The following is a 72,089-nucleotide window of genomic DNA, read 5'->3' as shown; positions in this document are numbered from 1 at the left end:
GTAACTAATTATCAAACTATAATTTTTATTTTGTCACTATCAGGCTTGATTCAGATGCCTAAGCATAAGTTTCCAGCACCATTTACAATGCTCACAAGTGTCCAAGAATATTTTAGAGTTACCTACCTGCTACCAGGCAGCTGACAAACAATGCAAAAAACCTCTGAGACCCCCCCCCGTCTCTTCAGATTGGTATCTGGCAGGAGGGATGCAAGGCGACATCTGGTATGGCACGAGACATCTGTCCACAGGTGATCAACTGTTTTCCTCTCATGTGGTTAAGAAACAGTAGATGATATGATGAAAAAACTTTCAATGAACATTTAGTTTATATTACCTAAGATTTTTTACAATGCCATTTTTCTTAATTATATCTAGGATGAAATTAGACAAAATAAGTGTGCTAACAATGATATGAGTGATCAGACTCATTTAATAAAAAAATTTATCCCAAATCAACAGCTATTGAAAACTCTTTACAACTACTGACAATTCAGGGACATGAATTGAACCACTTTTCTCTTTCAGGAACTCCTTGTCTTCTACGGCATACTGTGTATGCCTTCAGATGCTGATAAAAGCCTATCTAAAATCTTTCACAAGCACTAAATATATATCTGTAGATATTTGAAGAAGAGTATGTACAAGAGAAGAGTACAATAGTGTGACTATGCCTTTTTACAAATTTACACTGCTTGTATGAACGCTATAAATGTATGCTGTGTGTTACCTACATGTATATTTTAAAAATACTTTTTCACATGATCAGCATAAAGAGACTAAAAAACTGTAGCAGCTTACGTTTCATATGGCAATGTCTTTTTGCAGAAATATTACCTAAAAGCAACTTTAACAACAGGTGTAAGAGGAAATCTTTCTTAAAATATAGCAAAATCACAGTAATTACGAGTTATTAAATACATGCCTTTTTGTAATATTCATTCTGAAACAGATTAAAAATTACATTTTAAAATATTTTTCTTATCCATCTGCAAGCTACAATTTTACTGTATTTTAGTGTCAGAAAACCTAGCTTCATTCTTAGGAGAAACTAAACACTATGACAGCCTAATGCTTCTGTTATTGAAGTCTAAAACTATGCTGTAGTTCTGACCGTTCAATCAACTATTTGTTACAAAGACAGCTGAATCGCTAGTTGGACTTAAACACAACCAAACTAAACCACAAACAACAACAAAAAAGCTTCTGAGGGAAACAAAGAAAGGAATAAAAATAGTTATTTGAAAGTCTATAGATTGGATTAGAAAATGATTTTTCTTCCCTTATTTAAAAAATAAAATAAAATGAAATCACAGTATATATAATGATGGCTCCTGGCTTGAGATCTCAGCGCTTGGGTGTATCTTGGGTTTATCTAAACATGTAGACATTATTTACAAACCTATTATTCTTACCTTCGTGTATCCTTATTGTAATTTCATACAATGTTTTCGGGGTCTGATCATGATGTGCATGAAATACTACCTCTCAAAGATCTTATTCATGTTTCCCTCTTAAGATATCTGAAAAAAAACAAACAAACAAAAAAACCCAAAACAAACCAACACTGGTAGATCAGGCTTTTCCCTTTGGCTGTGAAAGAATACAGAGAATGAAACTTTTCCCCAAAATAGTTTTTGGGAAATTCAGTGAAATTTTCTTTCAAAGTTCAAAATACCCAGTAAACTCTAACACATATTTCAAAGTTGGATGCACAGCTGTGAAAAAAACATAGCCCGTATGTAACTTATATTGCTGTATGATTCATCTACATAATCACAGTGTAGGTTGCTTGAAGAACTCAAGAAGGTAAATTATGCTATTTTAGATAGAAGAGGATGGCTGGCATAGCAGGCTTTGAGATAAAGTCTTTCTTCTTCATATTCCATTCTTTCTTTCCCCCTAAAAGAGTATCCATTCTTGAGTAGAGCACAGGCCTGAACAAGTGAATCTTCATTTAGTACTTCTTTAAATAGCTTGACATATTCATCAATAATTTTTTTAGAGCATGCATGATGATGCATGGAGGCAAATGTATACTTAACCCTGTCTTTATGAAATACTATGAAGAGCTTGTGACCTGAGAAAGGGGGCACTAATATAGGAAATGCAAGGATGGCAGTACACAGTAGATCATCTGTCTTGTTTGCTTGATAGAGCATATGCTGACAGCCAAAACACTGAAGCAGTTTGTGATGCTCCTGCAATTTATTTACTGGACAGCTTGCTTGAGACATCATAAAAGTACCCATAAAATAATTATTGCTAGCAATATTTGTTAAACTTGATAGGGAAACAAAGTGGCCTTTTAGCAACTGCAGTTACAGAAAGTCTACCCACCATCTTACTCCCTGTTTATTTTCCTCAGTCATTTAGCTGTCATTTGTTTGACTTAAGTTTCTCTGTCATGTGATGATTTTGAGCAAGGGGTAGGGTGGAGACTTGGAGGGAAGAAAGAGTTTATGAAATGCCCACATTAATTTTGTGGACAATAGTTCAAATGCTCATTAAAATAAAAAAAAGTAAATCAGCTATTCTACTGGCTAGAAGGTTCAATGCTTTCCTTCAAGCCGCAAAACGAGAGTTTGGGGAAAGAGGCAAGTTCTGTAAAGTGATTTGTCAAGTGAACAATGCACAAAGCACTGATATTCTTCATGGTATTTTGTAGGGAAAAGCTGGGGAAATCTGGGAAAATATAGTGGTTGTCTGGGCCGTGGGAAAGAAAGTTCTTTCGTTTTTCCATGCCATGGCAAATGCTCTCTCCACAAGGCGTACTTATTAAAGCAATGAAAAATGTACTCTAAAATGTAATCTTGAATTTTTAAATAACACTTATACATATTTATCTAAATGTGTAAACAGACACACATGCATCTTTCTCATTGTAAGTTCCTGTGCTTTATTTTTCGTGTAATGATATACACTCGCAACGATAGTTGTGTCCCATTTATACCTCCTTCTTAGGAAGATTAACTCTGAAAGCTGAACATTATGATGATGGAGTGATACAGATGATCAAATAAAAGATAATACTTTTTTTAACCTACATTTTCAATTCCTTCATTTTGTTTATTCAACTTCTAATTAAAAATCCTTGTCTCAATCTCCACCATTTACATAGTCTTTATGTTTTTCCTATGCTTCTTTTCCTATCACTTAACTAAATAGTGTTATGTTAAAAGCCCTAGAATTTCTCCATGGAATTTTATACTCCTACATGTTCTCTCTAACATTTTTCTGTGGCAATGTAAGTACTTTCCCTTAAAGGGAATGCAAGCACGTTTGCTTGAAGGGCTCATTACAATCTGCATTTATATTTGGTCATATAACAAAATGGCTTTGATTAATTATTCAGGGCCAGTAGTATTTGTATCAGATGACAATCCATTTCATGGTTGTTTAGTGGAACCCAGGCTTTTGACTATTTTCCGTATCCCCAAGAAGACCTTCCTAGTCTTGTGCATGTTTTTGTGTTTACTCACACATCAGAAAGCCTTTGTTGATGGGTGTGCGGGATGTTTAAGATATGGCTTGTAGGGTTGCTTTTTATATTTCTCCAGTACAGAAAGGAAAGCACCGAGACGGGTTTTTCCTAAATGGCTGAGATATGATAACAGGTATTGTAAAGGTTATTGTGCTTTTGGCTCTTCAAATGTTTTTGTGCAAAGCTCTCTTTTCTTCTATAGATCTATCCTCTCTCAATATCTACTTGCGTCCTAGTGGAAATTATATTCTTTCTGAATAACTGCCTCTTGTACATCTATTACGATTTCATTTTCTCTCTTAGTCATGTGTCCACCAGCTTCATATTTTTTTCATCTGCTTGCATATTAAGATAGAGTTTTATGACACACAAATTAAAATAGTGCTGTATTTAGACATGCTGATTCCTCATATGTCAAATTAAATTTTGTGTTTCCTCAAAAGAAGGAGAAAAATGAGAGGTAGACATAGGGAATATAAGATTAAATTTTAGTGGTACTTGAAATAATGATTCTAAACAGTGAAAGAGAAGGATTTGCCACAGCATTCTGCCGTCTGCCTTTCAGGGAGGCCACTGAATCAGGGCAACCTGAAATAGCCTATCCAGCATGTTTGCTGCATAATTCACCTAAATCGGTTGCCCATATTTTGATATTTGTGGAAAAAACAAAAACATCATAATTGTTCAATTCTTTTCAAATATCATCACATGTACCTTTATATATATATATATACACATATATATAAAATAAAAGTATTCTAACAAAAATATATTAAAAAACCAAACCAAAACAAAACAAGAATAGAGGCAAAATATCCAAGCAGCTAGCACGCATGTGTAAGAAAGGATAGTAAAATAAACTCTGGTTGTTCTAGAATTCATGACACATGGATGTGCTGAATACTGTTTTTGGGAGCCTTACCTTCAGTCTTTTCTGAATGCAAAGTTGCATTACCTCATGGCTTTGTGAAGACAGTTTTACAAGTCTGCAAACTTTATGGCCACCATGAAAACACAACACAAGATTAACCAGTTTGTGAGCTTGCTGATGTTCAACAGAAGTAGCTTATATTGTTTTACTATAACGTAACATGGTTTTGGTCCTTGCTGAAGAAAATTTTGTGTTGGTGCCAATATATCTAGCCAAGTTCAGAGACATAAAATCTAGCTGCAATGAGGATGTATTTCATTGTAAGTGCAAGGTTCATGTGGTCTAGTTCCAAACCTCCCACTGACTACTATGAGTATTTCTATGTTCATCACTGTTTTATAACAGTGACTTCACATTGCTGGTGAAAAGTAGCTATCATTCACCTCATTCACAGCTTTTATAACTGGGAGCTTGCCCACAGTCACAGTCATTTCAAGCTTATAGACAGTTTTGGTCCTGAAGGGTAGAGAACCTGTACATACCAGTTTTCCAAGCAGGCTTTCAAAGCAGACACATTAAATAGTCCAAGTCAACACAGAGCCTTCTTATTACTATTACAGTGCAGAAAGTCATCAAGAAGTTGCTCTCATTAATGCTGTTTTCATATGTATAGAAGGGTTTTGTCGAGTCAAAGGGAAGGAATATGCTTTACACATTCAGTTTCTACAGATGACTGAGCCATGAACTTTGAGACATTCCTGTTGGGTGTTTCTAACCATTGAAACGAAATGTCCAAGAAATGGGATTTCTCTGCTTATGAGAGGGCAGGTCTTAAGAAGAGTGTGAAAGGAAGATGACTATGCACTTGGAATTTTTGAGGGAGTTGCAAGAGGCAGGAATCAGAGAAAACAATTTCTGGTCTGTCTGTGGGGACAAGTTCCTACAGATTAGGAATTTTTTGCTCAGTTTTGGAGTGTTATATTGATGACATCTTTCTGCGTAACACAGCTTAAACAATTAAATTTCCAGCATGAGAAAACTAAGAGGAATGGACATTGGTCACAGGATAACTTTTAGACACTAATCAGACAACACTCCCAATTCTACTGCATGGAATATTTAAAATCTTAGAATGGCATTGTTGGTCAGAGTAATGTCATTTCAACTATCTCTGCTTGCTGCTTCTCTTTTTCAAACCATCAGATGCAAACTATAAGGTTTAGTATATGTAATCCCCAAAGGAAATACCCCCACAAAAAAAGTGTAGTCTGTTCTCAAAATGTTTTTTTTTTTTTGTGTTCTCAACTGTAAATGAAATATACTGAAAATATGCCCACACAATCATATAAACTGCAAAGTGAATAGTCTGCTCATTAACTGATCACTTGTTTCTTTCTTAGGTATTGAATGCTGGTGAAATAAATGGTTCAATCTAGCCAGGTTTGCAGACTGTTTAATAGTGAATATAATCACTACTTCAGAAGAGGTCTAGATTTTGCTCTAACACAAGACATGCAGGACCCAAGGCAAAATTCTGCATAAGTATGTTACATGATTCTTCAAATGCCTAAAAGAGTAAGTTATCACTTTCTTCCCTTTAAATCCAGTGGTGGAGTGGGTGGGAAGTTTGGCAGCTTTACTTCCTTACAGGGAAGAACAAGACAAAAAGTTGATCTCTTAAATTTATGTCTAAGGCTTGATCTTTTAAAGGACTGGTTCTTCTTTAGCCACATTAGTTAGTCCCAATTTTGTTTATTTTTTTTTATCATTCTGTTTCATTTTTTTTGTTGTTATTCTTTTCTTTTCCTTTTTACCTGGTATAGATTTTAATTCACTGTGTGTTCACTCTGCACATCCAAAATGATAGGTGGGGTTTTATTGGCATAACTCAGAAAATGAAGAAAAGCATGGCAAAGGCAACCAGAAGGTACCTAAGCATACTGACAAAGAATGCTATAGCTTGCCTCTTCTTTTTCTTTATAACACATATTTTAAAGCCCAAGATCCTGACCAATATAATTTTAAGTACTACACAGGAATATGAAGTCACTCTATAACTGCAAAAATATCTTAGATTCAGTAATGCTTCTGGTAAAGCTCAGCAGTAAAGGTATTGCAAAGAGATTTGCTATAAATGTAAAAAAACCCCAACCCCAAAGAAAATAAAAGACTGGAAACTGCCTTCAAAATTTCCTATGAAATATCAGAATTTTTCAGTAAAATTTTTTTGAAGGTCCTGTGCCTCTCCCATAAGTTTCTCTCTCCACACCATACCTCCCACCACCATATGCCCCACAGAAAAAAAAAATAATCATTTTCCTGGCTAAGTGACTGCACACAATGATATACTAGAAAGATTTTATTACAATTGTTTCTGAACAGCCCTGTATATAGCTTGGGAAAAAAAAAATTTATGAGCTCTGTCTAATTTGCACCAGGAGGCTGATGTCCTCATCAGAAGACTGGGAAAGTCTTCCGTTTGACTGTCTATTAACTTATTCTGGCAGCCAGAGATCACCAAGAGTTTGAGATCAAAAAGAAGGGTGATATAGAAGGATTTCTGATAGCTGTGGAAAACCAGGCAACAAATCCAGCAGTAAAGCTGTTTGACACAGTGAGAGTGGTTTTTGAAGTAAGCTCTAAACCTACTTTTTGCTATTACAAAACACAGTAGCAGATTTCTTCAGCCACAGGAACTGCTGCCTTCATAGAAACTTGTGTCCTCTTTCTCCACAATGTCTTTCTGTAAAACACATGATAACGTCATGGGCCTTGATCGCTACTAGTTAAGTTGGTCATTGGTCTGATACATGGCCTGGGCATGGTGACTGATACAGTTGCACTGAACTCTCACGACTACAAAGACCATTGCAAATTCATATCTCTACTCTCTACAATAATGTTTTAGCTCTTAGGCTTTGCCTTTTATATTGCAGAATTTTTATTGCATAAATTTATCTAAGAAATGAAAATTAATCATGTGACATTATTAATTAATTGCAGATACATACACTGGAACCACATGTTTTGTCTATATTCACAAACAGGATGGATCTAAGCTTTCTTTTCTGGCCCTGCAGTGAAATATTTTGGAAGAACTAAGCCCTCTTGTGCTTCAAAATGGGATGGTTCCATCCAAACTGAACACCAAGAATGGTTTCTGACACAAAGCTAAAGCCCAGAAAGTATTGGGACAGGGCTGGTTTGTGTGGCCAAAACTGCACCAGGAACTGTGCTAATATTTTAACAGTGTGGATGATTGCAGAATGATGTGCAAGCTGATGTCTAAAACTTGACACTGTTTATTTTGTGTTGCTCCAGAAGTACCAGGCAGAATTTAGGCCTTCTTGATTAGGAGTATACAAATAGATATCCCTTTGGCAAAAAGACCATGCAGATATATGCATGTGGAAATTAGGACTAGGGATATGATCATGCTCAGTGCAGTCACCTTTATGAATCTTTATGGGAAGTTAAGCTTTTCAAAGAAATTTATGTACATTTGATTCGATGGAATATCATAACTATATTTGTGAGAATCTGCACTTCTGTGTGTGTATTTATACACATCTAATCCAACAGCACTATTCACTCACAGATATGAATTCTTATACATAAAAGGACAGATATATTTCAGACCATATTTTTTAAAAACTGTATCTGTTTTTTGGCAATGTTCGAGAAGTTCACTGATTCGCAACCCTGGTTCAGACAAAAATAATATTTAGACAAAGCAAATATATATTTGCACTCTTCCAGTTGTCTTATGTTGTAGGATCTTCTGTAATTTATTCTGCATAGCTTACTTGTCCTGAAGCTTCCTCAGGAATAGAGTGGAGAAATTACAATGTACAGATTACAAAGGTTGTTTTTGTCAAAGTCCAGCTCTTACCCATGAAGCTACTCACTGTATTTCAAACAGATCCCTATTTTAACACACATAAAAATGTCTTATGAGGAAGAGAGCAAATGCTAAATGAATCTGCACAAAGATATCAGCTGAGAAGAGATGAACCTGATCTGCATTCTTCAATCGTAGTCTAATTCATGGTTTTATTTTCAATTGCTAAATTTATGTCATAATACTTACTCGGTAGCTCGGGTTCACACAAAATCAACCAGCAGGAATAATCATAATTCTGAATAACTTCAGATCTTTTTCTTTAACTGATATCTTTGATAACAGCTTAACCATACAAGCTGAAATTGAACATCCCTGTTTCAGACATTTCTCAGCTGCTATAGCTATACAACATTCTCCCTTGCATTTCAGTAGATTAAATTAACTAGTATCTAACCTCTCATCTGTGGATTTTAGTCTACGTTCATAAGAGACAAATTATGATTGTCTGCTCTGGTGTTTCTTGTAAAATCTTCCTGGCTGGTTTGAGAGCCCAGTAACAAAGACAGAGGCCAACTAATAGATAATTTTGAAGATGAGATTGTTAGGAAATTCTTAGATACACAAGTTAACTGCTTTGAAATCAGGAGAATTTTGTGTCAACCAATAGGCACCTGCTAAAGCGGTAGCTCTGTCTTCAACCGGTACTGTGTGATGGCCTTGCCCTACTGCTGCACCTTGTAAGGACAGTTATGCAATTACTTCTGCACAGACAGGAGTTCTAAGGGATACTTGGTGTAACAAAGGGCTAGATAGGAGAAAGCACTCATGTGAGAGAGCTCCACATAGGTCTACTCAAGCCTGTGAGGACTACAGTTCAGGATAAAAATTCCCAAGTCCATGGTAAGAAATCACTGAAACAGTTCTAGGTTTTGTTGATATGTCAGCTTGTTTAAGTCAAATCCTTCTAGTAATGTAAAGAGGTTTTTTAGGAACATAGTCTTGTTCTGTCTCATTAAAAAAAAAAAAAAAAAAGAAAATAGGCTTTATTCTGGATTCTATGGTGCATCTTAAAACACACAAATAAACTCAGATAGGAGGTGTGCTGGTACTGAGAGCTAATCTGTAAAGAAATATATTTTTTTCAGATCACAAAAGGAGCTCTAACTGATTGTGAAGTGACTGTTTAAGTTGTGCTAATGTTTATCAGTGCTGCTGGTTTGACTAAAGTCTGCTGAAGCAGGCTGAGAGACTCCAATGCACTACAATGAGTTTTGATTCAAATAAGAGTGCTTCAAAAGACTGACCTGTGGTTAAATATTCAGGTAAGTCCTGCACGTCTTTATTGCCATTGAAAAAACTTTCAGAAAAGTTCTGTGTGTTTAGATAAACTTCTGGTTATCCTCAGAGGCTGTTGATCATTCAGACATAATGAATGAGATTTGTACTGTTCAGTCATATTAACATCATGGCTGAAACTGCCTTGAGTGCAGTCAGTGCTGGTAAGAAAATCTGGCCAAAAAGTCTGGGCAGGTAGTACCTACTTAGCTTGTTCTGCTGTAGCTGTAGCAGAACAGCCATACTGCATGACACCATCACTGTATGCCAAATTCTTGTGTCTGACAGAGGCCTGATGGATCCTCTGGTGTGGGCCTCCAGAGGGGTAAGAAGGCATGTTTTACATCAGTGATGACCTGGCACCTGCTGCTTCCTCCACCCAAGTGTTTCCAGGCAGGCATGTCCAGAAAAACCTACCCATTCAGGAAGAAGTGATTACTTCCCCCTCTCCTTGACGGATGTCAGTAGCAGATGCCTGGGAAAAGCAGAGTATATGAACAGGGCAAATACAGAATGATAGCTTCTGACATTGCAGTGTGGAAGTATCTTCTGGCATTGCAGTGTGGAAGCATTTTCTGAGTCATACAGAGTATCATGTCTTTTTTTTTTTTTCTTTGATGGACTTCCTTTCATATTTCTAATCGCTTCTTGAATCCATTTATATCTTTGGCCTCCACAACATCCTGTGGCAATGAGTTCTATAATTTAATTATGCACTGTGTGAAAAAGCACTTCCCTTTGTTTGCTGAAAATTTTCTGGATGATAATTTCATTTAGTGCCCCTTGCGCTTGTTTTACAAAAATAGCGCCTAATTGCTCCCTAGCCTCCTTATTCGTGGTTTTTATAATTTTATACATCAAGAACATATCCCTTCAGATATTTTTTCTCTAAGCTAAAGATTCCTAATCTAATATCCCCTTCTACAGAAGTACTTCTAGCTTTGATCATTCCCCTGCCTTTCTGTCTCATTTTAGTTTTACTACACTCTTTAGTGAATGGGGACACCAGAGTTGCAAGTAATAGTAGGTACATGGTCAGCTTTCAGTGCACTGAGCACCAAAAACGAGTTAAACAACTAACTTGCATGTCTGCAATATGAATGTATTAAAATGTTCTACTATGGCTTTGGAGCTATTCTGCAAGTTTTCTATCTCAGATCCTTTGAAGATCACTTTGACATGAATACAAGGCTCCTCAACTTAGAAATCTGTACTGCCTGCCTGAGTCCTTGCTCTGAAGAATTTCCATGGTATTAGCTGCTATAAAGGCAGGAAAGAGAACTGTGAGATAAATATAAATGTATTTTACCCTGATATACACATTTTTTTTTACCAGGCAATTCACTGGTAAAATCTTATCTTCATTGACAATAGAGAAATACTAAAATAATGGGTCAGTTTTATGGAAGATGATGATTTTAGAGTTTGCAGTTGCCGTATCAGTCATTGACTTATATTTTTAGCTTAACTTTGAAGTAGTCCATCAACATTTAGGTGAGTTTTAAAGAAAAGATCTGGACTTTTCTCCTTGAAGAGTTTTCTGTCTACCTGAATTCCCGTTATGCATTTCAGTCTGTTCCCTCTGCCTCATATATTCATTCCATTGTCCCCTTATGGTGGCTGAAAAAATATTTTTCCCAAAAGTTAGAAGGAAACCCATGTGAATGTCATAAAGACAAATAGCAATATAATAATTGAGGATCTCTGTGGTCTGTGAGTTCACATATGTTTGTCAGCATTTGTAATTTCTGAGTGACATTTGAGTGACTCCAGGTGGAACATACTGAAGTACCCAAAGTAACAATTCTTTCCTAAAGACAGTTCTGTTGAATAACAATGCTATCCAGGATCCAAGATAGACACTTGAAAAAAACAGAAGAAATTGCTTCAATGAAAATTTAGAGAATAGGAAATGTAAAGTCACCCAATTATTATCTGGAAGGAACATTAATAGGTTGTTCTTAGTCTAGTTGCTGCCTTTGGTAAGATACCTGTAAAACCAAGACACTTGGATCTGATGAAGCCAGGATATCCAACTGCATTATCACCTAAGCTAAAGCCCAAAGTTATCTCACTATTTGCATCAAAATCTTTGCATGTTTATACAGGAATGGTGGAAAAGCTGCAACTTTGTGGAGTGGTTGAGATCCTTTGGAAGAAATGGATAGTATTCCTAGATCTTCTCTGATTCTTTTCTAAACAGATTCCACTAAAAACCTGTGAATAGATTAAGAAATATCTCACAACTTGTGAGGCTGCCAACTATTACAGAAACTTTGAGTAATTATTTTGAAACCTTTAGATAGATTAAAAATGTTAGTTATTTAAGCTATAAAGTCCAAAGTCTCTTTCCAATTTTTGAAAGTGTTTCTTGTAAATACCATTAGAGCAGTCAGGCACAATGGGACAAGGCACTGTAGGCATAATATTTACCAGAAGACTCTTGTAATTTGATTATAGGAAAAGACATCATATATCTGACTGTAGTCAGTGGACTTCTGCTACGAATTATAATGCCAATTTCACTGTATTTAACTACTATCCTTGTATCACAGCCTTGTTTTTAATGACTCCTTTTGTGGGAGTTCAAGTCCTTTCTTTTAATAAAACTATTTCACATTTTGTCCTTACCAATGTCAGTTTAAAAGAAATGAATACTTCCTATCTGTCTTGTTAAGGGAGATGACCTGTCCAACCTCTCAATAGAAGGTTTGGATTCCCATTAAAAGCTTTCAGTTCTCTCCTTTCCTTTCAGCTACTGTGTGCGCTGTATCTTTTGTAGATAGGTTTTCAAAAAATAAATGACCCAGTCAAAAGTAAAGAAGATTTTGCTCAAAAACTTTAAATTTGTTACTGAGCCATAGTGTTAGATCAATATTTGCATTAGATAAGGTGAACTGGTTGGACAAAAGGAAAGAACAAAATTAAGGATGGTTACTACCCCTTGAAAAAAAGTTAACCTTTAGGTCCCAGAACTATTAGTTAATGTGTAGACACAGGTAGAAAAATGGTGTGTCTGGTGGTAATTACTCTTTCAGGATGAGTGCTGATATCAGTTTTTGCTGATTAAAAAGAAACCTAAAGGCATGATACTTTTGTTAAGCAGAACGTTTGAACTGTTTGATAGAACTGATATTGGTTAGCAGTGCAGTTCTGAGTTAAGTGGCAATGATAATAAAAGTGTGATAACATAATAAATATTATTTAAATTTGTCAAATTAATGTGTCTGGTCAATGAGAATTACACTCTAATGTAATAGCCAATATCACTAACAGATGGTAGGTAAATATAGATTAGAAAAAATAGACTAAAAGGCACGTTGAAGACGGCTCTTCCCCTGGAATATATATCTTCTAGTCTTTACCTTTGTTAATACAGATAAGGTGAGTAATTCATGTGATATTAGCAATAGTGAATGTTAGTTCTGCTTCCTGCTTTCTGCTTAAGAAAACATTTTCGTTTTGCAATAACTTTAGCATAACTGATCAAAATTTTTAAAAAAATCAAAGTAATAACTGTTAAGTAATACATAACAAGTATGGCTAGTTTAATCTGGTGGATAAAAACAGCCACCACCTTCTTTTATGAAAATAGCAGCTCTGGCCAGAGACAGATTACAGAGTATCATCAAATCTGTGGCTTCTGAGTACAGGGAGCAGATGACAAACTGATGTCAAAGGAATAGAAAATTATCATTATAAAAAATAGTTTAATAAAAATAATTTTAATTTAAATTAAAAATATAATAACAGTGATGTCAAAATACTAGAAAATTATAATTGGGCGACAGCAGAAATTAACAAATAACATCTAACCTTCCATTGCATTTATTGTAGCAGGAGAATAAATTAATATTTTTCTAACAGTAATCACATGGTGCTGTATCAAGTCTCACAAGTAGATCTGGAAAAGATACTTTTAGACAAATGTAACATTTTTATCTTCCTAAAAGATTTATCATTTTGGATGGATATTCTGAGGCCTAGAGGGGTGAGAAGAATGTTGAATTTTCATAAGGAGTAATGTCAGTGGCAGTAGCCATTTTTATCCAGTGTGTTGTGGGATACCTGCATTACTTTTGCATCAGATGTCTATATTTTTTATGTCTATATTTGTTATTTCCCAAATGACTCAGTTTCATATCAGTCTGCCTGAAATTTAAGCCAAAGAAGCCTTCTTCCAAGAGGAATCAGATTTTCTGGTGAGCCTCCCTCAGACTTTCCTGTGAAAGTTCAGCTTTGTGTAAAACACAAAACTGCTTCCTGAGACACAGATTAACAGGAAATCTTTTCTTGCTTTAGTAGTCAGGGCATTTTCACAGGACTTGCAAATTGTGTATGCTAATCCCTCCTGCAGCCTTAGTCTGCCATATCCTGTGTGAAAGTTCTAACTGCAGATGTACTTGATAAAACAGTATTTCCACTTGCCCTCCTTGTCTTTCATTTTCCTTAAGGTTTCCTAATTTTGTTTTTATTTTATTTTATTTTTCTCTTTATAAAAGGATGATTGTCAAACTGTTCAAACTCTTAGCATCAGAGTAACGTTTTTAAACAAGGTCAATCCTAGAAAAGCAACTTACTGGCATTTAAAGAATGGTAACAGATTATTGAAGCATGATTTTCCTTTTGTGAAGGAGAGAACAAATATCAGTATAATGACTTTCCACATTTTCTTATAATATGACTTTTAACAAAGATAATTTCAAACAATTTCACCAGGTGTATAAGTAAGGTTTAATGATCTGTAGCTGCCTGGATCATCCTTAACAGCATTTTAAAATAGAGTTACAACAATTGCTTCACTCCTTTAGGATATTAGCTGATTTTAATATGAAATTGAATATTTTTAGCAGCTGAGCAACCTCTTCCCTCAGCTTATGCAGAAACTAAATGAAAAAAAAAAAAACAAAACAACAAACCCAACAAAATGTTACCCAGGTTTGATGACACATTTATCAACTTATATCAACAACTTTTATTTTAATTCTTCGATAGCCTCTCTTCTTTATTATTAGAAAAGAAGTCCAAGGTAAGCAACTCCTTAAACACAGTATGTGGTAAAGACTAACAAACAAATTTAAGCTTCTTATTGATATTGTGTTCTTCCTTAATTACTTCCTTTCTCCCACTAGTTCTCTGGCAGACCTACTAACTTTCTCTCAGTACTCCCCCTTCTGATACAGATTAAGAATTTCTTATTTCATGCTTGTCTTATCTGTTTGATCTTTGGTTTCATCTTACCCTTCTCATCTTCCTTCCTGCATGTCAAGTGCCAAGGGCATGGCTTCTCTGTTCTGCACTTTAGCATAATGGTCCCTGGAGGCGTTTATAAACCAGCAGGTTTTAGAGCATCCTTGGGGCTGTGCTAAACTTCACCAGAGGTTGTAATGGCCCTAATATTATCAAGGAATCATCAACATTTCTGAAAGATGTATTTGTCTTCACTTCTTCTTTTCTGTGCTATAAAGATTTCTATTACAGATGAAGAACTAGCAGCTAGTATTTTACATCATGCTGAAACGGTACAATGCAGATTTTTCTCCTATAAAATTCAAAACACTAAACCAGAATGAACAGAAATATTTAAGTGATAATTTAATCATTCTGTTTGGATCTCTTTAAGGGGGTCTTGTACTTTGTATTTTTTTATTTTCTTGCAGTTCTTAAATTATCAAGGCATGGGCCGTTTTCTGTAGCACCAAGGACTTAATTGGTACTTTACAGACCATGAATATGCTGTAATAGCAATATGTTCTGAAGGGAAATGTTATGAACAGATATGCACTGCAAGTGTGCTCTACAAAGTGTCTGGACACGCTGAGGTATCACAGAATCGCAGAATGGTTGAGGTTAGAAAGGACCTCTGGAGGTCACCTGGTCCACGCCTGCTGCTCAAGCAGGGCCACGTAGAGCCACTTGCCCAGGACCATGTGCAGACAGCTTTTGAATATCTCCAAGGAGGGAGACTCCACAAACTCTCTGGGCAACCTGTGCCAGTGCTCAGTCACCTTCACAGTGAAAAAGTGTTTCCTGATGTTCAGAGGGAACCTCCTGTGTTTCAGTTTGTGTCCATTGTCTCTTGTCCCATCACTGGGCACCACTAAAAAGAGTCTAGCTCCGTCATCTTTATACCCTCCTGTCAGATATTTGTACACATTGATGAGATTCCCACACTGAGCCTTCTCTTGTCTAGAGTCCCAAATCTCCCAACCTTTCCTCATATGAGAGATGCTCTAGGCCCTTAACTAAGTGACCCATCTCTGGACCTCATCAACTTCTCTGTGAGGATCTTATGGGAGACAGTATTGAAAGCATTGTTGAAGTCCAGGTAAACAATACCCACTGGTCTTCCCTCACCTACTAGGCCAGTCATTTCATTGTAGAAGGTTAGCAGGTTGGTCAAGCATGACTTCCCCTTGGTGAAGCCATGCTGACTACTTCTGATGACCTTCTTGTCCTTCATGTGCCTGGAAGTGGTTTCCAGGATTAGCTGAACTCACAATGGCAACAGTCAGTTTCCTTGGCACTTGTGGGTGTATCCCATTGGGACCCATGGGCTTATGTATGTTCAGTTTTTAAAGTGTTCTCTAACCTGATCATCTTCCACTAAGGATTAACTTTTCCTTGCTCCAGACTTTCCTCCTGGTCTCCAAGGCCTGGAATTCCTGAAGGCAGGCCTTGCTAGTAAAGTTTGAGGCAAAGGCAGCATTTAGGACGTCTGCTTTTTCCATGTCCTGTGTCATCAGGGCTCCTGCTCCATTCAGCAGCAGGCTACATTTTCCCTAGTCTTCCTCTTGTCACCTTTGAACTTATAGAAGCCCTTCTATATAGGTTTGCCTTTGACATCCCTTGCCAAACCCAATTCCATTTGGGCTTTAGCTTTTCCTAACTTTGTCCCTGGGTGCTCAGACAATGTCTCTCTATTCCTCCCAGGTTACCTGTCCCTTCTGTTATCTGTTCCACCTTCCGCAGGTGTGCTTTTTATCTTTGAGTCTGGCTAGGAGCTTCTTGTTCATCCACACAGGCCTCCTGGCAGTTTTGGCTGACTTTGGCTGCATGTTGGGAAGTTCCAGTCTGGAGCTGGAAGTGATGCCTGAATATTAACCAGCTGTTAACCACATCTGTTCTTGGTATCAACTCAGATTGGAGTGAGAATTTTTTCCTCTTTTATCACCTTTACTCTCACAGAATAAATGTAGCAAAAATAAAATTACCTGGTTTCCTATACTATTTTTTTGTACCATGTACAGAATATTTTGACTAGAAATCGGAACTTAATGGTCACAGAAACACACAGAAAGTCCAAAAACCCAGTTTCTTTGAGGCACAATTCTGTGATATAGTACTTATATCGGTAAGTATTAAAAGGAATGGCCTCAGCCTGGATTCAGTTCCCAGAGAGAATTTTGGGGAATTAAAAAAGTCCATTTTCTTGTAGGTTAAGGTTTAATCTGGAAATCACTGAGAGTCATACATGTAGATCCACAATATTACATTCAGACTCACTACATTTCTTCCCAGAATTATATTCAAACATGTTTTTCAATTTAAATAAATCATGAGCCCCTTCTAATGTTTTCTATATGTCACCCTGGACTTGAAAAAATTTTTACCATGTAATAATAGAAACATGTACATTACAAATGATTATAGCTATAGAAGTTGATATATATTGAAGGTAAAATTGATACTCTGAAATATTTTAACTGCTAGTTCTTCCTTTAAGGTGGTGAGAAAAAACCTTTTGTAGAGGAAAGAAAAGATCTTTTATTGTTTAGATCTAAGGTGTGAGAAGCATTCTGAATATATAAAAGCTTATCATGAAAAACAGTGACAGGAAACTTCTGCTGAATTCCAATGACTGCAGTTTTCAACTTTGTACTTTATAAATATTTATCCAACTCTTCAAGTTCCTGCAGTTTATGAAATTCTTGAGAATTTTCCTGTCATGATATTTCACTATTCAGCCTTTGTTAGCATGTCCTCTGAATCTTTCAGACTTTAGATAAACAATGTGAGTTTACTGCTTCAATACTAACTATATTCACATGCTTAAGAAGGCAAAAATAGCAACATTGTCATATATCTCTCCTTCTTATTAACATTCAAGAAAAATCAACATTTGAATAATGTTAAGGCTATGGCACAAAGTAGCTAAAGTAGGAATCCCTAACAATTTCTATAGTACCTACTGCAGATGCATGTTATCACAGGAGAATATTTGCATCTTGTGAAGTTATCCCAAAAAATTAAAAAGAAATGTTATTTTTAAGTTTTCACTCTTTTAAAAGCATAGCTTTTATAAAATAAATTGATGCTATTTTCTCTTGATAATATTTTTTGTTCTGTTAGAAAAAATGAGAAATGGTAAAATACTCTTATCAATGGAATAAACACTCCTCAAAATTATTGATACAACTAAAGAATTAAGCCATGCTACTGTGGAGAGGTGCAAGTCTTCCATGAAGTCTCTTATCTCAATCTTCACTAAATATTTTTCTCAACAAAAAAATTTTTAAACTCAGGGAACATAAAACCAGCCCATATTTCAATTTCTGTATTTATATTTATGTATTGCCTGTACCTAATTCAGAATATTTCACATTTTAGACAAGTGGACCAATAAAAGAAAGACTGCATTTTACTAAGGGAGGACTTTAGTTTTCCTACCATTTTAGAATAAAATTAGCGCAGCATATATGACTTGAACTAGAAGTTTTGATGCAAGCTTAACTGTATGCTAAGGTTTCTACCTCTCCTCTCATCATTAGATGTCAAATGGGCTATGGTACTTATGAATTAAAATTATGGTACATATAAATTAAAATTTTCACTTTGTGAAAAGCAATGGAGTTTGCTAGACTACTGGTTTCTACCTAATTTCATCACACTAATGGTCATCTTTAAGTCACCCAATGAACATGCAGTTACTGCTGTCTCACCATGGTCTCATCATTGTTTCAGTGGGGCCAAGATTTTATACACAGTACCTGAGCCAAAGAATGAGACATACAGAAGTGCAGTGTAGCAATACAAGACCACTAAGAAGAATGGACTGACAATTAACAAACTAGACAACAAATATTAAAAGGTTAGACATTCTTTCATTTCCACTAGAAAAAAAGAGCTTCAGAATATTCCAGATAACGCTTTGTCTGTCATTAAATTATTCTTAGGGCTATTAAGCAAATAATATTTTAAAAATATAACATCGGAGATCTATGACATGATTTGGCTCTAAAAGAAGTAACTTTGAAGCATATATCTATAAAATTCTGTGTTAAATCACAAATATACCATTTTGTATCTTCAAATATAAAACCACTTCTCCAATCTTAGGTTTTCTTAGGGTATGCCTTGGGAACAACTTGAATGAGTTGTTCTTTTAACACAGCTGAGCAAATACAGTGCAAGATTTTCAACCAATGTTTGATTGAATTTGCTTTGACAATACATGCAACCCTTTAGTGATCTTTCTGCAGGAATTTTTGAAGGATTGAGTTTTACTGGCAACAGCATTTGTGGAAAGTAAATTTCAAAGATGCAAGTGAATATTTGCAAAGCCAGGATTTTAGACAAATAGTTGCAAATGCCTTACCAGTACTAGAAAACTCTTTCTGCACTCATCTAAGGAAAAATAATGATACTGTTGACACTTTAGAAATAAATAGCCAGTAAATTAGCGGTTTAGATGCACATAACAAACAGCTCATGAACATGTAAGCTGCAGAGAACCATACAAACGAAACAAAATAAAAAGCAAAGCCTGAAAATAGATCATTTGAATGTTTCTAAGTATATTCAAGGATATTCTGTTTTGCTTATTTATTTCTTCGTTGGAAGATATTCCACATGCAGACAATAGGATAAATTTGTTGAATAAAACCATTGTTGCAAATTATTCACCAAACCCTAATCAATAATGCATTTTGTGGTGGATTCACTTTGACAGATGTCACTATTACTAAAAGTAATGTCTTGTAGTAATGTAGTACAATGTGAAACTTCATGAATAGTTGGCTGAACAAAGGTTTGCACTGGGAACATAGTTAATATTTGACACAGTTAACTCCAAATCACATTTGTCATATGAGAAAAAGAAAATGATCCAATTGATTCAACATGTCTCTAAACACTCCTGAAAGGCAGAATGAAAAAAAAAAAAGAGATTACTAATGGCAAAAATACATTGAAAAATTAAGTCATGTATTGAAACACATTAGTGCACTTTTGTGGAGATCTAGTAATATTCTCAACTACAACTGCATATTTAAATACCTCAGATAAGTGAAACATCCAGAAAATATTAAATATCTGACTATATTCTTTATTGCCAGGTGGCCTTATAGTTGAGAAATGCATCTTCTAAGCAATATAATTTTGATGATATACTGTGTCAATACATTTTAAGAGCCATGTTGGTTTGATGATGTACACACACTAATGACAGGCCAGCTGGTGGCAACAGAAATTCGTTTTGCAGTTGTCATTCTGTTGCTTTGACAGATTCTGTAAAGATAATTATTTATAAAATTAAAATAAATTTAAACTTTCATTTTGACAATTATACCTGTATTTTATGGATGTATGTAGAGAGAGAGAAAGACATATTTCTGGGAGGTTATGAAACACTTAAAAATTGAGTTGTATGTTTTGAAAAATCTTCTCTCAAGCTTTTTTGACTATCTGTTTAGGGCTAGTTTCATAACACCTGCTCTTTAGGTCCTTTTGCCTTTCTGGGCATTTGGACTCTAGATATATTGAGACACAGTTAAATTTTCAAAACTACTTTTATACCCCTAAAACTGATCATAGCAGTGATAGAGAGAGGAAATTAAGAAAGCTAGTTTTAGGGAAAGGTCCATGGAATGGGTCCAATGCCTGTGCTGTGTTATCAGTTTATCCAAATATTTCATGGGTGGGCTTCATAACAAAGCTGATAAGTCACTGAAAATGGGTTTCGGGAAATATGTGTGTAACATGATGCACAATATGCAGGATGATGTAAAGCTTAGGAGCTTTAGATTTTAGGAATGTGTACTTACTGCTTGACCGAGGCATCTACATGGAGCTAAAACCTGCAAAGGACAGTGTAACGAAAGAGGAATGGCTATAACAGTACCAGTGGCACGTCCCAGAGAAGCCATGTACACTGTTCTTAAATGGATCAAAGCAAGAATCATAGTCAAAAGGGTACAAGGAAAAGGAATACAAAAGAATGGCCCAGCAATGAGGTAGATATCTAGGAGGAAGGCTTTCATTTCTTTCCTTGACATCTCATGCCAGAGATACTAGAGAGCATTCCTGGTTTATTTTAATATCTTTGAAGGGACCGCTGAGACAATGATACCCCTTTCTTGTTTTCACTCTGTCATGCAAGGGAATTGACAGTCGTCTTTGTCATAACATCTAATATTAGATCAGTTTGTCTGTACTTTTGGGTTCTCTTTCACTTTGATCTCTTTCACAGATCTTTTGTTTTCATTTTTATCTTTAGTCAAGGTTCACTTTGTGGTAGCAACAGTAGATCTTTCTGACATTTTTCCATATATTTTTACTTCTGACATACACACATAAGCAGCCAAGGTACAGGCAAAATTTCTATTTCTGCTCACTCTTATCTCATAAGTTGCCACCACAGTCTTACAGAAACCTAAAAAAAAAAATGAAATATATGAGCAGGATCCCCAAAATATGAAACAAAAAATCAACCCCAAATGTCTGCAATTGAGCTTGTTACTTAATGCTAAAACAGAAGACAGGACTTTATTTACAACAGAGCATGGTTTTCTATCAGTGCTTTCATGTGTTTGATCTAATGAAAAGTTGCTATTTCCCCTAGAAGAATTTACATCACAGTATCTACATTTATATAAAAAGCAAACTCTTTGTTTTTAGACCCTTTTATGTAACTGTTGCACAACTGAAAAAGAACAGAAAATTCATGAAGGGAAATACAAATGAAAAAAGATAAAAATATTTAATATGACAGTATTGGAATGTTTTAATAACACTCTTCATGTAATTGCATTGGGTAGATATTCTTCAGCTTCCCGGTCACAACGAGATTTGTCTCAGACACCTGTCTTCCTTTATTCAGGCTTTCTCTCCCGTGTTGTGCTTTACTAATCTTTGGTGTGAATTACGCAGTTCTTTCAAGTTTAGTCCATACAAAATAATAATATAATTTTAATATTTATGAAATAATAATATATAGAAATATCAAAGCATATATAATATAATAATAATATTATACTACATAAAAATTAATATAACATTAGTGGTGTATTATATGAAAATATTATATTTATTACATTACTGTAATAATAATAATAAATAATAATAAATAATAATAATAATAGCTTATGTCATAATTATCCTGATGCCGCAAATCACAGTGAAGTGAGCTTGGTTTTTGCCTTCAGGAGTCTGTTACAAGAGGTCTATAGTGAAAAGAATATAGATATTTCATATTTTAACATTAACATTTAACATTTTAAAAATTAGGAAAAAAAAGGACATTAAAAAGAATGATGCATGACTGTCTAACCAACTTATTATTTTACCGAATAACAATCTATAAAGATGTTTTTTAAAGATAATTTTAGAAAACTCCTCAAGCTATTTTTCTCATCTGAATTCTTTAGGTATTTCTTTCTTGCAGTTAACCCTCTGAGGCATTTGCTAGGAAGACACATGGATACATTGTTTTTCTTTCACTTTTGTTTACTGAGTAACTTCTTACTAATCATATGTAAATACCTGGATATGTGGAGATACATATACATATATAGCAATCATCTCAGTAACCAGGTAATGCAGAGGTTTCAAAATAGTTGCAAATAAATCCAGAACAAAATTATCTGTCAATTTGTTCTAGATACATTTTCTGCTGGATTAGTTCATTGCAAGAGCTCACAGGAAGTTTTGATGAGCAGGAAAGATGGCACAAGCTGAATGAAGAAAATGAATGAACTGGATGAGGGTGCCCCGGACAATTCTCTTTTAGTGTCTTGGTGTTGTTAGATTGTTTTATCCTGTCTCAAGGACACATGGCCCTGAGGGGATGGAGGGAATGAATCCATGGTGTGACTTACATCCTAGTGTCTCCAAAGAGAGCCTAGAGCTAGGTTTAGCTAGGCACACCACTTTCAGATTTTTAAACTTAGGTAAACTGAAACTTACTTTAAGTGTCTCCAAATAACATAGGGCTAAAAATAAAAACCTTCCAGACATCCCAACAAATACAATGGATTTGTATAATAAACATTCTGTAAGACCTTGGTTACTAAGGCTTTTAATTCTCTCTCTTGAATTTTCCTTAAGATTTGTTTTTCTAAGTTGCATTTTATTTTAAAGTATAACATCATATTATCTTGGATGGGGCTTTGAGCAATGCGGTCTAGTGGAAGGTGTCCCGGCCCATGGCAGGGGGGTTAGAACTAGATGATCTTTAAGGTCCCTTCCAACCCAAACCATTCTATGATTCTATGATTACATAACTTAAATCCCCAAAGTTAAAATGAAGAAAGTCAGTCTCTCTTTAAAAAAGAAATAATAAGTGACAGATAACTGTGGAAAAAGGGAAGCATGATTTTGTGGATAAAGTTTAAAACTGTTGGGAAAGAGAGCAACATTTATTTGCCAAGTACACCATTGAGGTTTTGAAGATTCTTGGGTACCATTCCTATAAAAGACTACTGATTTTTAATACCTGAGTTCAAACCTCAAGGGCTCTGTTGCTAAGAACAGCTCCCTAGTGAAATCTGAAGGGCTTCTGGGAGAAGAACAATCTACCTGGTGGCATTCAGTATCCAGTAAAATATAGACATATACATTCATTTCAGGGTCTTATTTCTGCTTTTTTTTTCCTTCTTTTTTTTTTTTTTTTCCCCCAATAAAAACCAGTTGTTAGTGTATAAACTGCACTTATAAATGACTGGAAACAAAATTCATGAAAGAAAGTACAAAATCTAAGATGAGCCTTTACTTCTAGGGCTGTGTAGTTGTAGTCTAGATCTAGGATATTTTTCAAAAGCTGTGCCTGTCAAATAATATTAATCAGGTTAAACTATACTTCATGAATATGTAATTTGTTTGTTCATTATCATGGGTTACACTTCCATTTATAAATAATGATCTGATTTTATTGCTACCATAGACAAATACTAGAGATATAATTTAAATAGTTTTATTAGCAACATTATACCTAAAAGCTCCACAGAAATACATATATTTTTATACCACCATTTTCTTTCATGCATTTATTTTCCTTTTGTGCTTGTGTTGGGATATGCCTCAAACATATTAGATATACATGTTAAACACTTAATGTCTATATCAGAGAAAATTAAACATGCATTTGGAAAGATGTATTGTTTTTAAGCATAGTATTGATTTTTATTCTAGTACTTTCACATCCAAAAATAAATGTGATAGTCCACTAATGCCCCTAATATGACAATTTTTGCTGCTACCATTACAGAATACTTACTGTTTAGCTCTTCAGACAAAAACGTTATTTCAGTTCTTTTGATTTGCTGTCTGTAGTTTAATGAGTTCACCTTTATTTTCAGGTCATTCATTTGAAGGGGTTAAAGTGATAGCACTCAAATTATTAACCTCAAATCACATGTTAAAATGCTTTTCAGGTTAGGACTCCTGAAACCTAAGAAATAAAAGACTAAACATATCTTTAGCATTTTGAAGGCAGCAGTCAAGGTTATATGTAGAACTTACTTTACCAGTAATTAAAGATTCAACAACTACAGCTAAAAAGCCAAAAATTTAAGCTGATCTGTGCTACGTTTCATTTCAAAATCAGATAGGGTGACTGTAAACGTCTCATAGACTGGTAATGCTGACAAAGAAAAATCATTTTCCTAGTTATATTTAACAATCATGCACAGGTGAACTCTGCTTGGGAAACCTGAAGACCCACTGGATGTGTAGATCTGCAGTCCTTCCCCAGCTGTGCTTCAAAGCTTGCAGAAACTGCCTGACAGCTACTGCTGGCATAAGAGGAAGAGCAGAGTCCAGAAACATTATGCCCTACTGCAGACTGACCTGCAGGACTGGAGAGGTGGCAAGCAGGAGAGCAGGAACGGCATGCTCTTGTTACAGAGCTCCCAGCTGCTGGAGATCAGGCATATGGCAATGCTTTGTAATTATTTGTATTTCTTTAATGTCTAAAGACTCCAGCTGGGATCAATGCACCACTGCATAATCTCTTACTGTGTAAAAGATGGGCCCTATTCCGAAAAGTTTAGGATCTGAAGAGACAAGGCAAAGTGATGAAAAGAATCATTTCCAAGAAGAGAAAGAGAAGTCATGGTTGATATGAATTATGCCAATCTTAGGTTTAAAAAATATATTTTTAGAGACTTTTTAAAAAATAATAGATTTCTGGGATGAAAGACAGGGAGGGATATGCAGGCAGAAACATCTAAATGGGAAGAACAAAAGAAAAGGAAAATGACATTGAAACAGGATACAAAGGAAGTGAAGAAAGGATAAAAGGAAATAGAAGACGGAAATGAATATAGATAAAAGAGAATTCATTCACTTTAGAAAGCAGTGAAATTTGATAGTACCCACTTTTTGGCTAATCTTTAATAAAGTAGGTAATCTTCATCACCGAATGTAGTAAATGTATCCAGACATACCTACAACAAGTTTTTGGTTCCATGTGGTTTATCTTTTCTGATGTTACTGTATAGCTTAATCCAACATAATTGTCTAACCCAGTGATGATGATAGTGAAAAGTTAGAACTAGTTGTGTTTTCCTGTTTTTATACCAAGAACTACTGGGTATATGAAGTCACAGACAACTAGCAAGTGAGAGGAGTAGATCAGGGTATTACTTGCATGTTAAGTAGATTACACATTACAGAAAAAAGAAAAGAAAAAAAAAAGATTATTCTATTATGAGAACAAAATATATAAACTGCAGTAACAACAGAAGGTTGTTCAGGTAATGTAGACAGGAATACAGTCCAGTGAATTCCAACAAAATGCAACAAATCACTGCAAAAAGCCTGAAAAAACTTTGGCAAAACTAAAAGGTTCTATAGGTTCCAATACGTAGTTTGCAACCCTAATTAAGCTTGCAATATTACCTAACTGCATTGCTATAAGTCCTTGAGAGTTGTGTATATAAAACCAATTGGCTAGGCTCTAGTGTTTCATTTCCTGTTTTGTGGGTTTTTTCCTTTTCTTTTTATCTCAAGCTGTATCTGCAAAACTGAAAACTATGACATGGCTACAATGACTTGAAGACTATAACACAGAAACAATCAATGAAATAAAACTACATTGCTGTTTTCAAGTAACTTCCTTTTTTCTCTTATTGTGTAATCATTAAATTAGCTAACTTAGTAGCCTGTCCATCATTTGCCTTCTATGTAAATGAATTATTTTGAATAAAAAATGTTATTATTTACCCTTTCATGAATAAAAAGAGCCTTGAATAAGTGCTTCATGCTCAAATGATTTTATTGTCCTTTCTTTATCAATAGCGTTTCTCTAATTCTGTAGGAAAACAATACAGTCTTGTTTAATGAAACTCCCATGTGATGGAAGGTAAACTTAGTGTCAAAGTATGAATGAAAAAAATCCAGTGACTTCAGTGAAGTTGCAATAAGATCAGAACTGATTATCAGGCAGGATCTAAATTACAGGAGTGACCATGCTCAGTTACATCTGTAAAGGGGGAACTGAATTCCTCAGTGTTTAAGTAGTTTGTGATTCCCAGAAGCTTAGACACATGCATACACACATAATTAATACATTAACTCTGATTTAACGGTAGTACTATAAATTGTCCAAGATAGCTCATTCTCCAATCCCAAGTGATACTAATAAGAGGACCAAGGAGAAAATATAGTATGAAAAGAGATTTCTTTTTGAATGAGAATGTACAAGCCAAAATATGGAGTGACCAACAATTTTTTTCTGAAGAGCAACAGCTAGACATCAATAATACATGCAATTTTTGAGTTCCAAAAATGAGTTTCTTTCTGCCAGGCATTTAAGGATCCCTCCCACACCAGGCGCTGCCAATCCTTTAAGCCATTTACAGCCCTACAGAAGATGACTGAATCTGTCAGTGTTCTGAATGCACATTAGAGAATCAATGGGACAGTCAGTGCCACACAAAAAATTCAAATAGCAGAAGGTTCCACATTACTTCATGGTGAAAATTCAGAGTAAAACCGTCATGCAAATGGATCAAATATCTGGTAAATGGAACCAAATGTTAACACTAATGGAACGGTAGGAGGGAGAACATATTGAAATATGTTCTTATAATGTGTGAATCATTTGCATTTTAAATAAAGTATTATCAACAATTTGATCATTTGAAGGATATATTTGTATGACTTCTTCAGAGAAGTTCTAATGTATTAGTTACAACATTAAGGTTTTTTTAAAAAGCTGATTACTTCATGTTATAAAAAAGGCCAAAGTCCACAATGGTCTTCTGGGTGCATTATTTATATGCATAGTGAAAACTGACTAATAGAAATTTATCCAGGAAACTATATCATTCCAGTTCTCTAGAGTAAATAGTGTATATTCTGCCACTCTGCAATTCAGGCTTCATTTGAGTTTCTTGGTCCAATAAGAAAAAAAGAAAACGTAACAGCTGAGCTGTGAGAGCAGGAGTTAACTGAACAGCTTCTTCTCTTCACCCATCATTTATGCTTACCACATACACTATGGATGTGCAGACCTTCGTGCAACCTGGTCATCATTTTTACTATGGAAAAATACACTTTTCTTAGCAATCATATAGAAAACAGTGGTACCACATTGCTGATATAGCATTCTTTGTACACCACAGTGTTTACACAGAGAGTAGTATTTTTTGGTTGACATTGGTCTTATATATTTGAATACTTTTACATGGTTAGCAGGAGGAGATGGGGTTATATAGGAGGTAATTAAGGAGAAATCCTGGAATTTGAATGTTGAATGTTTCCTCAAGACGGAATCTCTCATGTAATATCAGGTCAGCATCAAAGGATAAATTGTAAATAGGAAAAAATACCCTCTTAGGGTGGAGACAGTGCTTCAAATAAAATTTGAAATCAGTGTGTTTTCATTTAAAATTATTTTTTCAGAAGGTCATAGGTGGATGGAGTTATTATTTAACTGGCATGTTATGATCTCTCCAACACCACAGAAAGAAAAACTAGCAAAAGTGAGTAATGAATGGCAGTTTATTTAGGAGGTGATTACATGACAAAGACGGTAAATTCCTGACAAAACAGAATAACAATTTCCTCTCCTCTCAACACCTATTTTGAGTTAAAGAATATTTTTCTGGGCTCTCCACATCCATAGTTTTCTACTATAGTGACAGAGCATTTAATTCCCTTTGCTGCAAAGCAGAGAGAGGTGCAAAGGACTGGAATTTCAGCTGTATAGTCCCCAAAAGAGCAAGAGGAAAAAAGCTGTACTGATCCACTGTTAAGTAATGTCTTTCTTATTGCAAAAGTTCCTCTTTACATACAGAATAGGAATGAATGCATTTAGTGTTATCCTCTAGAAAATTGACCTATCTGCTCCACTTCAGGCCTGAAGTCTGAGTTATAATATACACATATGACAAGTTCCTAACAAATTCATTTGAACTTTAACTATAAATTCTTACAAAAGATGGACTCATATTTGTTATTTTTTTCATTAGAGGCTATGAATTCTGAGTATGCAGTGGGTTTACTTTGTGGGCAGTGGAGAAAGCGAGGTGGTAGTCACTAGCAGAAATTTAGCCTATAAGTCAGTATATAGAGAACTCATACCCTCTCACTGTAAACATAAAGCCAATTATATCTCCTGTCACAGTTAACTCGCTTACAATATAATAGTGACCTGTTTAAAACAAGCTTAACCACTTGGCCAAAATTGATTTGGCCTTTTCTTCACTTCCAAGGTTCTATTTGCAGAAATCTCCCTTGAGCTGTTCAGCTGGCATTATCTGCTTCATTTTCAATCAGTGCTAGTGCCAGCACTTTCCACCTTTATTACTACTCTGTAGTACTACAGACATGCTGAGCTATCCCAGCAGTTCAGAGATGCAGCGAATAGCCCAAGCAGCCTTGGACTGCCAGAATAAAACAACAGAGAGCTTTTTATTTCCCCATGATGAAATATGATTTGTTTCCAACTTTAGTTTAAAGTTGATGAAGTATTTTAATTATTGTTGTTTCTATAACAGGACTAAAATATCAAGACGTGTGTATGTATAACAGTAACTAGTATCCTCCTTGTTAAAATGCCATCAGATGCAAAGTATTTTATTTTTTTCAGACATAGCTTGCAGAATAGAGAATAATAAGTTCTGAGAAATTCAGAATTTTCTTTTTCATAGTTTCATGGAAATATATTTGAAAGATATTATTTTAGTTCTCCATAGAAGATCAGAGAGTAAATTTTCACCACTTTTGGTGACGTTTTAGCAAAAGGTATCCATACACTATCAACAAAACACAGCGGAGTTAAGACCCGAATTTGTTGGATGACTATGTCCTGTATTCTTAAATAACATTGGAAAATGACGATACCTACTTTTGCAGATACATGTGAACTTCATTTTGGATACAGCTTAATTTTAGTACTGAGTCATTCTTTGTTTAAAAACAAACCATATAGAGCAGTAAGAAAGGTAGAAGATGAAAGTAAGCCTCTCTTTTTTCCCTTTTTTTTCCCCCTAGGGAGACAAAGCAGCTTGAGAGAACATACTGCATGCTTGTTTGTTATTAAGTGACTTTTTTAAATAATTACTTGATTTTTTTTCCTTTAATGTAATGTCCTTCCATCTTACCATACTTGAAGGAGACACATGGTATTTACTGCTGGCAAAGTAGTTCAGAGTCTCAATGAGATGTCAATATCTGCAATACTCCTATTGATTTAGTATTTACTTCCTAACAATTGAGATTTTTTTTTCCCCCTTACAAGACAGTTGACAGAGAAGAAAAGAAACAAATGAGACAGGATTTTTTAGTTTATAAGGAGTCCATGTTTATTCACTGTAATTATGTAAGACTGCCATTTGCATGTGAAAACACATTGGTTTAATGATCACATGGCTTTAGGAAGACCTTCTGCTTTGCTTTATTGTCTTTGAGCCTTTATTGTCTCTGATCTTTTATTGTCTCTGATCTTTATTGCTCCAGCTGTTGATTCTTGATAAATACATACCTCCTACAAAAACATGTGTGTGTGAAAAAAATAAGATTGCCCTTCCCTGTTAATATATTTATTGTTTGCTGACCATCAATGGTTTAGGGACTATGTTATTTAGATAGCAGACTTTATGATATGCTTCTACTCATGGTAACAAAAGAATTTCTATCTTTCATAGATGCGTTATACTCACATATTCTGATATTCTGTGGTTTTTTTTTCAAAATGAATCAATCTTCCTGTAGAGTCTAAACAATCCTTTCCAGAAGGATATTGGTTATTCTCTGAGAGTTTCCAATTTTCTTCTATTTCTCACAATCCACATTATTTTACCTATTCAAGTTTCCCTTATATAAAGCTTCTAGAGCATTTATAAAGTTAGATATAAGAATATTTTTCAAATCATACTTGTTCTTGAAGGACTAAAGACTATTCAGTGGAAAGTTTCCCATTCTTAAGGGACTAAACATAATTGAACTATTCTACCATACCATGAAGCAAGTTCATGTTTAAAAAAATTACATGAACAACGAGGAAGAACTTAGTATGTCAAGATGTTTATATATATTGTCGTGGTTTAACCCCAGTTGGCAACTAAGAACCACACAACTGCTCCCTCACTCCCCCATGGTGGGATGGGGGAGAGAATCAGAAGAGTAAAAGTAAGAAAACTCGTGGGTTGAGATAAAGACAGTTTCATAGGTAAAGCAAAAGCGGTGCATGCAAGCAAAGCAAAACAAGGAATTCATTCACTGCTTCCCGTCAGCAGGCAGGTGTTCAGCCATCTCCAGGAAAGCAGAGCTTCATCACACATAATGGTTACCTGGGAAGACAAGCACCATCATTCCAAATGTCCTCCCCTTCCTTCTTCTTCCTCCAGCTTCATATACTGAGCATGACATCATATGGTATGGCATATCCTTTTGGCCAGTCTCGGTCAGCTGTCCTGGCTGTGCTCCCTCCCAGCTTCTTGTGCACCTAGCAGAGCATGGAAAGCTGGAAAGTCCTTGACTAGTATAAACATTACTTAGAAACAACTAAAACATCAGTGTGTTATCAACATTATTCTCATACTAAATCCAAAACACAGTACTACACCAGCTAGTAAGAAGAAAATTAACTCTATCCCAGCTGAAACCAGGACAATATATATATATTTAGACAATTATATATATACAATTTATGTATATTACATATATTTATATACAATTTATTAATTTAAAAAATATAAATACACATAAATTTTCAAGAGGTGTTATAAATATATATATATATACACACATGTTAATACTTTAAGCATAGAGGTTTCAAAATTACCTCCTTTAAATAAACAAATGAATCTTAAACACATAAAACAAACTACATAAAATCATGCTGGAGGTTAGTGAAGGCCCAATTTCAGTCCATCTAATTTTACTGGATAATTTTCTACAACTGAATGATTTCTTCTCACCTTTTCCCTCACACAACCCTATTGTACGTGCCTGAACGAGTCATTGTTTTTTATGTCCTATTGATCTAACAGCAGTGTAGAGATAAGATCTCAAAACTGACAACAGTAAAAGATGATGTTTTTAGTGATTAATGGTGAGGAGACAGTGAGTATTATTTGTGGTTTAGTTTTCTGAACATTATACTGGAAGTTACAAGTTACTCCAGAAGTGTTCCTTTGCAGTGAATTTTCTATGGGATGCCTAAAGTAACAGTTATTAAACAGGTGAAATAGCATAAGGAATATTAGATTTGGGGCATTATTTCATGAAATTGATAACACCTAGTGGCATCTTGAACAGTGACTGAATTACTTTGCAGATTTACATTATGGATGTACATTAAAGATGCATGTAAGGATTTCCTGTAATTTCTCAAGGTTATCCTGGTTCCGCTCAAAGTCTCATTTCTACATTTTTTTATTGACAATATTCTAAGATACTGAAAACACAAAGTCTTTTTGCTCCCTATTATTCCTTCCGTTCCTACTGTTTATTCCCAACTGAAGTCAGAATCTCAGATTGTGGCATCAATCATAACACAACAATGAAGAGTGATGTCACAAAGGAAGGATTATTATTTCAGGTGAGAGTAGCTAGAGCATATTAATTTTTCAGAAACAAAGGTATCGGTTTTCATACAAATGTCCTTTGTAATATAGAATAATGGAAATGAAATGCAGTCAATATGTAGTGTGACTATAAGTAGATTTTTTTCTTGAAGAGATGCTTTTCATAGCTGTACCACAAGAAGACAGTGATCTTAAAGGTGACTCAAATTGCATCTCAATGTCATGAAAACCAAAGAAGCCTGAAAGTTATACTTCTTTGCCTGTTTCTACTTTAATCTTTTTATTGTTTGGTTTTCCTTCTTTCTTTATATTTTTTTCTTTTTTTTTTCTTTTTCTCTTTAAATAATACATGGCTTGTATCAATGGGCACCTGAAAAAGTAACTGAATCATGACATTAACAATTGATAAGAAAATGAAAACACAAAAATTTAAAAGGTTTTTTTAGTATATTGAGATTTTTGTTAGTATCTGGTTAATTTAACTGCCAGAATGCACAACAATGAGTATGCATCTGAGACTTACAAGTATACCAGTGAAATCAGAAAGGGTGACATATAGCATTATCCATTTGTAGCAGAAGAAAAAATAAATATAAACATTTGCTAAAAAAAACCAAAACCAAAACCAAACCAAAAACATACTAACATTTTCCAAGTGTCCCCTGCGTATCAATAGAAATTATTATATCAAAATGGTCATGAATCTTGTTTTCATTTTTCCTTTGAGGTATCACCTTTAAAATCAGTCATACATTTCTGCTTGTCTTAGCTTTGATAATGTTTTAAATTTAATCTCTGAAATGCTTTATAATGTATTTAGAAAAATCAGTAGTTAGATGTATGCTCATATATTGTTACAAATAATATAATTATAGATTTTAATTTCCTGAAATGAAAAGATACCCTCCAAGAAAACCACTGGAATTTATTTTTCTCTGACAAAAATCTACAGTTTTTATTTTTATACTTACAGATTTGGATGGCAAAAAAATTATAAAAGTGAAATCCTGGACCCACTAAAATTATTGACTAAACTTGCACTGATTTCTCTAGGGTAATTATTCCCTGATTAATAGTACCCTATGTTTTGGTTGAATTGCTCAAAGAGGTACCTACTCATATTCCTTTTACAAGGAAGGTTGTTATAAAAGTAGTTTAGAAGTAATAACCATTTACTGAAAAAAAACTGTCCTGGAAGAAAAAATTATTTTCAAGACAAAACTAAAAAAACAATTACTAAATATTTTGAAGAACATGCAATTAATTTTAGCTGAATAAATTAATTATAGGCATATTTAATTTCCCTCCTTTACTGTCAGAACTGATTACAATGATGAGACTGACTCACAGAATATTTGCTTACAAGAAAGGAAAGATTTTATATGCGAGTCTAGTCTCCCATAGAAATCTAACAGTGGGTTTGGATCTGATTCTGTTCCTACCTAAATTAATAGACTATTCCAGCAGATTTCAAATTCATGGTAGACTCACAGAGATTTCAGATAAGGTCCTATTGTATATGTTTATGGCTCACTGAGCCTGGTGGAGTTGTTTTCAATGGAAGTTCCTAATAATTAAAAGAATGTTCATCTTCTGTAGCTTGCTTAACTATAACCCCCACAAAAAGTTTTCCAAGAAAGACTTTTTCAGACAGGTTTTAAATAAATTCTATTTACTTATGGCAATACTCAGAACACTAAAAACATCTAAGCACATTATTTCACCAAAGTTCTTGTAAATTCCATAAAATCTGAGCAAATTCAAAGTTTTACTGGAATTCCTTAACACACAGGAGTACCTAGGTGACCCTGCACAAGGCTGAAGAACAGTTTCATGTGAACCAGAACCATGAGTAATTATGGACAAATATACCAAAGGTTTGTTTGAGATATACACTAACAGTACTGCTTTATAACTGTACATACTTTCACTGAAATTAGGCTTTAATCTAGAACTAACATAGAACTGCATTCCAACTAGATTATAATCCAAAAATATCAACTTAAAATTTCATTCTAACATTCTCTGTTTAGAATCTCTGTTTGAATTTGTTACAAAATTCTGTGTTTTACAAGCCCTTTATTTTTTCCCTCAAAAGTCCCAGAACAGACAGCTCCATCTGGCATCAGTATTACACAGCAGGGCCTTAACTTAATTAATTTGCAATTAATAATGTCTCATTTCAAGTTGAGGTCTCACTGAATTGGTTCCTGAATTTATATGATTCCCACATACAGTAGCAGTAACTGTATGTTAAATGTAACAGTAATAAAGTAGTGGGCCTGTTGGAATGCTAATTACTACTAAGAGTCTCATTCAGCACAAAACTCAGTATGATCAGTATTTTGGACTAAACTGTGTCCTTGTTGCAGTAGGTTGGGGAAGAAATAAGAGACTATGAGGTGGCCTTTTAACTTTATGCAAACTAGAAAGATACTGGACTCAGAAAGGAAGTTCTGTTTCCTTCCTGTTATGTATATTAGAAGACTGAGAAAAATGAAAATATGAAGAAGTCAGAGTTTCCTCATGTCTCTGCTCACAAGTTAGTGTTACTACCACTGATAAACTTTCAAGCAAAACAGATGCCCACAGGAACTCCAAGAAATCAACTCATAAAAAATCAAACAGAAATGTAGTAACAGCAAAATTTTAACTTTTTTTTTTTTTTTCTTTAGACTGTTTGGGACCCAGCAATTGCATGCGATGTGGAGTAGGAATTGTGTAGGGACCAGAAATCATTCTTAATTTCCAAAGAGGTTCTAGGTGCAGGACTAGAACACAGGACATAAAGCAGGATAAGCCAGCTTTCACAGTTTTTTTGTTATAATATGAAAGACTTACCTAGAAATAAAGTAATTTATTTTGAAAAAAATTCCTACACGTGCAAAATCATTCATTGCTGAACACATAAGCTCTGGTTTATGTTTATTGAGACATAAATATTTTGTGACTTAGCCCTCTTATATGCAACTAGCAAAGATGGTAATAGCAGTTTCAATGAATAGAATAAAATAGGATTCCAAGGAATGTGAGAAGAAAAAAAAAAAAAAAGTCAAGATTTCAAAATTTCTCTTAGTCGTTATCAGAAACCAATCAGGGAGAGGAAGGAAGAAATCTTGAAACACCAGGAAGAGGGGAGAGTGTGACCTTATCAAGAAAAGATGCATCTTAATGAAAAATCAATACCCTTATTATCTCTGAAACAATGAAGCTTTCAGATTTTCCTTTTGCTTTCACAAATCTTCAAACTAGCATAAAAGAGGATAATGAGAACAGGCAAACTGAGTTACTTTTTCTGCCCTTCTCATATTTATTATCTAAATTTTAGTTTATATATTATGCACCTATTTAGTCAGGTTGGTTTGTTCAGCCAAGCTACTTTGTTTAGAAATCTGCATCTTTTATTTCCTGTATTTTTTTGTTGTACCGTGTCTTTTTTCAAAGTGTATTTGCTTTGGATAATAGAAAACCATGGCCTCCACTGGTTTACTTAAGAGATGGTTGTTTGTTTTCTTTAAAAAGAATGATATCTTAAGCCTCTTCAATACAGTAAATAAAATAAGTAGTAGATGATATATTGGTTAATGCTGATGAATATGGAAATAGATTGCAGCACCTATTCTTAAAGATGTCATAGCAGTGGACAGACCCCTCAGCCAGAAGAAGTTGCCTGGCAAAGCTGTTTAGGAGTCTGTGAAAGGTACCAAACGTAAAGGTAAAGCCATGGAAATGCCCTCTGGCTCTACACAGAGCCACAACAATGACTGGACTAACAGGAGCCTGTTTCGGTGCAAGACGGGGGTTAAGTGGTGCTGCTTAGCCAGTATACAATTATGTGAGCTGCATACTTAACCTCTGTTTTTAACTCCAAAAGTCTCCCCATGTGTTTCTCAGCACAACATCAACAGTCCATTGCAAGGGAGTTTTCGTAGTGGTTTGCTTTTTTTTGCAAGGTATGTCTTCACAATCTTTCACTAGGGAGAAAGAGATGGGTGGCAGGGAGCAGCAAGAGCAAGGTGGCTCCCTGGGGCCAGGGCACCAGGAGCAGTGGGAGGCTCCCATGGGTCTGTCAGGGCAGGCCCTGGCAGCCAGAGCCTGTCCCACCACCCCAGCTAGGAGCAGGCAGCCAGGGGGCACTAGGGACAGCCCCAGCCTCGGGCATTGGGCAGCTCCTTGGGGACGGGGACAGGCTCAGGCCAGGCCGGGATATGGGCCTGTGCGTGGGCGCATGGTCGGGCAGGGCAGGGCTGTGGGGAGCTGGTGACCAGCCCAGATGTGATGTCACTGGGGCAGGAGATGTCAGGCCCAGGGGACTGCAATGGGGTCCTGGGCTGTGGGCAGCGTAGGGGAACCCCAGGGGGGTGGGCAGGGCCAGGCATGTCTGACGGTGCCTCAGGGCCATGGCAGTGGGGAACACATACATTTTGTTGATATGACTTGGTAAAATCATGAAAAATAAACAACACATTAGAAATACTAAAAGATCACCAAAAAAGGCAGTGCTACAGAACAGGATAGATGAAATTTGATAGGCATTTGAGATGAACCTTTATCAAACTCTTTGGTGGAAGGCATCTGACATCACTTTTGTTTTGCCTGCAGCAGTCTCCCTCATCCATCCTTGATGTTTCATTTTACACAGTCTTGTTCCCCAGCCTTTGTTTTCAGATTTAGACTAGAAGGAATCCAAGGTATCAAAAAAAACCTTATTAAAACCTACAAATCTTCTGGTACACAGTTGTAGAATCTGACATTGGATAGATTTTCTGTCTGAGGCCATAAGTATCTTTTAAGCCTTACCTCCCGGTTTCTCAGGGACTTCTTCCCCAAGTCAGACAAATCATAAAAGATCCTTTTTACTGTCCAATTACTGTAGAGCACCTCAAGTTAATTGTAGAGGCCCCAACTAACATAGTAACTCATATGAACTGAGTTGTAGTCTCAGAGAAAGGAGGATGATTCAAAGATGGGTTGAAAAGAGCTGAGTCAGTTGGAAAGCAGATGTACACCACACTTTGCCGTTAACAGTCAATACTATTTATACATATTGTACACATATAAAACACACACAAACAGTCTATCAAACACACAGTCAAGGATATTAGAAGCACAAAAACATTTTTATTTCTACTTCCATGCCTACAGCACTGCACATGCATAGACGATGTAAAGAAAAAGTCCAGGCACAATCATTGATGGAGGTGTTAGCATTTACAGAAAAAAACTACATGCTGTGCAACAACTCCTGTCACCTTATGTTCAGAAACTGAAGTTGTCTGAACTTGACCGCAAGCACAAAATCTGAGATGAGCTTAGAGTTATTATAAATATGTGGTGCATGGTTTTATTCTGTCATAATATGGCTTTTAAATTCCCAGAAGTAATTTCCACAATTTCAGTCTCAATAATTAGGGCCTTAGTTTTCAGTGATGCAAGGAAACTATGACCAATATTTGACTGTTCTTCCTGTCTTGGTCTATTTACCTGAAAGAAAAGAGTTACAAATATTCTTTAAAAAGCCCAGTCTAACTTGCTCCAGATTGCAGAAATTCAAGTGTTCAGAATCTTCAAACCTTGTTTCCTGAAGATTTGTTTCTGTTTCAAATTAATGAAAATGCGTAACTAACAGATTAGTGTAGTAATCTTTGCTGTAATTCTGGAAATGTCACTAAATGAGATTGCATTTGTTTTTGTGCATTTTAGATAGAACATTAACATTTTAATCTGGGCTATTCATTTTTTGCTTAGGCTATCTCTGACCTTCACTTTGAAACAGGCTTATTTATAAATGGTCCTGTGTTTTAATCAACAATACGATATGAGTTCCTGCCTCTAGATAAAACCACTATATTATCCTTCCTAGCTTTTTCTTTTTCCTCCAAATAGCTGATATTCCATTTGTAAAAAGGAAAAAAAGTCAACTTCAGTTCTGAGTTCAGTCATAGTTTGTTTACATGTATTGAATCTACTTGATAAAAATAAACAGAAATAGGCTGCAGCTTGGCAAAACAGTTGTTTCAGATTCAGTCACCCTGAAAGATCTCATTTCAGTTTCTTTCACCTAATGAAGTTCTGACCTCACTGACTTTTGAATAATACTTTCAATTTACATGGTACCTTTTATGTGTTGCACTAAGAGAACTGTCTGAACTTTCCCTTCTACAAGCAAAATACTTCATGACAATATAGAGACGTTGGACTGACAGAGAAATACAGAATTGACATATTTGTTGAGAATTTCATATTAAAGATAAATATATTTTACTATATTTTACTTCCTGTGTGGACAGATAAACTAATTCTGCAAGAAATGGTGGCTCTAGCTGTGTAAGATGTTTCAGGTGGAATTATTCCCAGTAGAGAATAGCTCTTTTGTAGACCTTCAATTTTCCATCTGGAAAGTTGAAAAAATCATTTCATATTTGTTTTCTGGAGATCAAATTCCATATAAGACATATGAAGGTCAAGTCATGTACTAGCCCCTTGGATCCTTCAGTACCTAGCTCCACCCTAACCCTAAACCCTAAGAAATACAGGGAACTGAGGAACTGATCTCTCTCATTTACTACTCAGCACCAGAGGTGGTGAATGGCTGAACACTTCATCATTCATCTCCCTGATGCCTACTTGTATTTGCATCATAAAGCAAAACAGAAAAAAAAAAAAAAAACCTTCCAGATAAGCAACCAAAAACTCAAAGTATTTTATTTCAGACTTTGAGGGTGTTTATGCATTTTTTTCCCATGGAAGATTTCATAATATTTCAGACAGTCTTTAGTGAGTAGAATTTTCCATTATTCAAAAGATCTAACTTTGGCTTTATAAAAATCTATTGATTTTGAATTAGAAAGATTTTTTTCACAACTCATAAGACTCAGTTTTAAAGTGTTCTCAGTTGCTGCAATTTCTTGATTGAACAACTTTGCCTTCAGTTGTGCTGTCAAATATATCCTGTTCACCTCCAGAAATACAATAATTCCATTCTTTTTAACAGGAGTTTTGAATGAGGGAAAAACAGAGATTATTCAAGGATACCTGAAATTTCCATTTTAATCTAGAAATATCTTTTTAAGCTTTTCCCAGGCAACTGGGACACCATCAGCTGTTATGTTTACCTCGCTATTGAGGCTTTTAGTACAATTCTACACCTTTTTTTCCCCAATCCTATGAGGGAGATCTTACACCTGAAAAAAAAAATAAAATCTCTTTCTCATTGTGTTTTGAGTTTCTTTTCCCCATTCAGAACCTTTAGTAAGACATGAAAGCCAAAGTACTTATAACTTTAAAACCATGTCTTGTTTACTATAATATACTTATCTTATTGGGAAACCAGTGTGGTTTGCTCCATAGCATTTTTGCCTTAAAGAAATTCAGTTTTCAGAAAGAAAAAGAAAAATCTCCCAAAGGCAAAAATGGGCGCTCATCTCTCAGAAAAAATCAGGATGACAAAGTAATCAGAATACTACTTGGATAAAGTTAACATTCATTCAAGCATGGCAGTACTTGACAGATAAAAATTTTGGGCAGAAAGCCACTTTGTGGTGCCTCAGAGAAAAGCATAAACACATAAATGTGGTATGAATACTCATACTGTTTTATAGACCTATAGAAGAATCTTGCAGTTTTCTATGAATGCAGTATGAACAGATGGATGTTTTTTATTTTGATATTGAGGAGTCTGGCATGGTTTTGGTGGTGGTTTTTCATTTTGTTTTGTTTTGTTTTTTTTAATCTCTTAATCTTCACCTTAATTTCAACAGTACTTCAGAAGTTCTTTTACAGGAATTAACATTCAGAAAAATTAGAATGCATTTGAAAGTGTACAAAACTGATTTTAAAGGTGTTGTACAATAATGTTTTATCTAATAGCTATAAACATCCTTATGATGCTATGGAGAGTTGCACAACTAAGCCACTGGTTTAATTCATGATTATCAACTCTTCTGAAGTAAGAAGAATTATTCCACGCTCTGAGATAATTTTCCATTCCCATTTTATCTTTTCAGTACATAGAGAAATGTCTGCAGTTCATGTATATACTATGTAGAATTAAACTGAACATCAAGCCTTGTCTCATATTTGCATATAAGTTAAAACGTACTTTGATGACCACCTATGACAAAATAGTCTTAGCTAGGATGAGTGCTGGCTCAAAACTAAAGGATCTTTTAAAAAAAAAAAAAAATAGCATGAGAAATATTCTTGAATTTTTCCTAACTCAGCAGAAGTTTTGGTTCCTCTGTCCATGGAAAGTCACCCCCTCTTTCTTGTCACTAGAAATCAAAGGAAGTATCTCAAGGACCAGCTTTTCTTTCCTCAGCTTTGCTCAACAGCAAGCACCTTGCCAAGCTTTCCTGTGCTACTACACTAAGGCACTAAAGTGTGCACAGAGCAAGGTTATACATAGTGAGGTTTCAAATATTTTAAAACCCACATTCTCTAGGTTATTAAAAGACTGAAATAAATGGTGATTTAATAGTGATGGGAAAAAATGTTGAAGCAGAGTTCTACTCAGAAACAAATGGTCATTTAACTAAGGCTTCAAATCTTGAATAGCTCAGAAGGATGCCAAAGAGAGCCATTTGCCTAGGAGTACTTCCTATAATACATGAAGATATTGGACCTTTCAACAAAACAAATCAAATCAGATACATACTAAAATTCAACTGTCATTAGTCCCAGTTTCCAGTGACAATGATGAAACACCAACAGCCAGCAAGGGTTTACAATAGTAATTCTACTGTTTTAGGGGTACTCACTGCTATTTTGTGTTCACTGTTATTTGACAATGAACTGTGAGGTTTAGATTTCAAACAAAGGAAAAGGTTATTTCAAAATCATAAGAAAATGAGCAAGGGAAGCACTAAAAATGATACTACTGGGGACAGTGTAGTGGATTCCTGTTTCAAGAATACAGTTGGGAAAAATTAAAGAACACAATGCTATATACAGTTGATAGTGATGCATCAATAAAGGAAACCTAGAATAATTCTGCCTGAGGGTAATACATTTCACAGAAGATGACAGTGCACAGAAAGCCTTTCTTTGTTTTCCATTTGAGGATGGAAGTACAGTTGCAATTTCTTCAAAGTTGCACAGATTTCTTTTCCAGCACTTTCAAAAAAGGATTACATAAACTGTTGATGAGAGATTGGATGGGTTTATAATTTCATTATATTATTGAAATAATCACAAAGAAAGAGCTTGTAGTTTCTTTATTTACAATATCTTTCATGAATTAGAAACCAAAGTCATCAAACACTTTTACCTATAAAAATATTTTTTACAACTTATTCCCTTGTCATGATTTTGATCACAGTAGGAATATCGCACCTGTAACCTGGAGGCTTTAGAACATCCTTGCAGACTTCAGAGAGGTCTTCGATCCTCCTTCAGCAGAAATTTCCTCAATTTCCCAACTCAGGATATTCAGAAAGGGAATAACATAGTCCTAATATTGTTCTACTCAGTAAATAAGTAACTTCAGCACTAAAAAACAGTGCCAGGATTACATGGTTATCCATTCAACAGAGATGATGTTTCATAAATATGTCTAATACTGCCCTTGGTGTGGTAGCAGAAGAGCTAATAAAACTGGCTAGTAGGCAGACCTCAGCCTCTGTGATATTGCCTCCTAGAGGCTTCAAATCTCATGTCTTAGTCTCTTGTTCTGGGCCTGCCCTGACAAATAGAGTGATTCTTTTCCAATACCTGTGTAGGGGAGGCAAAAAGAATGCAAGTGTTCCTTGCTTGCTGAATACTGCAAACTCTCCCCTGGTTTGCAGTGCTGGGGGTGGGGCGGGGGTGACTGGAAGAAGCAGAAATACACCCCACCTGAATCACCAAGCCTGAAACATGAAATCATTGGGGGACTGCAGAATTACTATATAATTTCCACTGTTTGCCTTACACTGGTTAAAGTAGTGGTAATAGCTTATCAACACATCATTTTCACAGTTCTTTTAACGTTTTATAACATTAAACAACGGCCATTCCAAGCCATAAGGAATCACTAATAAAAATTTAAAGTAATAAATATTTTGAAACCAAAACAGTGTTCAGTGGATCAATAATAACACATATTACAATTCGAAGTCTGGCAAAATAGGTGCAGGTGGAAATCAAAATTATATTCTTAATTTGAAGTGTGGAAAGGGGTGGGAGAATGGATTACTGATGATGCAGAGAGATTTCAACTGCTAGAAACTCACCAATTGTCTATACTTTGAAAACAGCTTAGCTCATTTTCTTCAAATATCAGGTTCTTTGCTTTCTTAGGAAGTTTTCAGATGGAATACATTTCATAAGAACCACTAGGGAAAGGTTGAAGCATGACTTCAGCGTAAAGTTAGTAACAACTGTCACTACACTCACACTGAACGTAGCTTTGAATGATGATCTTAAAACAGAAAAAGTTTCATGCTATAGTTGAAACATTATTCCTTTTTGTTTCCAAATGTATTGGGTTTGCGAGGCAAGGTTTTGGTAGCAGGGGGGCTACAGGGGTGGATTCTGTGAGAAGATGCCAGAAGCTTCCCCCATGTCTGACAGAGCCAATGCCAGCCACCTTCAAGACAGACCTGCCATTGGCCAAGGCTGAGCCCATCAGCCATGGTGGTAGCGCCTCTGTGATAACATATTTAAGAAGGGGAAAAAAAACCCAAATCTGTGCAACTGCAGCTGGAGAGAAGAGTGAGAATATGTGAGAGAAACAACTCTGCAGACATCAAGGTCAGTGAAGAAGGAGGGGGAGGAAGTGCTCCAGGCACCGGAGCAGAGATTCCCCTGCAGCCCATGGTGAAGACCATGGTGAGGCAGGCTGTCCCCCTGCAGCCCATGGAGGTCCATGGTGGAGCAGAGATCCACCTGCAGCCTGCGGAGGACCCCACGCCGGAGCAGGGGGATGTGCCCTAAAGGAGACTGTGACCCCATGGGAAGCTTGTGCTGAAGCAGTTTCATGGCAGGACCTGTGGACCCATGGAAAGAGGAACCACACGGCAACAGTTTTGCTGGCAGGACTTGTGAGCCCACGGGGGACCCACGCTGGAGCAGTCTGTTCCTAAAGAACTGCACCCTGTGGAAGGGACCCACGCTGGAGCAGTTTATGAAGAACTGCAGCCCATGGGAAGGACTCACAATGGAGAAGTTCATGGAGGACTGTTTCCTGTGGGAAGGACCCCACTCTGGAGCAGGGGCAAAGTGTGAGGAGTCCTCCCCCTGAGGAGGAAGGAGAGGCAGAAACAATATGTGATGAACTGACCACAACCCCCATTTCCTGTTCCCTGCACCACTGGGGGGAAGGAAGTAGAGAACTCAGGAGTAAAGTTAAGCCTAGGAAGAAGAGAGGGGTGGGGAAAGGTGTTTTAAGATTTAATTTTTATTTTCTCATTACCTTACTCTGATTTGGTTGGTAATAAATTAATTTCCCCAAGTTGAGTCTGTTTTGCCCATGACGGTAGTTGGTGTGATCTCTCCCTGTCCTTATCTTGAGCAACGAGCCGTTCATTATATTTTCTCTCCCCTGTCCAGCTGAGGAGCGAAGTGCTAGAGAGGCTTTGGTGGACACTTGGCGTCCAGCCAGGGTCAACCCACCACACTAAAGTAGGCTCTCTTAAAGCACTAAGCTATTTAGCATGATGAAAATTAAATAGCCAAACTATGTGAATTTGTCGTTACCAGCTGTGGCATCTCTTACATTTCATACTAACATATTAAAATTTACTGCCATATTTGAAACATGCAATTAAGTTGTAGCCAGATGGAGAAGCTGTTTTAAAGTACATAAAGTTGCAAACATAATCTCTTTACGCTTTTGAAATAACCATGTTAAATATTCTGAAAGATAGAAACTGCAGTTCTCACTGGCATGTATCAATCAATTTGTCTAGTATCATAGTAACTTGAAACTGCACTTCTAGTTCATCTCCTACAAATAACAATAAAGGATAGGGTTAATGACTGCAGCATGCACTAATGTCCTAATGAGATATTGTAGTTTGGGATTCTGTTGTAAAATCTGCGTGAAATGAATTTTGCTGCTTTTGTTGAGTAGGTATAGGAATGCTCACAAATAACCTTTTTTTTTTTTTTTTTTTTAAAGAATCTGAAGAGGTTACTGGAAAGTGCAACATGAAAAACATGTAGACCATTCTACAAAGTGAAATGATGCAATGGTTGAAAGATTTCCTGAAATTGAAAAAAAAAAAAAATTAATATAAGTAAACCATTATGTATAAATAATCCAGGAATACACTATTACTGGCAGTTCACATCATATAAGTTTGGAGCTTTAGTGCCTTTAATTTTCACGTGTATCACCAATACACGTGTAGTTAGGTACCTGAATTTCCATTGCATATTTTTAAAGACTGTATTGGCAAGTATTTGCTAGTGTAATGAGGAAGTAATGGGATATAATAAAGATTCAAGTACTGCTACGAAGACTCCATAGTAACACTACTCAGAGTAGACACAATCTGTAGTATGAACCTGTAACCAAATGCTGCAAAGGAGAATAAAGGAAAGTACATTTCTAGATCGTTAATTTACTGTCTTTGGAAACCATGGGCAAAATAAGAAAAAGTTTTCTCCTGCTGTATATGGAATTCCTATGAGATGGCAAGTTCTCTCCTGTCATTCTTATCCATGCAGTTTCTAAGCACTTTTCAAGAGGTCATTCAGAAAACACAACTGAAACTAGTCTGCAAACAGCAAGCAAGACACAAAAGTGGCAACAAGAAAAGATCTTGCAAAGATACCAGAAGAGAAACACACAAGAAAAGTGAGTTCATTATTCAATGGAAAATGAGATTTGCCAGAATATATATAGTCTCTGATCTTCAGATCCTAGGATTCTTTCATTCTTTGCATCAAGAAAAAATGGACTTGTCTTCAGCACAAAGGAGATTCATCTTTTTCATTATTTCCATCCAGAATTAGGCTCAGGACACTAAACTCTGTACACACTGAGGTCTATCAACAGAGTTGTTATACTTTGCTGACTACTGTTTTCCTTTCCTTCTTTCAGTGAAGCTTAGTCATGAAAGACTATGAGCTCTATGGGATAAACAAACATAAACATTGAAAGTTGATAGTTTGATGGATGTATCAGTCTATCCATAACAGCAAAAGTCTATATTACACATGGAATGTTGGTTTTTTTTTTTTTTCCTGTAGACGTTTGCTGAAAAGAGAGAAAGGCATTATAATAGAGATGGGTATAATCTAAGCTTAATGAGGCCCACCAGCTTATCAACCACTGAGAAACAAAACTTGTGATGAAAAGAACTGAACTCCAGTGTCCTGATTATAGCCATAATGTAAGAAATGCAATTTTATTGTATGTCAGAGAAGTATACGTAATTTACTGCTGGAGACAAGTTACTGAAGAACTTCCATTGCAGACATTAATACCTATGTGTGTGGAATAAAAGTCTACTACCCATTTCAGAATTTTACACACCATTTCCTGCATTTATCCCTCCTGGACAACAGCAAATGACTTCCAGATGCAATTGAAACTAGCAGCTTGAAAATGATAGTGTCAATCTAAACCAGGTTTAAAATAACCTCCCAACCAAAAAAGTAGTGAATATCTAAGCCCATACTTGTAAGAAAATCAGACCAGTGTTTTAGGTTTAAAATGAGTTCATTCCTTTGTAGTTACTTACAATAAAAGTCAAATTCAATAGTGTAGAGTAATTTTTTCTTTCTTTAATGGAAATTTGAATGTGGTGTTTATTATTTGAATTTCACTCATAAATCACAGAAACTAAAAGTTACTGTTTCTAAGTATTTCCTTTCTACACATCACAACTACAGTGGAAAAGAAACCTGCATGAAATTTTGCTTATATGGGAAAGCCACTAATACGTAGTCTTGCTATTTAAATGTTGTGTCCTTCAGAACATAGAATAATGGCACACTGCCTTTGCAAATGCTGAGACTCAGTTCAGTGGAAATATTTCCACAAAGCACACATACACACAAACATAATCATGTGGTTGAATGAAATGTAGATTACCAACAAAAAGAATATGGATAAGATGAACTAACTATTCAAAGCAAGTTAAAGAAAGGAAAGAACAAAAAAGCATCTGGTGATACTGTGTGGCTCATGAGATGACTAGACACTTTGAATTTTTCGGCTCTTAACTAGTGTAAATTTTAAACTTGAACCTGATTACTATTAATAAAAAATTTATTACAATTTCATTACTTCCTCAAAGAGACTAAATGGGTTCACTTCCAGTAAACTTACTGGACTTCCAATAAATAAATACTCTTCAGAATTAGCATTCTTCCTGGCAGGCTTAATAGGTAGATTTATGAATGCATAAATCTAGGTTTCACTGTTCATCCCTCAATTACTTCTTCTTGAATCAGAGCCAGGAATATTGGTGAAGCAAAGTGAAAAAAACTTAAATGGGAGATATTTGTATAACAAAGTTTTCTTAGATTATCAGTCTGAAACATTTCATTACCAGTAAATTCATCCAAACAAATCCCATAAAAGAAAATCATTACAAAGCTCAAAACTTCACTAAAACTTAGGGTCTGGGTAAAACTAAGGCATCTTACTTCAACAAACAGAAATAGAAAAACAAAGGAAAATCAATCTTGTGAGTAGTGGCCCACAGAGAGAAAGAAATATTAATGAAATGATTTAACTCAAGCTTCACATTTTGTATGTTTCTTACCACACTAAGAGAACTGTCATGTAAGCTACATTAAGATACACATCAGTTACCCTCCTGCAAAGTGGCCTGGATCTCTTTGTCTCAGACTTCGATGTTCCTTTTCAGTCTAGGCACCTTTATTTTATTCCCACAGAACAGAGGGTGGGTAAAGGAGAAAAAGTTATTATATGCCAACATAAGTTAGGGGTGTACCAGGATATTCATGACATTTAGACTTAGGTTCTAGGAAATACTTCTAAATCACAGCACTATCTCATGAAAGAGCCTCAGAAATATTTAAGAATGAAAGAACAGAGGTGAATTTATAAAATGAAACTGGAAAAGGTTCAGTGGTTCAGACTCAGAATTCTGGAAAATCCATGATATGTAGCACTAACAGTAGCTCCCGTCAGTAACACCATGCTAGAAGGACAGGAAAGAAGGTCAGAGAATGTGCAAATTAAAATATTACATGAAAGCATTCATAGAGCTAGTCCACCAATAAATATAGCTCAAATATAACAGTTATTAGGGGCTAAAAAGGTAATTTTAAGAATTTTAACTCAGACTAGGGTTCATTTGAATGCAGGAAGAAGACCAACTCTAAAAATATATGTATGAGGTTTTCATCTACAAGGATGTTAATCTCAAAGAAGCAGTTGATATTCAAAGCAGTGAATGGACATTCATTAGTAAATCCTTACAAGTTCCAGTGATGTATTGGAAAAGCAAGGCAGAGTGGTGACAAGGTCTAGACTGGTTCTGCATACTTTTACCTCTTTGGTTATGCCAAATTGGGAAAACAACAACAACCCCAAACATATTTCCAACCCAGTTTCTCAGGGTGTCTCTCTTTAAAATGACAATGGATAAACAAACAGACCTTGCTGCTATGGAAACCTTTGCACTGCTGGGCAGCAGGAGATAAAAATCTTCCTCCTTTACCTGAGTTGCATGGTATCTGTAACAGTGTACTACCAAATTTGGTCACTTATTTCCTGATCTGTCCTTGATTTAGTTAAACTGGAAAGTAGTAAGTGTTTCCAAAGCCTTTATTAATCGTGACATAATTGCTCAAGATTATTTATTTATTGGGCTGTAGCTGATTCTGACCTTGAAATAATGTTGTCTGAAGGAAATATCACAAAATACCTCAGCACTTTGACTTTTATGTATTCTTTTAACAGACTATTGTCCTAATGTCTGGATTTAAACCCAGACAGCACATTTTCTCAAACCATTTTGAAAAAGTTTTTGTAGCCTTTTGCCAGCCATATCATTCCTATTCCAGTCATGTCATTGAAATGCATGTTGTTTTAAGTTCACATCTTCATTGTAAATTAGCTCAAGTATGATTAAAAAATCAATTTCTGTAGCTATATATTTGCCTGTTACAAAAGAGAAAGATCAAGTTAAAACTTCCTTTTATTACCACTGTAACAAAATATTCTGTGTTCCCACTGGATTTATATCTATCATACTGGCTTTTTGATAAGCTTGTTCACATTTAAGAAACCTTGTTTCTTATTCTCTAGTGTCCCGAAGAACAGAACAAAACATTTTTGTTTTGAAGAACTAGGTGAATTGTTTAAAACGGTATCTTAAATATTAGGAAACTAAGGCATAAGGCTCTTTGATAGAGCTACTTCTGTGTGCATAGTACATATGTTGTGAAAGCAAGTAGCCACTTCAGGACATGTTAATAGAGTCCTTTATCTTTTCTTTCTTTTTTTTTTTAAGTTAGTGTTCATTAAACTTGAGTTATAAGAGAGCAATCCTACAAGTAATCTAACACTGAGAGGGTTTTTTTTTTATCATGAAGAGGGTTTTGGTGAGAGGATGCATACAGTATGAAATGTCGTTTGCCTGCATCTCTGTAGTGCAAAACTAAATTTTGATTGCTTAGGAGAAAGACCAGTGTAGAAATTCTTGTCTATTCTAGCCAAAGATTGACTTTGCAAACCCTGACTCTAGATTAGTTCTAGGATCTAGGCGTCCCTTTCCCCTTTTCTAATGTCACTATCTGAAATCAAGCATTTGAGACAGATTCATGGATAAACAAAATATGTTTTCTTTGTGAGAAAGCAGAAGCATGCAAGCCAACTGTCTTCTTATTGGCTTCAACATTATTGACTTGTGAGGCTGTGGATAGGAATGTCATCTAATGAATTGTTCCTCAATGACTATAGCATGTATATATTAACAGAAGTCAACATATGCAACATTCTCTATGGAAAGGTTCGAAATACATTACCTTAAAGGAATAAAATCGGAACACCAATAGTAATACCTTGCACTCTTTAGTACTATTAGTATTACCACTATTCTGCAGACTGGCAAAATGAAACGCAGGGACAATGATCTGGCCAAGGTTACCTAGTAGCTTATGGCAGAACTAGAAGCATAGAATCATAGAATCACAGAATCATTAAGGTTGGAAAAGGCCTTTAAGATCATCCAGTCCAACTGTTAACCCAGCACAGCCAAGTCCACCACTAAACCATGTCCTTGAGCACCATGTCTACTCGTCTTTTAAATACCTCCAGGGATGGAGACTCAACCACTTCCCTGGGCAGCCTGTTCCAATGCCTGACTACCTTTCGGTGAAGAAGTTTTTCCTAATATGCAATCTAAACCTCTCCTGGAGCAACTTGAGGCCATTTCCCCTCATCCTATCACTTGTTACTAGGGAGAAGAGACCAGCCCCCACCTCACTACAACCTCCTTTCAGGTAGTTGTACAGAGCGATAAGGTCTCCCCTCAGACTCCTCTTCTTCAAACTAAACAACCCCAGCTCCCTCAGCTGCTCCTCCTAAGACTTGTGCTCTAGACCCTTCACCAGCTTCCTTGCCCTTCTTTGGACTCACTCCAGCACCTCAATGTCCTTCTTGTAGTGAGGGGCACAAAACTGAACACAGTACTCGAGGTGCAGCCTCACCAGTGCCGAGTACAGGGGCACTATCACCTCCCTAGTCCTGCTGGCCACACTATTTCTCATACAAGCAGGATGCTATTGGCCCTCTTCCCCACCTGAGCACACTGCTGGCTTATGTTCAGGTGGCTGTCAACCAACACCCCCAGGTCTTTTTCCACCAAGCAGCTCTCCAGCCACCCCTCCCCAAGCCTGTAGCGTTGTATGGGGTTGTTGTGACCCAAGTGAAGGACCTGGCACTTAGCGTTGTTGAATCTCATGCAGTTGGCCCTGGCCCAACAATCCAGCCTGTCCAGATCCTTCTGCAGGGCCTTCCTATCCTCCAGCAGATCAACACTTCCACCCAACTTGGTGTCATCTGCAGACTTACTGAGGGTGCACTCAATCCTCTCATCCAGATCATCAATGAAGATACTGAACAGGACCAGCCCCAACACTGAGCCCTGGGGAACACCACTCGTGACCAGCCGCCAACTGGATTTGACTCCATTCACCGCCACTCTCTGGGCTCGACCCGCCAGCCAGTTTTTAACCCAGCTCAGAGTGCACTTATCCAAGCCATAAGCAGCCAGCTTCTCCAGGAGAATGCTGTGGGAGACAGTGTCAAAGGCCTAACCAAAGTCCAAGTAGACAACATCCACAGCCTTCCCCTCATCCACTAAGCGGGTCACCTTGTCATAGAAGGAGATTGGGTTGGTCAAGCAGGACCTTCCCTTCACGTACCCATGCTGGCTGGGCCTGATCCCCCGGTTGCTGCACACATGCTGCGTAATGGCACTCAAGATGATCTGCTCCATGAACTTCCCTGGCACTGAGGTCAGGCTAACAGGCCTGTAGTTCCCCGGATCCTCCTTCCGACCCTTCTTGTAGATGGCTGTCACATTGGCTAGCTTCCAGTCATCTGGGACCTTCCCCGTTGACCAGGACTGCTGGTAAATGATGGAGAGTGCCTTGGCAAGCTCCTCTGCCAGCTCCCTCAGTATCCTCGAGTGGATCCCATCTGGCCCCACAGACTTGTGAGCATTCAGGTGGAGGAGCAGGTCGGTGACTGCCACCTCGTCGATAACTGGGGCTTCCTTCTGCTTCCTATCTCCATCTCCCAGCTCAGGCGCCTGAAAACCCCAAGGATGACCAGTCTGACTATTAAAGACTGAAGCAAAGAAGGCATTAAGTACCTCAGCCTTCTGAGGTACTGAGGTATTGAGATTCTCCTTGGCCCTCCTTTTGTTGCTGATATATTTGTAAAAACATTTTTTGTTGTCTTTAACGGTGGTGGCCAGTTAAAGTTCTAGCTGGGCCTTTGCCCTTTTAATTTTCTCCATCCATAACCTCACAGCATCCTTGTAGTCCCCCTGAGTTGCCTGCCCCTTCTTCCAAAGTTCGTAAGCTCTCCTTTTTTTCCTGAGTTCCAGCAAAAGCTCTCTGTTCAACCAGACCAGTCTTCTTACTCATCTTTTGGCACATGGGGACAGCCTGCTCCTGCACCTTTGAGACTTCCTTCTTGAATAACATCCAGCCTTCCTGGACTCCTTTGCCCTTCAGGACTGCCTCCCAAGGGACTCTGTTAACCAGACTCCTAAACAAGCCAAAGTCTGCCTTTCTAAAGTCCAGGGTAGTGGCTTTGCTGACCCCCTTCCTTACTTCTCTAAAAATCAAAAACTATCATTTCATGGTCGCTGTGCCCAAGACAGCCTCCGACCATCACATCACCCACCACACCTTCTCTGTTCATAAACAGCAGGTCCAGCGGGGCACTTCTGCTGGTTGGCTCGCTTACAAGCTGCGTCAGGAAGTTATCTTTGACACCCTCCAGGAACCTCTGAGACTGCTTTCTCTCTGCTGTGTTGTATTTCCAGCCGATATCTGGTAAGTTGAAGTCTCCCATGCGAACAAGAGCTAAAGATTGTGAGACTTCAGCCAGCTGCTTGTAGAATGCTTCATCTGTTTCTTCGTCCTGGTTGGGTGGTCTATAGCAGAATCCCACCAGGATATCTGCCTTGTTGGCCTTCCTAACACATCAGGGGATCTTTACCCATAAGCACTCAACCTTATCATTACCTTCATTGAGCATCATTACAATCAAAACACCCTCTAACATATAGAGCTACCCCACCACCTCTCCTTCCTTGCCTATCCCTTCTGAAGAGCTTGTAGCCATCCATCACAGCACTCCAGTTGTGCAAGTCATCCCACCATGTTTCCATGATGGCGACTATGTCATAGTTTTCCTGCCGCGCAATGGCTTCCAGCTCCTCCTGTTTATTGCCCATGCTGCGTGCGTTGATGTAAATGTACTTCAGTTGGGCTATTGATCTCTTCTCCAACACAGGCACGCCACCCCTAGGCTCATCCCTAGCAAGCCTGGTTTTATCCTCTTCCCCCTTCAAATCTAGTTTAAAGCTCTCTCAACGAGGCTCGCTAACTCCTGAGCCAGAATCCTTTTCCCCCTTTGCAACAGGTGAACCCCCTCTGTCTCCAGCAGGCCTGGTGCCATGTAAACTGCCCCATGATTGAAAAACCCAAAATTCTACTGCTGGCACCAGCCTCTGAGCCATGTGTTAATGAGATGGGTCTTCCTGTTCCTTTCCGTATGCCTCCCATCTACTGAAGGGATGGAGGAAAACACCACCTGCACTCCTGATCCTTCAAGTAATTGCCTCAGTTCTCTGAAATCCCTTTTGATCATCCTTGGACTTCTCTCGGCTACCTCATTGCTGCTGACCTGAACAACCAATAGTGGATAATAATTGGATGATTTTACCTTCCTAGTAATGTCTCTGACCTGGGCCGCAAGGAGGTAGCAGACTTCCTTATGGGACGGGTCTGGTTGGCATATCGGGCCCTCTGTTCCCCTCAGAAGGGAGTCGCCTATGACAATTACCCTTCTTTTTTTCTTACCAGTGGCCGTTGTAATGTGTGGGGATGACTGGTTCCCCCTAGTCAACCCCCTGGATGTATCACTGTCTGCTTCTTCATCCTCCTGGCCCTCAAGTTCCAGAGCCTCATACCTCTTGTGTAAGGGCACCTGGGAGGGCGTGGCAGGCTGGGAGAGGATTCACCTGCTGTGTCGAGCAGGGATCTGTTTCCATTCCCCTCCATCTCTTAGGTCCCCTCCTCCAACTAGTAACAAAACACAGTTTGGAAGTCCCTAGACAGCTAATCTGGAGAACTGCAGAGAAAAAGAGGTAAAAATGTGAATGATATCATGATTATATCCATTTTGGTGGAGCAACATAATTAGTAATAGTTCTCAGCTTTTTTTCTGTGTCACTACTAAATATACAAAATAATTATTTCTTTTTCCTTTCCTTTTCTTTGATTTTTATTTTTTAACCTGTTTTGTTTCTCAGTTTTCCCAGTAAGGGCACATTACAAATTTATAAAAATCCTTTCTACAGCATATTCCAATTTTGAGATTCAAATTTTTATTTGAATCCTTTCTTTATGCATATTAATTTCTAGCAATAACTCCCAGGAAAGCTGCACAAGCAATAAACAAGTCTTTATGTGTTTATTTATTTATCTGAAACAAGATAGACAGCTGCATGAGCTGAAATATAGAAGATATGAAAATTTCATTCTAATTCAGGAATAAAATCACAAATATAATTACAACAGTAATCTTCATTACCTTGAAACAGAGTTCTTCTGAAGTGTAAATTCATAGAACCATAGAATCATAGAATGTCCTGAGTTGGAAGGGACCTACAAGAATCATCGAGTCCAGCTCCTGTCCCTGCATAGGACAACCCCAAAATTCACACCATATGTCTAGAGGGCATCATTCAAATGTTTCTTAAATATTGTCAGGCTTGGTTCTGTGATTACCTCACAGGAGAGCCTGTTCCAGTGCTCAACCACCCTCTGGGTGAAGAACCTTTTCCTAATATCCAACCTAAACTTCCCCTGGCATATATTCCTGCCGTTCCCATGGGTTCTATCATTGGTCACCAGGGAGAAGAGATCAGCGCCTGCCCCTCCTCTTCCCCTTGTGAGGAAGCTCTAGACTGTGATGAGGTCTCCCCTCAGTCTCCTCTTCTCCAGGTTGAACAGACCAAGTGACTTCAGCTGCTCCTCATACAGCTTCCCCTCTAAACCCTTCACCATCTTTGTGGCTCTCCTCTCGACACTGTCTAGTAGCTTTGTATCCTTTTTGTACTGTGGCGCACAAAAGTGCATGCAGTACTCAAGGTGAGGCCGTGCCAGTGCAGAGTAGAGTGGGACAATCACTTCCCTTGACCAGCTAGCAATACAGTGCTTGATGCACGCCAGGACATGGTTGGCCCTCCTGACTGCCAGAGGACACTGTTGGCTCATGTTCAACTTGCCGTCAACCAGAACCCCGAGATCCCTCTCCACGAGGCTGCTCTCCAGCCTTTCATTCCCCAGTCTGTAGGTACATCCAGGGTTGCCATGTCCCAGGTGCAAAATCCAGCACTTGTCCTTGTTAAACTTCATACAGTTGGTGACTGCCCAGCTCTCTAATTTGTCTAGATCTCTCTGCCCTCAAGAGTGTCAACAGCGTCAACAATTTTGTGTCATCAGCAAACTTAGATAGCAAACCTTCAAGTCCTGCATCCAAGTCATTTATGAAGACATTAAAGAGCACTGGCCCTAAGATAGATCCCTGCGGAACCCTGCTAGTGACTGGTCGCCAGCCCGATGTAACCCCATTTACTATAACCCTTTGAGCCCAACCTGTCAGCCAATTGCTCACCCATTGCATTATGTGTTTATCCAGCTGTATGCTGGACATTTTGTCCAGGAAGATACTGTAAGAGACAGTATCGAAGGCTTTACTGAAGTCCAAAAAGATTACATTGACTGGCTTCCCTTGGTCAGCTAGGTGGGTAACCTTGTCATAGAAAGAAATGAAGTTTGTTAAGCAGGGCTTTCCCCTTGTGAACCCGTGCTGGCTGGGGCCAATGACTGCGTTGTCTTTCAGGTGTTTTCAGACTCCCAGAATAACCTTCTCCATAATTTTGCCAGGCACAGAGGTGAGACTGGCAGGCCTGTAGTTACCGGGGTCATCCCTGTTGCCTTTCTTGAAAACTGGGACAACATTTGCCAGCTTCCAGTCACCTGGCACCTCTCCAGATTTTTCAGTGATCACTCAGAAAATGAAGTGCTGACTTCTACTGAAATCAACAGTAATTTTCTTATACATAGGTCAATGTGTGTATGATAAACTGAACATCAAACTATTTCAGGCTTGTAACCAAAATTTGCAATACTTACAATTTAAAATGCTATCAAAACTAATGGAGAAGCTTCATTAAAGCAATAGCTGGAGAATACAGTACTGAAACTTTGAGAAAAGATAGTGAACTATTCCAACTATATGAATTTATGATTTATCGTCAACTGTATTTATTATTGTAGACTTTATAAAGAAATGCTGATGGTAATTTCTTATTTTTTCTTCATAAAATATTGAAAAACATGAAGTCTGGATGTTCCTTCGTATTCTTTTTCTGACCATTTTTCCTACTTTTATTGCTTCTTAATTACCTACCAAGAAATCAAGACAATAAGGCATACCCTTTTGCATTCTCAGAATAACCTTTTCTGCTTGAAAGTCTCCTGAAAGACACAACCTCCTCTGCAGCAGGTGTAGTTTTAATGATGCTTTGATGCCATATGTCAAATTTCATCACTTGCTGTGAAGAGTGACATTTCTTTCGATAGCTCCTAGCAACAGCAATACCAGTTGTTGGTGGTCACCTCGCACTAGACAAATAATTCCTGCAGCAAGAACATTTAATTTCAGTTTCATGCCAGGCTGCACGCAATCTCTGCTGTTGTCCTCTGTCTGTAATTCTTTTTAAAGTAAAATAAATCTATATTATTAATTCAATGCACACTAGATTTGTTTTCACATGCACACTCACAAGAGTACCACTACATTCTGCATAAGGCTGTTTCAAACTGCCTTTAGAACTAGATTTCCTGTCAGTATAGACAGTGAATATGGAAGCATGGTCCAAGGTGCAGCTGGGGATGTCTTTCAAGAACATGTTTGCCCACAGGTGCCAGGCAGTGGAAGTGCATCACTGCTATAACATTGAACATACTGGTACATCAGTGGACATCCGGGTATTCTGAGATAGAGTGTTGGGGAACATGACATTCCCCGTTGCTACTGTCATAATCATTCTTTGAAGAGTCATATAGGTATTCTGATACCATTGGCACCTACAGACAAAGGAATTACTGGACAAGTCAGTTTGATTTTCAAATGGCCCTTTACATTTCTTTTTCTTCTAATGTTACTTTTATATCAGAAGCATATAATGAATTGCACTAGCTTTGCAAATCCAACACTATTGGTTATTCCTAATTAATCAGTGACACCTTTAACATTTGTAAATAAATAAACAAAGCACTAATTCCAAACCTTGTTGTAAGAGGAAGACCTAGAAATGAAATGTCTCACAGCTGGGAAGAGGAGAAAGGGAAGTATAAAGTATCAACCAATTACTTTGGGAAGGGAAGCAATTTGATACCTTTTCCAGTTCAGCCTTCATTAAAAAAAGTCACTGACATCTTTAATACAGGAATATGAACTCAGGTCACAACAAGGAATGGAAACATTAGACATCATATTTACAGAGGTTACTTCCCCTTTAAATTAGTGAAAGCTGATGAAGTATTTATACTAAGATATGTTGTTAACGAAATCTCAAAACTATCAGCAAGTATCTTTATGTACTGAAGAAATTATGGAGGACTGGAAAAAACACATGGACAATTTGTCTTTAAAATAAGAAAGACAAGGAATCAGAAAAGTATAGGTCTATCAGCTTAACTTCAGTCCTGGAGAAATAGTAGAACACAGTCTAAAATAAATTTGCACATTTATCTACCTGGCAGATAAAAAGAAGACTAACAGTGTGATGGATGCACTCAACCCCTTGACTAAACTGGCCGTAATTTGGTGCAGGCTCCGGAAGAGGTAAAGGCCTGAGCTGTAGCTGGGCCGTGAACTCCTCCAGTTTCAATCTGTTCTCTGAAAACCCACAAAGGAATAGAATGAGAGACCCAGTGAGCATCAATGCATATGAGCTTGGAATATCAATCATGCAATTGACACCTGAATAACAAGTGGCTTTTCCAAGACTCATTCATTGAGGAACAAAGAAAGTTGTGGGTATGAGGAGTCTCCTGCACACCTTTTCTATCACATGTAATTTAACTACATGCCAACCACTTTATCCTACAAATATGACAGCCTAAGTGAACCTTCTTTGAGCTCTCCCTGCTAGGCAGTGTGGCTGCATGGCAGTGATCTCCCCTTGAGCTGGGACACCTCTCAAGGTTGTTCCTTGAGGCAGAGAGACCTTTTACCAATGACAGATCTTTGGTAAGTGACCGATATTGTGCATAACTTTGTAGTAGGGTAACTTTGATTTTGCCTTCATAACTTTGACTGAATGCTGAATTGATGCTAATGAAATGTTATATGAATCTTGCACGTACAAACCCCTAGACATAAACCATTGACCAAGTCTAAGAGTAGGATTGGATCCAGCCGCACCTAGACTCCTCTCTGAGGAAGGAGTTTAGAAAGCAAGGGGGTTCTTTCCGAACCTCGTGACTCAATGGGAGGGTCTTCCTTACTGCATTAGACATACCCTGCTGACCAAGTTTGAGACTAAGAATGGACCTAGATGCACCTAAGCTCCTGTTAGGAGTTTCGAAAGCAAGGGGGTCCTTTCTGAACCTCATGACTCAACAGGAGGGTCTCCCTTATTCTTTGCATCTTCGGTCTCTCTGTGAATCATTCTAACTCGATGCAATTCAATTTTCCTTTGTATGATTCTTCCATATAATAATTAACAGAGTGAGCCTTGCCATTGAACTTTGTTAAGTTGCACTTTTTATTAAAACTGCTTTTTCTGATACCTTTGTTGGTGATTCCTTAAGCGCTCTAAAACACCCATTTGTGACAAATTGGCGTAGTCAGCAGGATGCTAAATCAGGATTCGCGACAAACAGCCAACATGAATTTGTTAAGAAAAAATCATATCAAACCAAACTAATTTCCTTCTATGACGGGGTAGTAGACTTTGTGAATAGAAAGGAAGTGTTAGATATCACATATCTTCATTGCAGCAAGCTTTTGACACTCTTACATGGGACTCTCCTAAGAAAGCTAGGAAAATGAGACTGTTATCAGGTGAACACCTAAGTGGCAAGAGTGTTTTCCAGAGAGTAGCACTCTCTTGAATTAGAATATATCAAATAGGGTTCTGTAAGTCTGGTACCACTGGATAACTGGAGTCAAAGAATAAGCACCTTGATAATTAAAATCACAAATGAAACTAAATTCTGCTAAATTGAAAAAATATCAGAGGGCAGAAGTGTATATCTAAATAATCTTGGCAAATATGAGAAATTGTGTGGAAAACCAGGATGTAATCCAGTAAGGAAAATACCAAGTTTTACACACAATTAGATGTAAGTGGCTGCACAGCCACAAGGTGTGGAAAACCTGTCTAAGCAGCAGCATTGCAGAAATTGCTGAAAGGGTGGTGAAGAGAGATACAGTCACAGCACACATTAATCAAAAATATCACACTAATGATGAAAACTCATTTAACTTAATGAGACAAGAACTGGACTATTACCTGCAAAAAAACCTGAAGGCACAATTTTCTCTTCTAAGTTCTAGTAATGTCTCAGCTGGAACACTATCTCCAGCTTTAAGCATCTTAGTTTGATTCAATTGGTGATAGCCCATGAAATAGTAACAAGTGTGAAAATAGGTCCTGGAAACACAACTATGGGTAAGGCTGAAAAAAATAAGTTTATTAGGTTTAGAAACATGATGATGGTCTTTGAGTATATAAAAGGTGTTGTGAAGGAGAAGGAATAATGACATTAAATGACAACAAGGGAGAGCTGGATTATCTTCAGGAAAAAAAGTCTAACAGTAAGAAAGGTCGAATAGGTCACTGGAACTGCTATCATTTGAAACTTTAAAATCTGGATAGCCTCATAAATGTCAGAGTTTCAGTAGTGACATAGATATAATTCCCTCATGAAATTCAACAAGGCCAAGTGCAAGGTCCTTCACATGGGTCAGCCAATCCCAAGCACAAATAGAGGCTGGGCAGAGAATAGAGAGCATCTCTGAGGAGAAGGACTTGGGGGTGTTAGTTGATGAGAAACTCAACATGACCTGGCAAAGTGCGCTTGCAGCCCAGAAAGCCAACTGTATCCTGGGCTGCGTCAAAAGAAGTGTGGCCAGTAGGTTGAGGGAAGTGATTCTCCCCCTCTGCTCTGCTCTTGTGAGGCCCCATCTGGAGTACTGCGTTCAGCTCTGGGGCCCCCAACATAGGGAAGACATGGACCTGTTGGAACGAGTCCAGAGGAGGGCCATGAAGGTGATCAGAGGACTGAAGCACCTCTCCTATGAGGACAGGCTGAGAGAGTTGGGATTGTTCAGCCTGGAGAAGAGAAGGCTCCAGGAAGACCTTATAGCAGCCTTCCAGTTCCTGAAGGGGGCCTACAAGAAAGCTGGAGAGGGACTTTTTACAAGGGCACATAGTGACAGGACAAGAGGCAATGGCTTTAAACTGAAATAAGGTAGATTTAGATTAGATATAAGGAGGAAGTTCTTTACTATGAGGGTGGTGAGGCACTGGAACAGGTTGCCCAGAGAAGCTGTGGATGCCGCGTCCCTGGAAATGTTCAAGATCAGGTGGATGGGGCTTTGAGCAACCTGGTCTAGTGAAAGGTTGGGAGGTTGGAACCCCATGGCAGGGAGGCTGGAACCAGATGATCTTTAAGGTCCCTTCCAACTCAAACCATTCTATGATTCTTTGATTCTGTGATAATTGATCTGATTTTCAGTATCTATATATATTTGTTTATGAGAGAATTACTATTACACCCTGTTCTTTAGCCCTGGAGACTGACCGCAGAGTATAAATAGCTATAACTTAGAATAATTCCTGTTGAAATTATCATGTGTTCATAGGAAATCTTTTATCTGCTTAACTGTGAATTTCTCACATACTAAAGTTTCAGATTTCAAATCAAAAGAAACCGTAGTCTCCCTCAGTTGAACTATCAGATTTTGCATTTCACTGTAGGATTATGCGCATAGTTGACTCCTAGGATAATCTCAGTTTGTGCAGATATCAGAACTCCTATTCTCTTCCTGAAGTGTGTTATAGTTTTTGTTTCTGTTTTATATGCATATAATAGTTGCTTGTCACAGGATATAGGGGAATATTTGCTGATTTATGGAATACATAAAATACTGAATTCCAGACTGTGTGTTTCATGGCTGTGTGTCATCATGGACTGAATTTGATGACCAAAATGACCCCTTGTATATCTGAATGTCTCTGCATTTGCAACTTCTTTCAAATGTTGTAACATGCGTTATCCAAGTCAGTGCACGATACTACTGCATTACGTATAGTATTGCAATAATATAGTATTGGTCAATTACTATTTCTTCTATCTTTTATTCAAGGGAAGCTGAAATATGGACAAGGCTCCATGAAAATCAGTGGTAAATTCAGGGATAAAAACTCAGTTGCTTCTTCTGGTGTTCCTTTGTCTTGATTATTCTCTCAGGCTCTTAGTGTTCTTGTAAAGCTGATATGGTCAGTCTATATTCATCCTGCAGGTTGATACCTCCATTAGCTGCATTGTTGTACAGCCTGCAGGCAACATGTACTGTGACTAAAGAAAGAACACTAAAAACACATGTGAGAAAGCACTTGTGACAAAAACAACATAACATGGAAGAATTCCTTCTGTATCACAGGTACTTTGTTTTCCATGTTAAAGCAAGAATGTCCCCATGAGGGTATTGCTATACTTTAAAAATTATACTGACTAGGGTAATATCTATGCCTTAGAAAATGTTTGGAACACTATATTTTATTATTAAAAGGAGAATTCTTCGAGGAACTTTAACAGCCAACAAGCATGATATGTCTCAGTTTCAAAATTAGTAATGATTTAACTTGAATTTCTTAAGATATCCAGCATTCAGAAAGAAAAAAGGCCAAATAATAAAATAATAAAAAAGACCCCTTATTATTTAAGGTTCAGTAATTATTACATGTTATGAGGCATTCTGAGACCCAAAGAGCATTTAGTCTAAATAGACAAGAGAAGAAAAGAGACAGGAATCCAATACACAGAAAGAACCATATAAAATTTTCAATTTGAAAAATGGGTCCAGCTTTTCAAAAGCTGCAAGTATGCAGAGCCTGACTGGGATTTCTGCATTCTAAAATTTAGTCAAAAATCTCTCAGGAAGACTGTATTAGAACAAATGGACATAACCTCAGTCCAATCAGATGCAGCAGCTTCCTTTGGTTTTGTAAAAATTAAAGGCATTATTAGTAAATATTCAGTACTATATCTACCAGAGGTGTGTTAGTCCCCATTATATTGCAATGACAATCAGGATCTATGCATGAAATTTTGTTTTTACATCCTAAAATAATCTATTTTACTTAAGAAAGGAATATAAATAAAAATAGTTGTTCTTTCTGTTGCAAAGAAGGCCTTGTCTTTCAACTATAACTAACTATAAAAGATTTCTTTTTTATTTTTTCATGGGTCTTTTGTTCTTTACTTTAGACGTTACCACTACAACATCACTCTCTGTCCACCAAGGAAAGTATTTTAAATGGCCTGCAATGCTTAGTTTTGTCAGGTTACATTCTACTGTTCCATTATTCTTGAACACTTTACAGGAAACAGAGCAAAAACATATCTGGGCTTTCTGTAGAGACCTAGAAAAATAGGCAGGAGTTGTGCCTCAGGCATTCCTGGGAGAAAATTGGGAGAGGTAACTACAGTCATCTCTGGTGAACTCTTTTGAGCCAGTACATACCCATAATTTATACTTTATTTCTTTTTTAGTAAAACCTTTAACAGAACATGTAATTTTTTTTTATTATTTTATTTATTTATTTAAATGTCTATGGTATTTGGTGGAGAGGAGCTGGGAAAATCTAACTGTAAGCTTGAACAAGTCTTCTGAAAAGCTGGGATGATTTTTAAGTCTTTGTTTAAAAGAAACACTGCCCCCCCCAAAAAAAAAAAAAAAAAAAAACAAACCCAAACAAAACAAAAGCCACAAAAACTCTTAGAAAAGCACAGTTTTCCATCTTTAAACTATATTTAATGATATGACACATAAAAATAATCTGTACAGAGACTGTGGAAGCACAGATTTGGCTGAAAGACCAATTGTAAGCTCAGGGCTGTCTGAATTGGTCTCAATTTCATTGTAATTTAAAATTTCAAAATTCAGTTTTGAAGAACTTGGGAAGGAAAAATTTATAAAAGTAGTGAGTATTGTGTACTGTTTGATTAGAAAAAGGATGATCCAAATGGTTTCTCAAAACATTTGAATGAAATAACATTTTAGATTGGTATGTTGGCTGTCATCCATCTTTAGTTTTTTTGTCAAAAGGAGATTTTAAATAAATCTCAATACTGACCACCAGAGGGATTAAACAAGAAACATAATGTACTTCTGAAATGAAAATATCATAGACAGCAACAAAGGAAAAAATCAGCATATACTACTGAGAAGTTCACGTTATTAGCAGTGTACTCCTCTGTAAAATAAGTGATTGCTTTCAGAATTGCTGAAGGTGCAAGTACAGTTACTTCAATTTATGATACAGTATTGGTAAAGCTGCTTTCTCCTGGAGCATGTCAGATCAGCCCAAAGGATCAGGTCTGTTTTGTGGTCTGATTTTAAGATGTGGTGAATAGCTCAGGAAGGTGCTGATTGCCCTTAACTCCCACCGATTTCAGTTCTTCAGTACCTAACAGTTTAAATCACTTCAATCCTAATGCCTACAATTAAAGTGCAAAATATTTCCCCCCTGAGCCACATTGCCATCTTCCATTTGGCATTCATTGATTTCCCACCCTGCTACTATCTCCCCGATTTCCAGCTGAATTAAAACACAGGGAGAATCATGTTATTTTTATTTCCTTGTTGGTGTTTCATGCTAGCATCGTTGACAATGTCAGTGCAGCTCTGGGAATAGTTAACAGCTTTTGCCAAAGACAGCAGGGAACACACAGCAAATTGAACAAAAATTAAGAGACAGATATTTATAAACCAAATGACATTTCCTACAATCCTTAAGCATATTAAAGACAAGTTCACATGTAGAAACAAACTATGATATTTTATAAAAAAACAACACAAAGAAACTTCAGATGACTAATGGGCAGCAGGAAGGTAACCTGATGACTAGCAGTACGGATGCTGACATAATCAACACTACTGAGCAAAAAGTGGGTCAAAAGGAGTGAGTATTTCTGAATAGAAATGTTTCTGTTTCTGATGTTAAAAAAACAGGAAAATACAGTCCATGAGATGAAATCAGTAAGTTTGTAGTTATTAATAAAGGTAGCATGTTCAGGCCTGTTCACAAACTAGCTCCTTTTAAGAATCTTATTTAGCAAGTGTTATGTGCAGAACGCCATATCGCACCACCTCATACTTGGTCTGATAACAGTAAAATCAATACTTATTTTCATACAACAGAAGTTACTACTCAGGAGCTTGGAAATTAGAGGGGATGTTCACCCAAAGCCCTTAACATACAGGAACCAGCAACAGGTGCAGTATTCATGCACAGGTACAGAGCACGGTTTACTGATCCATTGCCAGTGAGCTACTTTGGTAAACTTCATGCAAGCATAGTTAGTTGGATGATACTGACAGTTACTAACTCCTAACTACTCTTTCTTCCTATGCTTAAAGTGCATATGGAAAACAATAGCCTTTACTCAGAAACAAAACACTGAACCATGCACAAGAGTATTTCAGACCCCTACCAAGTCCTTTTGGTGGCATCCACTGCATCATGGTAGCAAAAAATACAGCTTCATCGATACATGAAAGATCCATGCATTTACATGTTTTGCAAGAGGGCAGTCATGAAGATTAGCTAGTTAGTAGTTGCATATTGAATTCAGGTGACAGAGCACTGCTTTGTCTAAACTTCCGTCACAAGTAGCTTTCAGGCTTCACTAACACCTTCTGCTGAGCCCAAATGCATTACCACTGCTGTGTGCCAATCTGGGAGGGAAGTTTGTGTCTCCTAATATGGTTTTCTTTCTTATTCTTCTGCTGTCAATACCTCCTCTTTATTCTGTCACTGGAAAATATTCCAATTTTTTTTTCTCTAAGACAGTGTAGGAAAAGTGTATGCATGGTGTTTATACAGAAATATTATTATCCCTCCTATATTCTGTTTTTCTCCCTGTTTTGGGTTTGAGGGGTTTCTTTCCTTTTCAGTTTGGTTATTCTAGTCAGCCTCACATTCACAGTTCTCACTTCCTCTTTAAATTCTCCTTCAAACATTTAGCTGAAAAGGTGCTCATTATTTTTTATTTCAAGGTCTAGTCAAGTGTCAGAAATAAAGGGAGGATATCTACCAGCTCTGCAGCAGCAGATGCCAATTTATTCCTACGAATATGATTCTCAATCTCTATTTTCTCTTTTCAAGGTATTGAGACACCTATGCCACATAAATCCATCTTACTTCCACCCAGATTTTCTTATCAGGGCAATGTTGCTGACTGTATGAATAAAGTGAGGGAAATATGTTGTCCACAATGCATGAAGTAACTTGATCACAAACACATAGGTTTTTAAGACCTCAAAATTAACAAAGGAGTCTGGTAGAGAATTAACCACATAGGTAGGTACAAGTATAAGTTATTAAATTATTTTGAAATTATTATGAAGTAATGCAGATGTAAAAATTATTTGTTTTAATCTGCACTCCTCCCAAAACCCCTTTGAGTTTGTTTGTTTGTTTGTTTGTTTAATTATGAAAGAAGGTAGATGGATGTGTCCAAAGAATTTGACAGCAAAGAGATGGCAAATGAAAAATATTCTCCCTGAGGTGAATGATGAGCCTCAAAACGGGTACCCTGAAGCACATTTTTCATGAATGTTACTTCTCTTCCCCTTTCTGGAAACTGTATGACCTTGACATCATATAAAGGCTGTGTGGTTGGTCTCATGACCTCAAGAGCAGTGACAACGATTTTTCTGCTCTAATGTCTTTCAAGGAGGACTTCTTAAAAATTAAGTATTAAAACAGACTTCAGCCAAGAACGGAAAATGGCACATAAAGGAAATCTGATGAAGAACCAAAGAGAGAGAAGCCGAGTACCTTTTGACAGATCATTTCCACTATTCCTTTCACTGGTTCAGGAAACGATGGAATAATAGCACTGAAAAAGACTTAGCTTGTGCTATGAAAGATCAGTAAAGGGAAAATACAGTTTGACAGAATTCAGATATAAAAGACAAAGACTATTACTGTCATCAGTTTCTGAAATTCAACTTCAGGTTCCATTCAGTGTTTTCTCAGTTTAGTGACTGAAGTCCTCAAATCACAATATTCCCTATGCTATTCACATTTTTAACCAATTTAATACTCTGTTTAGCCATTGCCTCAGGAATACTTAAACTTTACCTCTATATACTGTCTCTTCATTATTTTGCTTTGGTTACCTAGTAATCTTCCTGCTTCATTTCACTATTTCAGCCTCCACAAATGTGAAAATGAAATAAAACCCCGAACATAATAATAATTTATGATAATAATTGATGATTATTATAATAAGGATGATGATAATAATAATAATAGTAGAATGAGGTTTATAACGTGTTTAAACTTGTGTTGTTTTACACTTCTTTCTGTTCAATCTGCCTGCTGTAGGAGTATTGTTTGGCTGCTTTCCCTAGTGGACAGGTAAGTGGGGCAGATGATCAGCCAGAAATTTCTTTCTTTTAGGCTATACAATGAAAGTCTTCTGAACAACTTTAAGATTCACTCCAGCTCTGTCAATATCCTATGGCTGGTGAGTGCTGATGATGCTGTCAGCCATTTTATTCTGTTTCTGATAGCAACCTTCCCACACAGAAGCTGCAGTGGAAGCTGCCACTAACCTAGTTGAAGTTCACTGTGGTCAGGTGCCATTTTTCTGTTGAGTCCAAGAAACTTTAAATAACCTTTGCTTACTCCCTGCAGTTACTAATTTACTGTTAAATATCATTGAACACTGCCCTTTTTGTGTTATCTGTAAGAACTCAGGCAGTCACAAACATGCCTTTTATTTAGGTTTCTCAGTTACTTTCTATTAAGGATCGACAAACCAATAACCATGGTTAATGCACCAGAATTAGTTTGTACAGTTGATAACTCTCCCTCTCTTTATATCTTTATTTCCTGACTTTTTTTAAATCTTCCTTTGGATTTTTTTTTTTTTTTCCCTATCTGCTTTCTAAATCTCCTTCTTCAATACTAAAATTTCTGTCACTAAGCTTCCTTGGGGACACTTGCTGTTCCTAGAAATCAGTCAGATGATATATTTCACCCAAATTAGCCTAATTGAGTAAAAGTATAACAACCTTCTTATAATTGTCTGCCAGCCTTTTGTTATGAAGTATCTCTGGCTCCTTTTTTTTAAAGTCTGTTCTGATAAAACCGTCTTTTAAGACTTTGCAGTGTTCTATAAAGATAAAATGCACCTGGAGAGAACAGTCATTAAAACATACAGATTGTTTTGAAGCTATAAATATATATAGTAATATATAATACTTATAATTTGATACAGTATTTGACCTACAGTATCTGTTTTTATATTTGTCCAAGCTACACTTGTCAGAACGTAGCCTGTCTGTAGCATGGACCTCATATTTGTCCTTTTCAGCTCTGAGGTCACTTAAGGTTTTAACAAAATCCAATCTACAAGAAATTACATGATGTAAATAAATGATTATAAATAATACAAAATGCTGATTATTTTTCATACATGTACACATATATCTTAATAAGTGGTGAAATTAGTTTTATTCAGTCTAAAATACTATTCTTCCACTTTAAATGTCTTCCCTACTAACTCCTCACATTACACTGCAGTTTACTAAATTTTCAAATTCTTCTACACACGTACACAGACACACTCACATATTGCATCTACTCACCCTATGTAAAAAAAAGTCAGTAACATGGCATACATGAATATGAGCTTTAACTGTACTCCAAACTTCGTAATAGTTATCAAACTTGCTTGATAAACTTGCTAATTTTTCATATTATATTGAAAATAGATATGCAATTCTTGTCCTTGTTCATTTTACCTCTTTAGTTTGTCTAATAGTTAAAATATCATGGAATTTTTTTGTACGGAAGGGATACATTTATCTTCATAAGTAAAAAGCATGAAGGTTCTTTCTGTGTCTGCTTTTAGATTCAGTGATTCATACAGAACTGAACTGAAATTCTCTAAGTAGCTGCTAGCATTATAACTTTTCCGTTAGATTTGTGGCTCAAAGTTGGGTCAGCAGTGCTGCCATCCGCGAATGTTCTGCTAACTTTCAGCAGTAATTTGTTCTCAGTGTTCTTCCATCTAAACAGTGCAAAGGAAAAACGAGAGCCATTTCTACATCATGAACCAAATTAGTAACTTCTGCCGCAAATAGACTGTACTTTCAGTCAGCCTTTGACCATTTCTTGTGAGGAAATGAAGCACAGCAGAAAATACATGCAGATAATGTAAAAATAGTGTCTTGTTATACTTCACGTGTGGGATATTCATTCAGATAGCATTTTCAGAGTGCCCAACTGGCTTAAGAGTCTGACCTTAAAGAATATTGTAATTGTTGCCCATTTTACCTTTTTTTTTTCTTTTTTGTGCATATATATTCAGCCTAACTTTCTCATGAGGAGAGCTGTAGAACTGCTAAGGTACTGAGTTTAGCAATTTTTCAACTTTTTGCTTTAATTTAAAGCAAACCAGCATTCCTAGAGAAGACAAATTTGGTCACTTATTCCATTTCCCAACAATTTTATGTGCTGAAATAACTGTCTACATACAATTGGCCTTATGGTCCTAAAACCTGTTCATGGACTACCAGAGAGTGTGTTAGGTCTTGGTTTTCTTCACGTTTTCCAACTACATACACAGCATATATCTGACAATGACCTTTATTCTTTAAATATAAATGCTGTATTAATGCAAATAGCTGATTTTTATATGCATAACATGAATACTGAAATGCTGAGGAAGCTGGACATGCAGCTCAGTAGAATGGAGTTATCTTCCTTTTTCTTACATTCTACTTTAGTTCAGGTAGTGTGCTATTACAGAAAAACTTTCAATTTATCAGTAATGCTCTTGGAGGAATAAGTGATTCTCATATGTATTATCACCATTATAAAATGAAGCTTAAAGTCAGCTGTACAATCAGCCACACATCAAGATAAATGTCAGTTTTATTATTCTTCATATAATGAGTCTTCAAAGCCAGCCTGCTTGTGAATACATGCATGCAAGTTTCCCACCATATACATACTTGAAAAAATACTACTTTATTTCCAGAATTCAACTACCAGAAATAGTGATGTCGTTTTGAAAGCTTTACTCTTAAGGATGTTTTGCTTACTTGTCATCTGATAACACCTCTGACTGTTGCATCCTCACACTGCATATTCACCATAATCCACATTCTATCAATAATATGATTCACATTAACAGTTTGGTAGGTATCAGGGAGAAACATTTTCACTATATGTTTAAAAATGAGGTACGGTTACTGGGTTTTAACCCAGAATTGATTAACAGGACAATACTTCTTTTTTTCCTTTGTATGCTATGGATGACAAAAAGAATGAAACAAGCCTTTAAAAACTTTGTGTAAATAAAAAATCTTTTTTCTTTTTTTCTTAAATTATTTTTTGAAATAAAAAACTACTCGCTCTTCTGCGGGTTTCCAAATGGTGAATTTCATGCTAAGTCTTCATGCCTGAAGTATAGCTATTGTGTTCTCAAAAAAAGGAAGATCTTAGTTGTCATAAGGCATTTGTCATTCTTTTGCTTATTTGCTGAAGTTGAAGTTCTGTTAGTGTTTTTCCCGATCTTTTTATTTTCTTCAGGGCTGAGAATGACAGGAATGCAACAAAGGGGAAAAAAAGTCATCTCTGTAGCCAAGATGCTCAGATGAATGCCCAAGGATGGGTCAGCTGTGAGCAGTACAGAGAAAAAAAAACAACACAAACAAAAAAACAAACAAAAACCCCCTAACTCTTTCTTTAAAGAAACAGTTCTCATAACATGGAGCATTTCAGATTCTCCCACAAAATTGCAGTTACTCTTGAATACCTGTTAGAGCTAAAGAAAAGAACACCATGGAGCAGAAAGCAGCAGTGATTTATTACTAAATCTTATAACTGAAATAAGGATGAGAAAAAGATGCTTTTACTCCATGTTCTTAATTCATGTTATTGCCACCATCTAAAAGAAAAGAATTACAGAGGCCATGCTTTCAGTAGGCTCCTCCTTGTTGCCCAGACCTGTAAATTGTTTCAACTTCTCCTTCGCTTTCCTCTTATCTTCTAGGTGCCATATGACATGAACCTAATTCACTTTTGTCTGTATCTTGCTGAGAAAAGTTGTCATTCCCAATAACCAAAAGACTAGTTCCTACCAGTATGAACACTCATCTAGCCACCTGCACTGAAACCTATGTCACGTGATAACTACACACAACAGCTGACACATACACTACCAGGAACAAAGTACTCCATCAGTATAATTCACTTTGCTGATATCTCTAGCTCTGTTGAAAACAGCTTGGCTGCCTACGGGATCACATTTTGAATGGAAAGCTCTGAAAGATATACACAAAGCGGTCTTTTAGAGCTTTTGGGACATAAGCTCCTGTGCTTATGAAAAGCCTAACCTCTAGAGCACTGTTAACTGGCCTTTTAAATAATCATCAAGCATCATAAGCCACTCCAATTGGATTCTAGGAAACAACTCACAATAGAAAATTGTTGCCACTTTTTTTGTCTCATGAATGATTTGTAAAATGGATTGCAGCTTGTCTGTATTTGTTATTCAACAGTCTACTTTGTCAATACTTCTTGGCCATGCTTTTTCCATGGCTCAATTTTGTGCAAATATTTAGTCCTTTAAATTCCAGATGTTTTGAGTGAACATACATGACCGGTTTATGTATTCTAAATGAATGAGTCTGACTCATACAATCAGGTTTTCAGTACAAATACTGTTGTATTCAAATTAAAAATTATTTTCCCTGATGATCATACACCATTTCTGTCAGGATTGTTATTTGCAGCAGTGATCTTGATTGCGCCACCTAATATTTAGGTAGTTATTTCCTGGCCTGCTTTCAAGCTGGTGTCCCAGAAATAGTGAGTTTCCTTCTCCTGTCTTAGGGTCCACCACTTCTAACTAGCACAGAGAAAAAGAAACAGGCAGCACTGGGTTTTTGCCTTCTCTAGGATTTAAAAAATGTCTCCTCTCTTTCACTTAGTCCAAATCTACCTTCTTCAGACTTAGTTAGTCATGTACTGTAAGCATATTTAGCTCTACAGAGATTCTCTATTTACTTATCCCTCTTAGTGTTTGGAGCAGTCACCACTTAGTCACTCTCTTAAGTCTGAAAGGATTACTTTTTTAGATACATGCATGTGTCAATTCCTGGGTGACAAAAAGACCAACCGAAGAGGTTTTTTTCATAGTACAGATATAGTGTTTTGAATGAAGATCATTGAGCAGTCCAGTTTGCACAGGAAAACTTACTGCTGTATTTGATCCCTTTCACACACTCACAGTAAGACAGCAAATATGTATGAAAAGGAAAGGTTACAAATATATCTTATGAAGACAGCAGAGGTGAAAGCAGAGCAGGAGAAAGAGTTAATTGTCTGATGAAGAATTGAAAATATCAAGACGGTATAGGGCAGAAAAAGAAAGGGTAGGGGGTAAAGAAGAGAACAGAGGAAGCTAAGATTCAGCTACATGGGAATAAAAAATTGCCACAGAATTTCAACAGAGAAGGGTGAAATAGAGAAAGAATCTAGGAAAAAAGAATGTATTTATTACAGAATACCTAATTCTGTATGTGTATGTAATCCCAAAGAGCACTACTAATCATGTTGATAGGATGTATGTGGGGCCAGCAATGCCCTGCTTCATTACGTTCATATGACACCTGTAAGTAGAACTGCATGTGTGCAACTGTTGAAAAAATAAGAATAAAATTTGGCCATACGACTTGCATTTCCTCACAGCGTTGCCTTCGATCAGCCTAGGTGGCAGACAACTTGTGATTGCATCCTCTTGTCCATCCACCTGACAGCACTAGTCCCCTGCCATTCAAATATGTCTTGTCTCTGGCCCGACCTCCCAGCTGCTGCTGATGCACTGCTCGTGTTGCTTATGCTACTGCTCTTCCTGGTGATGACTGGTCTCTTCTGGCCTTCCTTGACTTTGAACTGCTTCACCAGCAGCTCCAGCTGCCTCTTCCTGTCTTTCCGTGACTTATTCCCTTTAGCTGTATTCCATTCATGCTGTTTGCCCTTCTATGGACTCTTACATTGGTGAGCACAGGGTTCATGTGAAACTGATTTAGTCTTCTGTAGGCTGGCTCCCAAATTGTATATTTACAACTGCTTAAGAGACAATGCATCTCCCCCAGTTCAATAATTTCCTAACCTCAGCAATTCCATTGTTCAGTCACAGACACAGGAAAGATGAGGGCTGCAGGCTTTTTTACTGCATTGTTCAGGACTACTTGGCACAGAATCAGATTTACTGTACTTTGTGAAACTGCCAGTCATCTTCCAACCCGTCTTTAATTAAAGGAAGAGCTTTGATTAAAGACAAGCAAGTCTGGCAGTCAGAGTCTTTTTTTTTTTTTTTAAAAGAGGCTATTTCTTAGTCTTCCAACAGGTCTATTTTTTAATGCTCCAGATGTATCATTCAAAACCTGCATTACATGGATTATGTACCAACATGAAAACAAGAGCCAATTTTAAATATCAACACAAAGTGGCATTTCTCACATTGTGACCTGACAAACCACAAGCACCTCCTAGCTCACATCAAAGATAACTTTAAAAATTGCTCAGATAATAAGGCCAATCTTTTTGCTGCATTCCCCAGGACTAAACAAACCTACTTCTATCAGGATTAATCAGTATTAAAAAGGCTGCTTGGTTTAATCTATCTTGTGGCTCCTGGCAAAGATAACCATATCCATAATCAGCCTAAAGGTCAAACCATGGAAAAGGCAGTATTCATTTACCTTTGGGGCACTGACAACATCACTTATTGCATTTTTTCTACCTTCAGTAGTGTTTTTGTCTTGTCAGTCACTAAATGAGAGCTATTAGTAGCAGCAGAAAACTATGCTTCATTTATAGAAACTGGATGATACATGTATAATGACAGATGGTGGTATATGTTAAGTACAAATACATTTAATAACTAAATTTCAACAGTATATTTACTTCAGATAGGTGCCAGGAAATCTGAGAACTCACCTCACTACAAAACTAGAGCATGTCCTATAGCAGCACAGAGCAGTTTCTCAAAATATGTTGACTCACACTCTCCTCAAAAGATCTAATTTTCTTTTAAAATAGTATTTCTGAAATGATGAGCCAAGAAGTATCAATGGAATAGCCTGGGTGAGGAACACACCTGTGTCCTCTGTTTTGAAACTGATAATAAGGTAGCCTTCTTTTCATTTATATATAAATATCTATTTATATTTACATATTTATGTCTATTTGTCTATAGATAGTTAAGATATATAAGATATCTCTAGATAAAAATAGATCTAGAAATATT

This window comes from Nipponia nippon, unplaced genomic scaffold, assembly GCF_047370975.1.
Source record: "Nipponia nippon isolate SJK-2023a ecotype South Korea unplaced genomic scaffold, ASM4737097v1 scaffold_1, whole genome shotgun sequence".
In the NCBI taxonomy this organism is placed as follows: Eukaryota; Metazoa; Chordata; class Aves; order Pelecaniformes; family Threskiornithidae; genus Nipponia; species Nipponia nippon.
This window is presented reverse-complemented; position numbering follows the sequence as displayed.